Source organism: Salvia miltiorrhiza, chromosome 1 (genome assembly GCF_028751815.1).
Source record: "Salvia miltiorrhiza cultivar Shanhuang (shh) chromosome 1, IMPLAD_Smil_shh, whole genome shotgun sequence".
NCBI classification, from domain to species: domain Eukaryota; kingdom Viridiplantae; phylum Streptophyta; class Magnoliopsida; order Lamiales; family Lamiaceae; genus Salvia; species Salvia miltiorrhiza.
This window is the reverse complement of record NC_080387.1, coordinates 436,117-508,205: the sequence shown is the minus strand read 5'-3', so window position 1 is coordinate 508,205 and position 72,089 is coordinate 436,117. Positions and strand designations below refer to the sequence as shown.

Here is a 72,089-nt window from a genome sequence, read left to right as displayed (position 1 = left end):
TGTGGTCCGTGAAAATCTCACATCTAACTCCGTAGAGATGATGTCTCCAATTTTTTTTTTTTTTTTTTTTTTTTTTGGGCATGCACAACGGCTGCAAGCTCTAAATCATGCATTGGATAATTTATCTCGTGGGATCTAAGTTGTCGTGATGCATAGACTATAACTCTTCCTTCTTGCATCAAAACACATCCTAGCCCATTCTTTGACGCATCTGTGTAGATGGTATACTCTTTATCCATTTCCGGGACTAGCAGCACTGGTGTTGTAGTCAATTTCCTTTAAGCTCTTAAAAACTCTCTTTACACTCCTCTTTCCAATTGTACTTAGCTTCTTTTCTCGGTCTTGCTATCGTGGAAAATCCTTCAATAAACCTCTTCTAATATCCTGCTAAGCCTAAAAAGCTGCAAATCTCGTTAGGCGTAGTTGGTGATCTCCACTCATGTACAGCTTGTACCTTGACGGGTCAACTTTAATTCCTTCGGATGATACAATATGTCCTAGAAAAGTTACTTCGTTCAACCAAAACTCGCACTTGGTGAATTTGACAAAAAGCTTCTCAACTCTTAGCGTTTCCAACATCGTTCTCAAATGTTTTGGCGCTGCTGCTCATTCTTCGAATAGATGAGAATATCATCTATGAAAACTAGGATAAATTTATCCAGTTATTGATGGAACACTCGATTCATGTGATCCATGAAAACTACTGGTGCCTTCGTCAAACCGAATGGCATAACTATGAACTCATAGTGCTCATACCTCATTTGAAAAGCTGTCTTAGGTATATCATTTTGTCAAAATTTCAACTGGTGGTAATCTGATCTCAAGTCAACTTTCAAGAAAAAGCTCGCTCCTCGTAATTGATCAAACAAGTCATCTATCCTCGGCAAAGGATATTTGTTCTTGAGTGTCAATTTATTCAGCTCTCGATAATCTATGCACATTCTCAACGTGTCATCCTTCTTTTGACAAAAAGACTGGTGCTCCCCACGGGGATACACTACGTCTAATAAAACCTAACTCGAGCAATTCTTGTAGCTGAATCTTCAGCTCTTGTAGCTCCTTAGGCTCCATTCTATAGGGTGCCTTCGACACTAGTGCTGATCCAGGTTCTAGGTCGATAGTGAACTCCAACTATCTTGTTGGTGGCAATCCTGGTAAGACCTCGGGAAATACATCTCTATATTCCCTTACCACTGCTACATCCTCAAAGTTTTTTACTTGATTCTCCTTCATCATTCAAGTAAACTAGATAAGCTTGTGCTCCTTTCTTCTTTACCAATTTCGACGCCTGAAGTGCCGAAATGATTGGAATTCTCTTCTTTCTATCAATGTCGTGAAAACATGTCTGTTCCTTCCCAGATGGTTGGAAAGTTATCTGTCTCTTCTTACAATCAATCGGGCCAAAGTTCTCTACTAACCATTCCATCCTTAGAATAATGTCTACGTTCCACATAGGCATTAAGTGCAAGGTTCTTGCTTTCATCTTTAGTGATCCTAACTCAAGCTCTAAGCCAGAAATCATGTAAGAAACTGTAGTAGCTCTTTCTACAGGAGTGATTACTCTCAACTCGGGACTAGCTCATTTTGGTTCGAGTTTGAAGGTAACATGCTTCAAACAATTAACGAATGCGAGGCTCCTGTAATAAACAGGATTCTAACTAGTGCATCCAATAACTTGCCCATACTACCTTAAAGTCCTGCCTTAAACCGGCACATAAAACTCAGACATCTCTTCATCAGTATCCATCTTCTGATGAGCAAATCGTGATAGCTCACAGAATTCTCGGTTATACTCTACAACCAATTTCTTTCCTTGCATCAAACTTCGATAATCAGCCTCTCGCTGCTTACTGTACTCCTCGGTACATACTTCTCAAGAGTAGTCTTCAATTGTTCTCAAGTATAGTCTACCAGTTGCTCAGGTGTTAAAGTCCTCTGACGTGCCTCTCACTAGTCTTATACATTAAAAGAATCTACTAGGATAACTCAGAAGTTGTAAGGGTTCAACCCTAGAACGACATCAAAACAAATTGTTCAAGAGACTCAAATGAATGACCAGAGGGTAGAATGAAGTAACTACCAGGTCGAACAAAAATGACCTAGAGTAAGAACCCATCTGGCTTTTCAACCAAAAGTTGAAACACGTGGGTTTATAAACCCAAAACACGTCTACTGAGATTTGGATCATGCGGACTGGCCAGGTCCAACATAATCACTCCCCAGTCACACGGGATATACTATCCCGAACTTGGAAATTCTGTGTCTTCTAAACCCTCAACATACTATACATAACAAAATTTGAGTTCACACCAGCAAGCTAAAAGCTTAAACTCAGGGTCCTATGTTCTAGACTCTTGTTTCGAAAGTTCAATATTTTTCGACTCTCCTCTCATGTTGCGGTGGTGGTGGCGGAGTATTATCCCGCCTATCCTTCACATCACACTCTTGATGACATCTTTGAGGCATTTTTGAAATCACAAAAGGAAAACTCAACTCGACCAACGCTCTAAGCATCCTCGAAACTCAAGTTCAATTTACTAACTCAACTTTAAGGAAACCCTCACGGTCACCTTAACATTCATCTGTAAGGCAATAAGCACTCACGAAATGCTAACAAAAAGACCACTCTGGTCAACCTAATATATCCATCAGTAGAATGCCTCTTTTTAGAGGACTTACATAAAGGGGTTATTTAAACCCTACAAAAACCATAGTATCTATCGTAATGTCCCTTCTAAATCGACACCATTAATAGTACTATGTCTCGGTCTGGACCTCCTACGGTAATTGCTACCAGTTAACTCATCTAGTTGCTACTTTAGCACACTAGGAACATCCATCTATTTAACATCAGTAGGGTACTAAATTCGCATGCTTATCTATCATCATGTCAAAATCTCAAGTACCAGTATCTCCTAAGTAAGTTATATACATCGCAATGTAATTGCAACTAATCAAAAACGAGGGTGTACCGCGCATACTCTCAAGATCATCCTTAGCTCTAGCCTACATCGACTTCTCTTCTCATCCTCATCAACTCTAGCCCTCCTCGGCTACTTCTCATCCTCATTATCGTTTATCATTTTATCATCTTTGGTAACTGATACTTAAGGATCGACTCGATATCTACTACACTCTTCTAGAGTCCCTGGTAGAAAACAAGCATCCGGTCAGTAGATCCGCATAGAAAATCTGGGTATCTGTAACAAATCCCATCTCCTGTGGGTCCAATGCTCAAGACGACATGTCCTATCATATTGAGTGGCTTTCTTCCTTGCTCAATCCTACCACTCGATTGGTAGCACGGGGACTAGGTGCACGATGCCATCCAGTCTAGTAACAACCATAAGGCTTTCATCCTTTCATAGTCTATGAACATGTGTTTGAAAATCTGCTAGGGTATCTCTGTACCACATACTGTACGCCTCGTCCTCGTATCCGATCTTTCCTGAGTTCGATCTCACAACAGTCCACTTTCGTGCAGTGCCAACAGTCCTGGCCAACCTATAAGGAGAACTTAAAGGTGACTCTAGGAACTAACTCTACTTGGCTCCAGCAACAGAAATAAACAAAACATAACTTAGCAAAACTCCTACTAAGTAGTACTGTTATCTTAAAACTCAAGCTCAAAACATCTAAATTCTCATCTCGTCCCATCTTTACTTAGTAGGGAATCTCTCTAAACAATGATATTAGATCCCTTAATCTAAATCATCGTGACTCAGTAAGACAACTCAACAATTCTCTCTCAAAGCCATCTCCAAAGACTATGGCTCATGATACCTCTTCAAGTACCATTAAGGTTGCGTGAGCAAAACTCACGTCACAAAACAACTCAACATATCGTACAATATCTCATTGCAGCATGCTAATAACTCATCATTAATCATGCTATTATACTCAAGCTCATACTCAAACTCATAACTCAAACCAACAAGTACTTAAAGCAATTGCTAATTCTCTCAAACTTTAGCTCTAAGTTCTCATTTCATCCTTCTACTTAGTAGAAAATCTCTCTTAACAATGACATTAGATTCCTTCATCTAAATCATCGTGACTTATCACAACTGCTCAAACAATTCTCATCACAAAACATCTCAAATACATCACATCATAACTCATAATTATGCATCCTCAATCATATAACATCATATGATATAAACGCTCTCATGATTCATCATGTAACGTCAACATATGCTCTTACAACATAATAACTCATTATTAATCATGTTGTCGTCCTCAAACTCAAACTATGCACCTTCAAAGTGTAACATCATAACTCATCATATAACCTCAACATCATGCTCTTCAAAATTTAACGTCAAATAAACTTTGAAATTTTATATACCTCGTTGAGCCTGGTGTGATGGTGCGCTGAGCTCACGGTTGTTAATAACTATTAGTCTAGTGACTCATTCTAGACTAAACTCAAGACTTCTAATTCAGAGCTTTCCTTCGCTCTGATACCACTCTGTCACAGCCCGCCCTAACTATGGATAGTTAGGCCGAGTGATCCACGACTAGGGATGGGGTTAAAGAAGAAGGGGAAGAAAAGGGGCGTCATTTATAGCCGTAAAACTTACTCATCTTAATAAAACTCGTCATTTTTATTCATTAATACTCAATTGAAAACAGTCTATGAAAGACAGCATAAAACTTAATTAATATCATTAATCAAGTTATACATCGTATGAAACCATTCTCTTAAGACTCAAAGTATGACATAACATACTATAACATCAACAACATCTTGCAGCGGAAAGTAGCTAGACATATGTATGAAGACATATTCTAGACAGGTTAACTATTTATTAACAACCCTGGAGACTCCGCTCATTGCAGCACCATCATCACATCAGCTCAACCTGCACATTTAGAAAACATATGCAGGGCTGAGTACAAAAGCACTCAGTGGGCACGTATGCCTAGGTATAAAAAATACATGCTTCAAAACTATAAATTGTCATGCCATCATAATCAGTACAGCAAGGGAGTTTTTCGCTAAAAAGGCCCAAGCTTACTAAGTTCATTTGTGATTCTTAAAGTTCGTCTGATCAGACTAAGTTCTTTTGTAATCTATCATATCTGGAACTTTGTGCCGGAGAGGTGGCCACCTCTCACGGTCACTTGACCGGCCAACCCGCTAGATGACTCACGGTCACTGGTGTACACTAGTCCTGGCAGGATAGCTATCAACTGCTCAGGACCCGAATTCGATTGCATCATTGGCAAAGCCAAAGCAGATAGATATCATACTAAAATTTAAACATTTTATGGCAAGACAATACTTGAAATAACTTTAACTCAAATATTTTGTAACGAAATAACTTGCTCAAATGTAACATTAAACTCATTTGATAGATATATAAAACTGAAATTAACAGTTAAATCATCTCATGCATTCATTCGTATAAGAGGCCTACGACACGCAGGGGATCTCTATATACGTATAGTAAAAGTAATGCCCACCTCGTTGTGTCTCTGTATCAATGAGTAACGTCACTCTCTCCCTCAAGTCGTTACTTCCCAAAAGGACCTTCATTGTTATGAAGAATTGATGAGAAGTTATAAAAGAAACCTCGATCAATAATCTAATCTCTTTTATGAAACATTAGTATCTCTAATGTTCATCTCTCTTGATTGTTAATCAATATAACAATTATTATCTCTCGTCATTACTCATTAATTATAACATCCTTATGTTATAATTAGCAGCTCTTCAATTAAAAGAAATATTTAACACATCGAAAAGTCCACTTTCTTAGCAGATCTATTCGCTCTCATCTCGTCTAATTAACCAATTAGAAGTTAAACTATCCATTAGGCATGTATTTGAGTCACGGGTCAACAAGAATTGACTATGCTCAAATCCTAATTTCACTAAAAATTTCGGCATGACCTATTCATATATAATGTCAACCACGAGATTTCAACGCGTGAATCTCACTACGTGAACTCGTCTCTCGACTCAAAACTTAACATCTTGACATCTTTTCAACGCAAACCAAACAATTAAAAATCATCAAAACTCTTTATCAGTAAACTATCATTTATACTCGACACCAATTGTTCGAGTGTCAGATACCAACATTTATGTGCGTTAATCATAACTCTCACAACTCACACCATTTAGTCATATCGTATCATCCATCAAAACAAATATAATCAAGTTGTTTTCTAGAAAGTTTTGCTGTTTTTGTGTCATCTTTAAAAATTCATAACAACCAACTCAATCATCATAAACTCTCATACCAATTGATCTCAAAAACTTCATGAAGTGTAGTTCACTCTAAAAATGGTAGTTAACCAAAAAGGTTAAAGATTTTTGGAGATATTGCTCTTTTAGTGTAGGCTGTCAAAGATTGACAGTTTCTGCCAATTTTGTTTAGGCCATTAGAAACCAAGGCAAACCTTAATAAAATTCCATCAAATTTAATCATCCAAAACTAAAGGTATCCTTGAAGATTTGGTTAAATTTTCACAAGAGAAAACGTTCATATGATCTGCCAAATAAACAATGAAACTCATACACTTTTACTGTTGGACAAATATGACAGCAGAACAGGGCATTTTTGAAATAATAAACTGCTCTGTTTCAGAGGTCATAAAAATCGAAATCTTATGTTTTTAGAAAAGTATTGAAGTCTAGTTTCGTTTAAAAAAAACGGTGATGCAAAATCCTTCATGGATTAATAGATATAAACGTTTTTGTGAAGTCTACCAAATAGTTGACAGATTCTGTCAAGGATTTTTCAAAATATTTTTAAAATAGCAAACATCATCCAAAAGACATGAAATTTTGCAGAAACGAAATACACATATCATAGATAAACATACTAAAATTTCAGAGCCATCAAGCAATGAAAACTCATCGAAACATAAGCTTGAAACTGCTGTAAAATTTTGACAGAATTCCAGTTTTAATTTCGTTCAACAATTATCATCCATAAATTGTAAATCAATTAGCATGCTCATGTGATATCGTAGAACACATATACGCAATAATATTCATTATGCAACGTCTCAAACTTCACGAATTTAAATAATCATACTCTAAAAATTTATACAATTTTCGTGCTTTGGAAAAATACGAATTTAATATATATCGATTCTAGCATACCCCTAAGCACAAATATCAAGTCAAAACGATCAAACAAAAATCGAAAGACAAGCTAATATGTGAAAAACGGGGCTGCCCTCATGGGTTTCATAGCTACGGTTCGTTCCGTTCTTACTCCCTTCATTAAACATGCTCAACATCTACCCAAGAACAACATACTAAAATTTCACGACGATCCGACGTTGTTTCAAAATAAAGTCGAGAATCGACGTTTTTCGACGTCGACGAAAATCGAAAAGAAAACCATCAAAACGTAGGTAGAGATCTTACCTACTTAGATACGTGATCGAAAAGATGATCGGCGCTCGTCTCGGTGCTCAAATCGGAAGTCAAAAGCTCTAAGCTAATGTTTTCGTATATTTTCATATATCGATTCGTAAGACCAAGCTCCCTTATTTATAAGCGAAGAAGACAATTCTAAATTGTCTTGTCTTCCTTAGTCAACAATTACGACTAAGGAATTCACACTTGAGTCAACAATTACGACTAAGGAATTCACACTTGAACTGTCTTACTTAGTATTAGAATATATCAAATATATCCTAATCTAGTCCATAATATCTTTCAGTTTTGGTGGGGTAGCCTTAGATATTTAAGATATTAACCCGTTAGTCGTTAAATATCCCGTTTCGTCTCGTTTTAACGACTAATTACCCACATTCTTCGTTACTCACCCTCTTAACTCCTACTCACTTTCATTACACTCGTAATTCTATATAAATATAGAAAACGCAAGCTCGTTCTCGAAATTCTGATAAACGAGCTCGGTTCGTTTATCGAGAAATCCCGATTTACTATTCACTCGTCGTCCACAAATAAAAACTTTCATTATTGGACTTGTATCGAAAAACTAAGAATATTTCTCGACGACGTGCACGTAAGATTTTGAAAGTCGACAAAAAGACGAAATAGCAGTATTTTACTATTCATCGTCAAAAAGTCAAAATTTTCAAAAACGTCTTAACGGACTCAGATCTCACTTCCGAGTTCATCGTTCTCATTCAAATAATTATCTCGAATTATTCAAATACTCAAACTCAAATACGGATATAAAATCCCACATCATTCTCACATCATCGAAAGAACATCTCAACATCTTAAAAAAAATAACAAGAAAACTTCATATAACTCCTCATCTATTTACAAAGTAAATCAAACAAGGGATCTAAACCCTAATTACTCAAACTCAAGCAATTAAACACGTCATCAAAAGCCCGGGTATTACATTAACAATCAGAGCGTTTCAACATGCTACAGACATATCAAATATAAATTTATCATACCTAGAAAGAGAACCAGAGCTGACACTAAACCTAAGCTTGACATTAGAGAAGAAAATCAGAGCTGCTTTTGAACTTAAGACCGGAGAAGAAAATCAGAGCTGCCTTTGAGCTTAAGATTAGAGATGAAAGTCAGAGCTGGCAGTAATTTGTAAAGTCTGATATCACAATTTCAATATGTCCACATGGACAGTTTTAGAAGATAATATAGAAATATTTTGATCACAATTTGTGGCCTTAAATCTTTGAATTTAAATAAAACATAACAGAGTTTGTGAACGAACCTCACCAGTCAGATATGATTAGTATTTAACAAAAGCAAAACTATGCTACATGGGAAGCAAACATAAATATAAACTTTGGGCTACAAGCCATCAAGATACTAAATATGACCAAAATCAGTTTGAAAACATTAGTCAAGATACTAGAAAAACTTCCCCGATGATGTATTCTACAATTTAGGCCCAAAATTAACGGTCTTCTAACACATCAGGAAAATTGTTAAAGTTCAAAATCCAGTTAATAGTCCTATTTGAATATCTCATTAGGAGATAAAATGCAGTCCAATGTTCATTACTAGGATTGTGTGTATAACGACTCAAACATTTTACAACATAAGCAATATCAGGCGAGTGTAATTCATCAAATACGTAACACTTCTTATGATTTTTGCATATTCTTCTTGTAAAACACTTCCACCTTTATTCTTTGTCAAACGCATGCTAGAATCAAAAGGAGTTCTTGCGAGAGCTAAATCATAACACTCAAAGCATCTTAAGATCTTTTCCATAATTCTTCTCTGAGTAGGTCCCAAAATTGTTTCATAAATTTCACATTGATGAACAGGTCGAAGAGCGTGTTCGTCATATGGTTCAACAAATGTCCTTTGACCATTCTGTTATCTTTCTCGAACTTCTTCACCGATTCAAAGCTTATCGCTTTAGTTTATGCAGCAAGAGTTGCTTCTGTTTCTTATTTTTCTGGAATTTGAGTGGAACCCAATGCATCTTCCGGTTCAGCACGAACAAACTCATCAAATAAAACATAGTCCAGTTCGAGAGTTTAGAAGAAGATGAGAAATTTCTGGGACCACCCGTTTGAAATTTGTTCCATAAAGAGACTCCAATTTTGATAGGTCCAACAGCGCTAGCTCTCGGGTTAGCCAAAGCCTTTATCTCTTTTTCAAATTGTTGGAAGAACTTCTGTGATGCTCTCTAACTATTGGCAAACGAGCTAAACAAATGAAGAGCTTACAATAAAAATAAACCATGTACACTAGGTGTTCGAAAAAACTCCTAGTTGAAAATCTGTGCACAAAACAAACAAAGAAGGATAAGCAATGCGTCGTGGTGAAGATCATTGCCTTGAAAATGAGATTCATCCATGCCCTACACGCCGATTCGTTCTCCAAGGTTAACACATGTTCCACCCAGAGCCGACACATCGTGCTTTTAATTGATTGGAGAAATAGAGAATCAATGCCAATCAGAGACAGACCTATGCTTCCTGGTGTGGGGGAACGTGCCCCCACAATTTCTTAATTTTTTTTAATAAATATTATATATATAGAGAGAGAGGTTCAAGAAAGAACCACTAAATAAAATAAGATCGGAGAATCATTTTCAGCTATTCGATCATCAAGATCTACGGTGGATGCATCATCTTGTTGGATGAATGCAGATCCTAGGCTCGAATCCTGAAGGTAGCAATTTTTTTTAATTTTTTTGAGTGCATTAATTTTAACAGTGAATGCATTAATTTTTACAGTGGATGCATTAGATTTGATGGTTCTCACGTTCTCACAAATAATGTAGTTCTCTCTAGAACCACACCATATATATATATATATATATATATATATATAGTGTTAATAGGGGAATCTACCCACATTGATAAAATATCTTACAAAACTACCCACATTGAAAGTCAAAGACCGAAAAATGTACTTGATGGTGATGGCTTGCTTGGTTTTTTGTGTAAAAGTTGATGATGATGGAAATTGTGTAAGAGTTGTGTAAGAAACAATTAAAATTGGTACAAAATGTGAGAAAATGTGAACTCACGTCACTTTCATGCAGTATAAGATTAAATAGATTTGAAAATTTTGAATACGTTTGTGTGTTACAAACATTAATACGAAGGCCAAAAAAATCACGATTATGTCAATTCTTAAGCAAATTTTTTTTGAAACCAATGAACCACGTACCCGCCAGTAATTCGTAGCCAGCCGCAGTAGCCGCTCACTTTTGTGACTGGCGGCTACTATTCAGCGGCTACGAATTACTGGCGGGTACTTGTGTTATTCGCTTCAAAAAAAAAACAAATTGTTCATAATTAACATGATTGTGAATTTTTATCCTTCGTGAATTTTTATTGTTACATATGTACCGTTATTTTTAGATTTTTATTTAATTTTACAAGGGGAAATATGAGAGATAGTGAAATATTTACAGTACAAGAAGTACACATGGATGGGAAATATGAGAGATAGTGAATCTGCCAAAATTTGGATTATAGTGAGGGTAATAACACTCACTTTATGCATGATTTGATTGCACATAAAATAATAGACTTGCACATAAAATAATAAGAAATTATATACCAATTATTTGGAAATTCATATATTCGGAAATGAAATAGTATTCTATAGCCAAAAAGTAAAGTACCCGCCATAAAATTATTTTTCGCCATCAGTAGCCGCTAACAAAAAGATAGGGCGGCTACTGGCTCCGTTGTACGATTTTCTGGCGGGTACTTGGTCTTTTAGGCAGAAAATATTATTTTGTGTCAAAATATGTATAATTTTTAATTTTTCGGCTTGTTATGAATGTTTCAATATAACATACGCATTCCTCTTTTGTATTTGTTGTTTTTTTTTGTTAATTTTTTAGTAAAAAATTAAAAGTACATACTGAGAAGGTGACTCTGCAAAAATTTTGGTTGTAGTGGGGCATTAATGCTAATTTTATGCATGCGTGATGTGACATGCAATAATAGATTGAAGCCGTATTGAATGAACACTACACTTCACGTGAACTTTTTCTAAGGAATCAAGTTTAGTCCTTATAAGGCTGCATTTGTGAATGACCAAAACACAAATTGAAATACTCACCCTGAATTTCTAGAAAAGAAATTTAAGAATATATACCCTAAAGATTTGAGTGGTTTTGTGCGAGAGCAGGCAATTTGTGTTGAATTTCAGCCCGAAAAGGTGATTCTCCTGTATTGTTTGTATAAATTATAGTTTGCATGTTTAATCGTATGTTGGTTTTAACGTTGAGAGCATGTTTTACGTTATTTTAATGAATTTCTTTATTATCTGAAATTTAAAAGCATGTTAGGGAAATATTAAACCTGTTTCTAATATAATTGAATGTTTTGAACAAAAAAAATGAAGTATTCGCCAGAATTTCATTAGACGACGACAATAGCCGCCGACCCCACAAGGTCAGCGGCTACTGGTGACGGCTAACAATATTCTGGCGGCTACTTCATTTTTCGTGCTTATTGTGATGTTTTGAACTTTTTAAGCGTATTTTAATACTATATTTTATGTGGTTTTATAGATGGAATTCGTGAGATACATATATGTGAGATACAACGGAGTCGTCGATGGTATATACTATGTTGGCGGGGCTACGGAGGTCCTTCCCCTCTTAAATGAAACAGTTGCGAGCCTGATATACAACATCAACAATGTAATGACAACGCATTCGCTGAGCCCGAACTATCAATTGTATTATTTGGCGACCAATCGATTTGGAAGGGAGACGAAATGTGGCTTGACTGACGACGATGATGTGCAACGCTTGTTGGAAACTGTCGAATATCCCATGGTATACGTTGAGCACAACAACGACCCGGCCGAAGAAGCGTACATCCCTACTTTTGATTTTGCCCAGGCTTCGGGATACGGAGATGATGAAGCACAATCTAGTCAGTATGAGACGTCGTATCATGGTCGCGAGAGCGCGCCTCCAACACAATACTTTTCATGGGATGGGCAACCGTTGGACGAATCCGCATGGAATCTGAATGAAATATGCGGGAGATTCAACCAGGTGCGGACGAATGAAGCCGTACAACCTGAAGACGAAGCCGAAGAACCTGATGACGATTCTGATGAAGAAGACGAAGAATACGATCCAACGAACGAGTCGGGCACAGATTCTGCCGTCTCTGAGGATTTATTAGACGATGATCTGATAGAGTTCACGGTGACCGAGCGAGCAGGTTGGATCCGACAAAGTAGAACCCGTCATGGAAATCCGACGGACTCGACCGGTGATCTATCTAATTGGATAGTTCCGTTGATTCCAGTGGACGCCACGACTTCGCTCGTTGCTCGCGAGAGTGACCTGTCCAGAGTTGCTGATTTGGGGAAGAACTCTTTTTACAACAGTAAAGAAGAATTGGTCCTTGCTGTTGGCTTCTGGAATATGAAGCAAGGGGCTGAGGCAAAAGTTGTACGCTCAGATCAGGGACGCCTCTATTACAAGTGCAAGCACTCTGATAAGTGCAAGTTCGATGTGCGTGCATCTTGTCACGGCGGAGGGATGTGGGGAGTGCATAAGTTTAAAGAGCACTCTTGCCAAGGGGAATTGGGCATTTTGAAACGAATAAAGGCACATTCGAATGTGGTTGCAGCTTATGTGGAAAAAAGAATACGCGATGAGGGAGAGGTCATTAAGCCGAAATCTATTATGGCGGAGTTGTTACGTGAATTTGGCGTCAGAATCAAATATGATGCCGCGTTGCGTGCAAGAAATCTCAGCTTAGAGAAGATATACGGTCGAATTGATGATTCGTTCCTTCTTCTGCCCAAATATTTGTATGCCCTAAGTCAAGCGAATCCAGGCACCGTGATGGATTTGGAAGTAGACGAAAACAACCGGTTCAAACATCTGTTTCTTGCTCTTGCGGCTTCCATCTCACCTTTCTTCTTTTCGCTTCGACCAGTGATTGTGGTCGACGGCACACACTTGAAGGGGAAGAACAATGGTATTTTCTTCGTCGCTGTGACAAAAGATGCAAACGAGCAAGTTTTTCCGTTGGCATTTGGTGTCGGGCCGATCGAGAATGATGAGTCATGGAAGTGGTTCCTGTCAAATGTGAGACAAACTTTTGGTCAGCCCGACAACTTACTAGTTGTCTCTGATGCGCATGTCTCCATTGCTAATGCTGTGAAGAGCGAGTTACCAAATGCTACTCACGGTCTTTGCTACTACCACTTGCAGAATAAAATTAAGGGCTACGGGCAAGCTGTTGTTGAGCTTTTCCGCCAGGCTGCATACGCCTACGAGGACTCAAAATTTTCACGTGCAATGTCGGCTATGGCTCAATTGAAGCCGGCGGCGTACGGGAAGTTGATGCGCGTAGGCCCTGAGAAGTGGGCACGATCACAAAGTCCGGTGACCCGTTATAGTTTTCTTACTGTAACACCCCGTACTTTTATGAGTAGTAGTAGTGTCGAGACACTACAGAGAGTACTACGGTACTGAGATATGAGATTATAATTAAGATGAGATGGAGTTATGATGATAATAGAAATATTGAGCATTAGAGTTACATTATTTTGATGAGACGAGTTATTCTTCTAGATGAAGATATGAGTCTGATAGAATCAATGATGAAGATAGAGAGTGAGCAGTTTGAGAAAATGAGTTGAAATAGAGATGCTGATTGAATTGAGGAAAGAGCATAATTTATTTTTCCCGATGACGGATACAGAGGTATCTGTGAGATTAATTGTCCTATTGCTAATAGGAACATCTGAAGAAGAATAGAGTTGAGATAAGTGAGTGAGAAACCCTATAGAAGGGAGAGTCGATCTGAGAGATGATTGCTGATTGCTTTAATAAGAATTGTATCCGTGTTTTATCTGAGATGGTTTGAGTGATTTTCTACGTGACTATTTTTGTTTACGATGATGTGAGTGTGATTCGTTTTATGTTATCTTAACACGGTTTATTTTCGAGATTTTGGAGAACGAGATTATTTTTAAATCGGGAAATGGCATACGGCTATTTTTATTTTGCATATCAGTTTTTTTTTATGAGAAATATTTTACTGAGATATATATAAATAAGTTTATGATGAGATGAGATATTCCAATAGTTTGAGCTATTGTTTTTTTTTTATGAGGTTAAAAATTCCTTTCCTTTCGATAAAATTGTAGCAGCTCTGGCGTAGCTGAGCTCTGCTCTGGAGGCAGAGCTGAAAACCGAGCTCTGCTCTGGAAGCAGAGCTGAAGTTGAACCGAGCTCTGCTCTGGAAGAAGAACTGATGTTGAGCCGAGCTCTGCTCTGCTCTGACGACAGAGCTGAAAACCCGAGCTCTGCTCTGGTGACAGAGCTGAAATCGAGCTCTGCTCTGGCCGAGTTAGTTAGCTCTGCTCTGGCCGAGTCAGTTAGCTCTGCTCTGCCGAGTCAGTTAGCTCTGCTCTGGCCGAGTCAGTTAGCTCTGCTCTGGCCGAGTCAGGGAGCTCTGCTCTGCCGAGTCATTTAGCTCTGCTCTGCCGAGTCAGTGAGCTCTGCTCTGCCGAGTCAGTTAGCTCTGCTCTGGCGAGTTTTAGCTCTGCTCTGCCGAGTCAGTTAGCTCTGCTCTGGCGAGCTTTTTAGCTCTGCTCTGGCCGAGTCTTTTAGCTTTGCTCTGCTCTGGTGGCAGAGCTGAGATCGAGTATCTGAGATCGAGATCGAGTGTATTAATTCCACTAATACTACACTTGAGATATTTTGTTTTTACCACATGCTCATTATCTTAAATGGCAAGTGGATTAGGAGGTAGGAGTTAAGGGGGACATGCTTTAATTATAAAGTAAAAATGTTGGGATAATACTTTGATACAAGTGGGTTGAGATATTTGATCAAGTATTCATCCTAATTCTACAAATAACTCACGCACACCCCCTCCCTTCTCTTCCCCATTCTCGGCCTCCCCTCTCTCTCTCTATACTCTCTTTTCCTCCATTGATGTCCATTGAAGAAAGCTTAGAGAAGCTTCATCAAACACTACTATAAGATAATCCACCATCCAATCCAATCAAACACTATCATATCTCATCAAATTCAAGAAGCTAGAGTTAAGATCAAAGTTGGAGCAAAGTCTTGATCACCTTTTAAATCCTTGAGTAAGTGATCTTAGATTATTTATTTGATCATATTAATGATATGTGAATGAGTATATGATCATGATTGAGCTAGAAAATCACCAAACTTATTCCTAGGAAATTTTCGAAAATTAGGGGCTTGAAACCCTGCGATTTTTGTTGTTTATTTTCTTGAATTGGCTTGAGTTATATGATGATGGATTTGAGTTTATGAGATGATCTAGATGATTAATAATGGATGAGATTGAAGCTTGAGGTTGAGAAGTGAAAAATGAAAGTGTTAGTTGAGGAAGAAGATGACATATATGTGTATCTATATGGGATCTTGTTTTATGATGTTGATTTGTGCTAATTGGTAACCTAGGATGTTAGATCTATGATTTGATCAATAGGTTATACATGATTAGTGGTATTTCAAAAGTTTTAGTTTAATAAAAACTAGGGTGATTAATAAATCTATGTGATTAATTTTGTGAAATCATTTAAGTATATAATCTTGAGCATGAAATAAGTATATGTTGAGGATATTGGCTATGGTTTGCCATGGGAATTTAATTGAGTTAAAGTGAGATTTGCTTTTGCTTTGAGTTGATGTTCGAGAATGATATGAGATGAGAAGAGTCGAGGTTGAGTATATATTTTTTTTTTTTTTGAATCGCTCGATCGTTTTGATGTGGTTGAGCATATAAAGAGTTTGAGATGAGATTTTGGAGAAATTTCGTAGGCCTTACTGACCTACTGTGATCGACGGTTGGTCGATATCAAATATCTTTGAAAGTTTTATAAAAAGTCCCTACATGAGTCTTGAGTACCCTGGTAAAATTTCAAGTCTTTTCAACTTCGTTTGATATTTCTTTAAAATGCAAAACTTAAACTGCACTTTATTACCGAGAATTTCAGAAAACAGGGGAAAGAGTCTTTCATTTCAGTAGCTTCCTATGTGATCTAGCTTTCCAAATTTTTATGGTATCAACCTTATTGTGTTAGCTAGATATCCACCGAAGATGAGCCCATTTTGACAACGTTTACTATTTTTGAAAAATTGTAACCTTCGGTTGCACAAAACTGCCAGAAATGGTAGATCATGGTAAAAACGTCATATCTCTCAAATCACTTGGAGTTTTCGACTCTACTTTTTTTTTAAATGAAACTAGACTCGAAGATCTTTCTTTCGGTATGAGTCTCGAGTCCAGGAGATGTCGGAGTCAGAACAGTTTAAATTTTGAAGTTGAGTCAGTGTAAAAATAGAGCATGTTTTGATGATGTTTGTTTGTGATTTCTTATGTGCCTTATGTGATTGTGTTGCCTATGTGTTTGAATGAGATTAGACGAACCTTATATGAGAGATAAATCGAGACTTAGAGCCATGATTTTCTTGAAACCTATCCTTGAACTTAAGGATGTGAGATGAGTGGAGAGTTATATAGAGTTGAGTAAGGAGATAGAATATGAGATAGAGCATGAGTTAAGGTTTGAGAGTTAGCCAATGAGTTTCTAATCGAGATTCATTCTATGACATGAACTTTCGATGATGATGATGATCCCTGAAGACACGAGAAGAGCAAGGAAGTAAGTAACTCCACTTTGACGGGAGATTTTGAGTAAGGTCTTCAGGTGGGCATTATTTTGAGTATACAGTTTAAGAGCTTTTCTAAACTGTTTTTAAATAATGATGAAATTATGAGATGTTTTGATGTTTTGAGATTATGATGATGTTTGAGAATTATTGACTTGCCAATATTTTTATGATAATGTTGAGCTTGTATGTTTACCCTCTACTGATGAGTTGAGATGAGACGATCGGGTCCTAGGCAGTTAGTTGATAGCTATCTTGCCAGGGCTAGTGTACACTGAGGTGACTGTGAGCCGTCTTCGGGTCGGCCGGTCACCTTTTGTTATCACACTCTGAATATTATGACTCTACATAAAATTGAGTTTCACTTGTTTTGCTTTTCATGATGAGATTCTTGATATTTATCGAGTTATGACGATGTTGACGAATATACCCTTTTGATGAATTATGATGATTTTTCCTTAGTATGTTTCTTTGTGAGCTTCCGCTGTTGATCTATGTATTCTTTCTATCTTCCCCCTTTCTTTTATTAGTCGTATCGATACTCGGTCCCCGCTATTACTAGTGTCGGAATCGGGCTGCGACAGAGTGATATCAGAGCAGGTCGTCTGCTCTGAGTCTAATGGTTGATTGAGTTGAGCTTTTATTTGCTCTTAGTTATGAGTTGAGTACTAATCTAATTTGAGTTCTTAGACTAGTTTGAGAGTCAGTCGAAACAGAACCCCAGCACCCCATCTCCTCCGACTTATCGAGGTAAGAGCTTTTGATGTTTTCTTTTCCGCTTTCATGCTGAGTTTTGAGTTGACCCACTAATGAGTTATGTGATGTTTGATGGCGGAACTATCTGAGCATGATGAGAACCATGAGTTGAGGAATATTTGGGAGTCATGTTGAGGCTAGTATAGCCGTTGCTCCACCGGACCAAATGAGAGAGAGTATGTTGATGATTGTGGTGGAATACCAAGTAAGTTTCGTATCCACTTTTGAGAAACACGATGTTTTTGTTCTCAGGATGCAGCGTATTGTTGAAGAAGCAACGAAACGCTGGTTTAAAGAGTATGAGCCAGATGAGGACAATACGCTAGGAGAGTTTCTAGCGCATTACCATCGACGCAGGTAGAGGGTTATTCCCTACGGAATCGACGGAGCGGAAGCTATCGATCTTCTGATTCCGCGGTTACCACCCACGTGGGGAGTTTGGGCGACAACATTCGTCCCCCTATTCGTGGGCACTACGTGGTTGGGAGGAGTGAGGTATGGTGATATTAGCGGTTTAATCGCGACGCTCAGCCATCGTTATTTTGCGATCGGCGATCCCCCTGCACCGCCGTACGAACTGCCCGATGGGCCAGTCCAGGGTGGAGAGTTAGTGGTTGCACCCCCACTGCCAGATGAGCCTTACCCGGCTGCACCACCACCCCCTAGTGAGCCGATGCCGATTATACCTGAGCAGGCTGTTTCAGATCCAATAGTTTTCGAGACGTATTCACCGGTTGTGGAGCACGATCCGTTTTCGTATTTGGCGATGATCACATATCCTAGCGCCGACTTACCATTATGGGAGTTGACCCCGGTGACGGCACCTTTACCAGTGCTACCTATCAGGTCAGCACCGCCGATTGGTTTTACAGAGCCTCAGATTCAGCGAGTATCGGGGCCATCCGATTTGAGAGTTGCCCCAGTGCTAGATTCCGACGTTTTGGCTTTACAGCCTTACACGCACCAGCTCCACTATGCACCTTATCGAGGCGCCCAAGAGGGAGGATCTCGACCTGCGAGGTCAGACAGCGATGAGGAGGATCCGGACGAGGAGACTCCGGATATGACAGTTGGACACGGGCGAACCCAGCCTTTATGGCATCAGGTTGCGGACGACGGCACCGAGACATGGGTTTCTATTCCTGAGGTGCTGGTTTACTATCCGATGTATGATACGGATGTCGAGGATGAGCCGAGCGACGATAGCGCGTATCGGATCATAGACGAGTGTAAGGAGGAAGAGTCGGAGCCGAGTGAGGATGCTCCGACTGATGATGTTAGGAGTAGCATATCAGGTGATGACGAGATGGGAGATTGATAGATGACGACCGAGACTATCTAGAGATGTATATGTATATATATATAGTGAGGCATAACCGATGTACTTAGCTAGAAGCATAGTATAGGACATATATGACGCTTAGCCCTATGATGCTTGCATAGCAAGAGCATCATCATAGTATAGGGCGTTTTGTACACAGAGAACCTTCGCTTTTGTGTAAGACCTCAAAAGAGAGGCAATTTTTCCTATGATATAGAGATGACATTGATGACTAGAAAGCTTTATGTCACATCATAGTTTTGAGATTGATAATTTGATGCATGATGTTAGATGAACGATAGAGATAACGAGAACTATGAGAATTCTATATGAGAAATATAGAATTGAGTTGAGATATAGAGAACTGAGATGAGAATTTAGAGATTTCATCGCGATTTATAGACACAACCCTAATACGGCGAACGTATTATGGAGACCTCATGGGATGCATAGATACTATTGACCAATTATACTTCGTAATAGAGGTACTTTCACCGGGACCGCGTTTAACATCGCTAAGAGTAATTATGAGAGTAGACTTATTGAGTTCCTATCCCGCTTGGTCATTTTTAAATTTTTCTGCATCCATTTGAACTCCTACATGAGATGAACTATTTGCTATTGAGAAATTTTTCCAGATCCACTGTGCTCGAGCCTGAGTCGTTTGTGTTGGAAATCCTTACCCCTTGATTTAACAGTGGACAATTTATTCATTTTCCACCTAGTGGATTGCTTCTACTTCCAGTATTGATTTACTCCCATCACATCATATCTCAGTTTTTATCTTAGTTTCTATTCTAACTGTTGATCTTCCTTTGATTGTAACTTCTTCATTATCCTTGAGATAGCACTGGCTATTATGGAATCATTCCATTACTTGAGCTCGTCTTGTCCAAGATCAGACATTTTTATTCATCACATCCTAGTCCCTACCACATCCGACAAGAGTTAGGAATGTCTAGGTAACTAGGATGGCATAACAAGAAGAGTATTTGGAAGAAAACACGAGTTATGGGAGTAGTCGTAGAATATTATTACGAGACGAGCACAACTGTTCGACTATGGATTTTCATATATTAGCCAAGTATGTAGAAAGCTAACCATTTCGAGGATGAGAAGAAGTAATGCTAAGCCAGAACAGGCAATAGCAGATTTAAGGAGATCAAGATGACAGATTAGAACAGATGACATTTTCTACGATAGTAGACTGAGATGACGACTAGTATAGAAGTAGCATCGTCATCGTAGTACGGGATGTTTTATTTCCGTTATGCCCCGCAATTAGTAAGAGTTCTCGAAAGAGAAGATTTTCTTATATGTCTATACGACGATGATCAGAGAGTCTCTATGTTTGAGTAGAGTTTTGAGCTGATGTTACGATGATAGACATGAAATATGTCTTTGACGTTGAGTTATGAGAACTAAGGAAATAATATGATGTTGAGTAAGAGTCTTATGATTCGTGAGCAATGGGAATTAATTCTAAGGCTGAAATATGTCCCCTTAGACTTTTGACGAGAAAGAAAACCCGATCGAAGAAGGAAATAAAGTTGATGATATGAGATAAGAAATAAAACTGTAACTGAATGCGAATGTCAGTTTCGCGACTTGGTTCGGTATGCCACATATCGAGTCGAGATGAACAAGAAGATGTCAAAATTGTTTCGATCAGGTTTGAGATAAGAGGTACGAGACGATGTAACGAGTCGGAGTGCGGTTATGTGTACTGAAAAATTAAATAAAGCATTGGACATAGAACTGGCAATGTAGCCAGAGAAAGTGTTTTAAGCTTCAGCACCCCAAAACAGTTAAGAGCACTCGAACGTGCAATCTATTTTCTGGACGGGGGCAAGAAGGAAAAAAGAAAATGGGACAAAATACCCGCTACACTTGTCAAGGGGATGGGTACTACTCAACCAGCGTCCAAATCGCCAGCAAAGTGGAGGCGGAGGAAGGCCAAACCAGTACCAACCGCAGCTTAAAGCGATGGAAGGAGTCCTACCGCTACCGCCGCCATCGCGACAGCAGCTTGCCTATCGACCACGTCAGTCAGGAAGGCAGTCGCAAGCCCTGCAGGCGAATCAATCCCATCATCAGAGAGTGTTGCGCTTGAGCAGAAGGCTCAGGACAAGAATCGAGGAAATCTAGCAGAACCACTACGGTTTCACTCATATGTCCTGACTTAGAATTCGAGCTAGAATCGATTAAGCTCAAGGCTAAAAACCTAAGGATGATGTCTATGTGGCACATAGATATTATTTGGGAATAGATTGGTTAGAGGAGAACCATGTGACAATATAATACAAGGAGAGACGAATATTGTTTCAATTTCCAGGCCAAGAGCCTACTTCGTTTATGGGCGTTGAGAGAAAATGGAGAAAGCCGCCAATAATTTCGGCGCTTCAAGCTTAAAGGCTTTTGCAGAGGAAGGATACAACCGTGTATGTTGTATACCTGATCAGAGTGAGGAGTCCAAAACAAACATAGATGACGTGTCAGTCGTGCGAGAATACAAGGACGTTTTTCCTGAAGCTTTACCAGGATTACCTCAGATCGATAGCTCGAGTTTACGATTGATCTTGAGCCCGGAGCCGCACCGACGTCAAAGGCACAATATAAAATGGCCCCAACAGAGTTGCAAGAGTTGATGCTGCAACTTCAAGAAATTGCTAGATTTGGGCTTCTTTTGACCTAGTGTTTCCCCGTGGGGAGCACCGGTTCTCTTTGTCAAAAAGAAGGATGGTAGTTTGAGGTTATGCATTGACTACCGCGAGCTGAATAAGTTGACACTGAAGAATAATTATCCGTTACCTCGGATCGATGATTTAGTCGATCAAATCCAAGGAGCGAGTTTTTTTTTAAAAAAGATTGACTTGAGAACGGGGTATCATCAGTTGAAGATAAGATCGGAAGATATTCCGAAGAAGGCATTTCGTATGAGATACGGGCACTATGAATTCATAGTCATACCTTTTGGATTGACGAATGCCCCTGCTGTGTTCATGGATCTCATGAACCGAGTCTTTCACGAATACTTAGACAAGTTCGTGTTAGTGTTCATAGATGACATTCTGATTTACTCAAAGACTAAACGAGAACACGAAGAGCAGTTGAGAATCGTGTTAGAGAGATTGAGAGCTGAAAAGCTATATGCTAAGTTCAGCAAATGTGAGTTTTGGCTTAAAGAAATCAATTTCCTTGGCCATATCGTTTCTACGAGAGGAATCGAAGTAGTCCCAGCAAAAGTTCAAGCGGTAGAGTGGAGAGCACCGACTACACCGCATAAAATCCGTAGTTTTCTGGGATTAGCAGGGTATTACCGAAGATTTATTGAGGGCTTTTCGAAAATCACTAAGCCATTGACGCACCTGCTAAATAAAGAAGTTAAATTTGAGTGGACGAACGAGTGTGAGTTGAGTTTTTCAGAGCTGGAGAAGAGAATTACCACTGCCCCAGTTTTAGTTGTTCCAAAGGCGAACAAAGAGTATGCAGTCTATACAGACGCATTGAAGAATGGACTAAGATGTGTACTGATGCAAGATGGAAGAGTTATTGCAAGTGCCTCACGGCAACTCAAGCCGCATGAGATGAATTATCCGACGCATGATTTAGAGTTAGCAGCCGTAGTGCATGCTTTGAAGATCTGGAGACACCATCTTTATGGAGTACGGTGCGAGATAAACACCGATCACAAAAAGTCTCAAATACTTCTTTGAGCAAAAAGATCTAGACATGTGACAGAGAAGATGGCTAGAGTTGGTGAAAGATTACGATTGCGGGATAAATTATCACCCCGAAAGAGCTAACGATGTCGTTGATGTGTTGAGTAGAAAGAATCAAGGAGAGTTAGATTTTTCTTATTCAAAAAGAAAACTTGATCAAAGAATTTGATAGATTGAGATTGGAGGTAGTGATATCACCTCAAATGACGGAAATGGTGATTGCTACACTGAATTTTATATCTGACCTACCGATGACGATTACATCGGATCGAGATTCCAGATTTACTTCATGTTTCTGGACGAGCATGCAAAAAGAGTTAGGTACTAAATTGAATTTTAGTACAGCCTTTCATCCGCAGATGGATGGACAGTCTGAAAGGACTATACGAGTTTTAGAAGACGTGATTAGCACTGTTGTGCTAGATAGAGGAAGTCAATGGGAGCAAGTTTTACCCCTGATCGAGTTTGCTTATAATAATAGTTTTCAATCAACTATTAACATGGCTCCATACGAAGCCTTGTATGGACGAAAATATAGATCCCCGCTTTATTTGGGATGACGTTGGGGAGAGAAAAAGTGTTTGGACCAGAAGCTATTGAAGAGATGACCGCCATTGTGCGACAAATTCAATAGAGGATTAAAGAAGCACAAGATCGCCAAAAGTCTTATACAGACCCCAGACGAACAGAGATTCATTTTGATGTAGGAGACAAAGTCTTTCTGAAAGATTCCCCATCCAGAGGAGTGCATCGTTTGGGAGTTAGAGGAAAACTCAAACCGAGATATATATTAGACCCTAAAATATACTCAAGAAAGTAGGCCCTGTTGCCTATAGACTTGCGTTGCCTTCGAGCTTCGCGAACGTTCATAACGTTTTCCATGTTTCACAATTAAGAAAATACGTGTTTGATCCAAAACACGTCATTCAGAAGTGTCCCTAGAGCCGGACTTGAGCTACGAAAAGAGGCCCGATGCTATTCTGGATCGGAAGATCCAGCAGCTGAGAGACAAGTCAATTCCTTTGGTGAAAATCCAACATGGGCAAGAGGAAGCAACATGGGAACTTGAAGAAAAGATGAAAGAGAAATATCCCGAGCTTTTTCCCGAAGATGAATAACTAAAATTTCGGGACGAAATTTTTTTTAAGGGGGGTAGGATGTAACACCCCGTACTTTTATGAGTAGTAGTAGTGTCGAGACACTACAGAGAGTACTACGGTACTGAGATATGAGATTATAATTAAGATGAGATGGAGTTATGATGATAATAGAAATATTGAGCATTAGAGTTACATTATTTTGATTAGACGAGTTATTCTTCTAGATGAAGATATGAGTCTGATAGAATCAATGATGAAGATAGAGAGTGAGCAGTTTGAGAAAATGAGTTGAAATAGAGATGCTGATTGAATTGAGGAAAGAGCATAATTTATTTTTCCCGATGACGGATACAGAGGTATCTGTGAGATTAATTGTCCTATTGCTAATAGGAACATCTGAAGAAGAATAGAGTTGAGATAAGTGAGTGAGAAACCCTATAGAAGGGAGAGTCGATCTGAGAGATGATTGCTGATTGCTTTAATAAGAATTGTATCCGTGTTTTATCTGAGATGGTTTGAGTGATTTTCTACGTGACTATTTTTGTTTACGATGATGTGAGTGTGATTTGTTTTGTGTTATCTTAACACGGTTTATTTTCGAGATTTTGGAGAACGAGATTATTTTTAAATCGGGAAATGGCATACAGCTATTTTTATTTTGCATATCAGTTTTTTTTTATGAGAAATATTTTACTGAGATATATATAAATAAGTTTATGATGAGATGAGATATTCCAATAGTTTGAGCTATTGTTTTTTTTGATGAGGTTAAAAATTCCTTTCCTTTCGATAAAATTGTAGCAGCTCCGGCGTAGCTGAGCTCTGCTCTGGAGGCAGAGCTGAAAACCGAGCTCTGCTCTGGAAGCAGAGCTGAAGTTGAACCGAGCTCTGCTCTGGAAGAAGAACTGATGTTGAGCCGAGCTCTGCTCTGCTCTGACAACAGAGCTGAAAACCCGAGCTCTGCTCTGGTGACAGAGCTGAAATCGAGCTCTGCTCTGGCCGAGTTAGTTAGCTCTGCTCTGGCCGAGTCAGTTAGCTCTGCTCTGCCGAGTCAGTTAGCTCTGCTCTGGCCGAGTCAGTTAGCTCTGCTCTGGCCGAATCAGGGAGCTCTGCTCTGCCGAGTCATTTAGCTCTGCTCTGCCGAGTCAGTGAGCTCTGCTCTGCCGAGTCAGTTAGCTCTGCTCTGGCGAGTTTTAGCTCTGCTCTGCCGAGTCAGTTAGCTCTGCTCTGGCGAGCTTTTTAGCTCTGCTCTGGCCGAGTCTTTTAGCTCTGCTCTGCTCTGGTGGCAGAGCTGAGATCGAGTATCTGAGATCGAGATCGAGTGTATTAATTCCACTAATACTACACTTGAGATATTTTGTTTTTACCACATGCTCATTATCTTAAATGGCAAGTGGATTAGGAGGTAGGAGTTAAGGGGGACATGCTTTAATTATAAAGTAAAAATGTTGGGATAATACTTTGATACAAGTGGGTTGAGATATTTGATCAAGTATTCATCCTAATTCTACAAATAACTCACGCACACCCCCTCCCTTCTCTTCCCCATTCTCGGCCTCCCCTCTCTCTCTCTATACTCTCTTTTCCTCCATTGATGTCCATTGAAGAAAGCTTAGAGAAGCTTCATCAAACACTACTATGAGATAATCCACCATCCAATCCAATCAAACACTATCATATCTCATCAAATTCAAGAAGCTAGAGTTAAGATCAAAGTTGGAGCAAAGTCTTGATCACCTTTTAAATCCTTGAGTAAGTGATCTTAGATTATTTATTTGATCATATTAATGATATGTGAATGAGTATATGATCATGATTGAGCTAGAAAATCACCAAACTTATTCCTAGGAAATTTTCGAAAATTAGGGGCTTGAAACCCTACGATTTTTGTTGTTTATTTTCTTGAATTGGCTTGAGTTATATGATGATGGATTTGAGTTTATGAGATGATCTAGATGATTAATAATGGATGAGATTGAAGCTTGAGGTTGAGAAGTGAAAAATGAAAGTGTTAGTTGAGGAAGAAGATGACATATATGTGTATCTATATGGGATCTTGTTTTATGATGTTGATTTGTGCTAATTGGTAACCTAGGATGTTAGATCTATGATTTGATCAATAGGTTATACATGATTAGTGGTATTTCAAAAGTTTTAGTTTAATAAAAACTAGGGTGATTAATAAATCTATGTGATTAATTTTGTGAAATCATTTAAGTATATAATCTTGAGCATGAAATAAGTATATGTTGAGGATATTGGCTATGGTTTGCCATGGGAATTTAATTGAGTTAAAGTGAGATTTGCTTTTGCTTTGAGTTGATGTTCGAGAATGATATGAGATGAGAAGAGTCGAGGTTGAGTATATATTTTTTTTTTTTTGAATCGCTCGATCGTTTTGATGTGGTTGAGCATATAAAGAGTTTGAGATGAGATTTTGGAGAAATTTCGTAGGCCTTACTGACCTACTGTGATCGACGGTTGGTCGATATCAAATATCTTTGAAAGTTTTATAACAAGTCCCTACATGAGTCTTGAGTACCCTGGTAAAATTTCAAGTCTTTTCAACTTCGTTTGATATTTCTTTAAAATGCAAAACTTAAACTGCACTTTATTACCGAGAATTTCAGAAAACAGGGGAACGAGTCTTTCATTTCAGTATCTTCCTATGTGATATAGCTTTCCAAATTTTTATGGTATCAACCTTATTGTGTTAGCTAGATATCCACCGAAGATGAGCCCATTTTGACAACGTTTACTATTTTTGAAAAATTGTAACCTTCGGTTGCACAAAACTGCCAGAAATGGTAGATCATGGTAAAAACGTCATATCTCTCAAATCACTTGGAGTTTTCGACTCTACTTTTTTTTTAAATGAAACTAGACTCGAAGATCTTTCTTTCGGTATGAGTCTCGAGTCCAGGAGATGTCGGAGTCAGAACAGTTTAAATTTTGAAGTTGAGTCAGTGTAAAAATAGAGCATGTTTTGATGATGTTTGTTTGTGATTTCTTATGTGCCTTATGTGATTGTGTTGCCTATGTGTTTGAATGAGATTAGACGAACCTTATATGAGAGATAAATCGAGACTTAGAGCCATGATTTTCTTGAAACCTATCCTTGAACTTAAGGATGTGAGATGAGTGGAGAGTTATATAGAGTTGAGTAAGGAGATAGAATATGAGATAGAGCATGAGTTAAGGCTTGAGAGTTAGCCAATGAGTTTCTAATCGAGATTCATTCTATGACATGAACTTTCGATGATGATGATGATCCCTGAAGACACGAGAAGAGCAAGGAAGTAAGTAACTCCACTTTGACGGGAGATTTTGAGTAAGGTCTTCAGGTGGGCATTATTTTGAGTATACAGTTTAAGAGCTTTTCTAAACTGTTTTTAAATGATGATGAAATTATGAGATGTTTTGATGTTTTGAGATTATGATGATGTTTGAGAATTATTGACTTGCCAATATTTTTATGATAATGTTGAGCTTGTATGTTTACCCTCTACTGATGAGTTGAGATGAGACGATCGGGTCCTAGGCAGTTAGTTGATAGCTATCTTGCCAGGGCTAGTGTACACTGAGGTGACTGTGAGCCGTCTTCGGGTCGGCCGGTCACGGTGCTTGAGAAGGAGGCCTACTTCTCAGTACCTTGATGATGATGAAGAGTTGTAGATGTGGTACATACATGTCGAGTACTTGTCTGCAGACACTTAATTATGATGCTTATGGTTAAAACTGCTTGCACAGGTTCTTTTAAGATATAATTCCTGTGTATTGCTGAATTGTGGCAAGTTCAATTTATAGCTCTAAGAGCGAGATTGTTTATTTTCGGTGATATGTCCACTGAGTATTTATGTACTCACGCCCTGCATGTATTTCTAAACGTGCAGGATAAGCGGAGGGGAGTATGATGTGGTGCAAGTGGGAAATGTTTCGGGTTGATGTTTTTCTTTCTCTATCGTATGCCCATTTGGTCGATAGAGTTTTGATGTAAAGTTAGGATATATATTAAATCAAGCATTTTACTCACGATTATGTGTCTTCATACATATAGTCGGTTCACCTTTTGTTATCACACTCTGAATATTATGACTCTACATAAAATTGAGTTTCACTTGTTTTGCTTTTCATGATGAGATTCTTGATATTTATCGAGTTATGACGATGTTGACGAATATACCCTTTTGATGAATTATGATGATTTTTCCTTAGTATGTTTCTTTGTGAGCTTCCGCTGTTGATCTATGTATTCGTTCTATCTTCCCCCTTTCTTTTATTAGTCGTATCGATACTCGGTCCCCGCTATTACTAGTGTCGGAATCGGGCTGCGACAGAGTGGTATCAGAGCAGGTCGTCTGCTCTGAGTCTAATGCTTGATTGAGTTGAGCTTTTATTTGCTCTTAGTTATGAGTTGAGTACTAATCTAATTTGAGTTCTTAGACTGGTTTGAGAGTCAGTCGAAACAGAACCCCAGCACCCCATCTCCTCCGACTTATCGAGGTAAGAGCTTTTGATATTTTCTTTTCCGCTTTCATGCTGAGTTTTGAGTTGACCCACTAATGAGTTATGTGATGTTTGATGGCGGAACTATCTGAGCATGATGAGAACCATGAGTTGAGGAATATTTGGGAGTCATGTTGAGGCTAGTATAGCCGTTGCTCCACCGGACCAAATGAGAGAGAGTATGTTGATGATTGTGGTGGAATACCAAGTAAGTTTCGTATCCACTTTTGAGAAACACGATGTTTTTGTTCTCAGGATGCAGCGTATTGTTGAAGAAGCAACGAAACGCTGGTTTAATGAGTATGAGCCAGATGAGGACAATACGCTAGGAGAGTTTCTAGCGCATTACCATCGACGCAGGTAGAGGGTTATTCCCTACGGAATCGACGGAGCGGAAGCTATCGATCTTCTGATTCCGCGGTTACCACCCACGTGGGGAGTTTGGGCGACAACATTCGTCCCCCTATTCGTGGGCACTACGTGGTTGGGAGGAGTGAGGTATGGTGACATTAGCGGTTTAATCGCGACGCTCAGCCATCGTTATTTTGCGATCGGCGATCCCCCTGCACCGCCGTACGAACTGCCCGATGGGCCAGTCCAGGGTGGAGAGTTAGTGGTTGCACCCCCACTGCAAGATGAGCCTTACCCGGCTGCACCACCACCCCCTAGTGAGCCGATGCCGATTATACCTGAGCAGGCTGTTTCAGATCCGATAGTTTTCGAGACGTATTCACCGGTTGTGGAGCACGATCCGTTTTCGTATTTGGCGATGATCACATATCCTAGCGCCGACTTACCATTATGGGAGTTGACCCCGGTGACGGCACCTTTACCAGTGCTACCTATCAGGTCAGCACCGTCGATTGGTTTTACAGAGCCTCAGATTCAGCGAGTATCGGGGCCATCCGATTTGAGAGTTGCCCCAGTGCTAGATTCCGACGTTTTGGCTTTATAGCCTTACACGCACCAGCTCCACTATGCACCTTATCGAGGCGCCCAAGAGGGAGGATCTCGACCTGCGAGGTCAGACAGCGATGAGGAGGATCCGGACGGCTATTTTTTACTGGCGGGTATTGTATGCATTAGGTTCAGAATTTTTTTTTGTTTCCAAATATACTTAAAGTACAATTTTTTACATCCTCGTATTACTGTTTTATTATACACAAACTTACCTTCATTATTTTCAAACTTAGGGCATTTTACCTCACGTGGCTTTACAATAATTGCACATTTATTTGGTTTTGTGCATTTTTAACTACCTATCTTACACATTTTCTTACACAATTGTATTTGTGTAAGAAAAGTGTAAGAACTTTTACAAAAAACCAAGCAAGCCATCACCATCAAGTGTACTTTTCGGTCTTTGACTTTCAATGTGGGTAGTTTTGTAAGATGTTTTATCAATGTGAGTATATTTAATTCCAACCCATATATATATATATATATATATATATATATATATATATATATATATATATATATAGGAATTGGTTCAATTGAGATTTATATATATTTTGAGATTTCGAGATAAATGAACATATAAGTACATTTTGATGAACTTGTCAATTAATTTTTATGAACGCGCGTTGGTCTGGGGTTCAATCCCTACAAGTGGCGTGTTTTTTAAATAAATTAAATAGATTCATATGTTCATCAGTTATATTGGTTATGTTCAAAGAATTTATTGATATGTTCATTTATCTCAAAATCTCAAAAAATTTAAAATCTCAATATAAGCTAACCCTATATATATATATATATATATATATATATATATATATATATAATCTTTTAAACTCATAATCCTCAACATATCATGTGTTCCCACTTCAAACACTTTAATACTTTATTCCCAATATCTGAAATGTCACTTGGATTATTGTGTAGTATTCGTACCCTCCACGTAAGAGTCTCACTTATTTTTATCTGTTCACGGAAAAAAATCTTACTTCACTTTTTGAAGTATTAGATCCTACATTATCTCTTAAATTTACCTATAAATTATATTTTTATTTTAATTTTTAATTAATAATGTGCATTTATTCCACTTTTTTGTATTAACAATATCCCTACGAATTATACATCAATTCTACTTACAACAATTTTAATAATTTTATTAAAACTCATGTCCAGCAAATAATGTGATTTTTTTTCGTGAATGAATGAAGTAATTTTTTTATTTCGTAGATGGATGAAGTAAATTCTTTTAACGTATTTTATATTTATAGTTATTTTGTGCCCCCACAATAAAAAAATTATGGATCCGTCCCTGATGCCAATGAAGAAAAATGAAAGGAGCAACTGTTATCTTTTGCTTAGAAGAGAAAGATGAACACAACACACTCTACCCACTAACCAAAAAAGCTCAAATGATTAGAGGAGAAAGAAATTGTGTTCAAGGAACGGTGACGTTCAGGGTAGAAGTAAGGAGTGATCGTCGGTGCACAAGGCACAAACAAAAAACGGCTCTTATTAACGCTTTTGAAGTGGTGGGGGTACATGAACGAATAGTACACACCATAAAGAAAAAGATTCCAAAAATATGCATGAATAAGACAACATATTCAAGGAGAGCTTAAAATTATTTGATAGGTGTCACTCATACCAACAAGATGCATTTTCTGGTGATCACGTGGAAGAAACTTCAATGTTAAGCGTGTTTGGCTTGAATCAATTTCATGATGGGTGACCCTCTAGGAAGTTTGTCAAGGAGCGTGCGAGTAAGAACAAAGCATGCTAGAAAATACTCGGGTTAGTCTATTCGCGAATATTCGAATTGAATCAAGTATTCATTATATTTTTTTAAGTGTGTTCTATAATACAATTCAAATATTCAACTTGAAATTGTCTATTATTCAATTTGATTTGTGAATATTCCATGCACTATTTTGAAGGATAAAATTTTTAAAATAATATGGAGCTATATCCAATATATTTTGTAAGCTTTGATTACTATTTTTCTCTTTCCCATATTCCTTTTATATTCAAGTAAATATATTTTTATTTATTTATTTTACTTTATAACTATTTTTTTCTTATACCTTTTAAATATCAAATCGAATATCATGACTTTAAAATTATATTATTTGATAACTAAATGAATTTTAAAAAAGTAATTTGGATTTGTATTCAAATCTCAAAAATTTGAATCGTAGATCGAACCAAATAAAATTATTTAATTTGTATACATCCCAATATATATATGTTGTCTGACATATATTGGTTCATGATAATGATATGGTACAAAATTGTTGTAAGTAAAGGAAGTTATGCAATGATCTAGAGCGAAATAACTAATAGATGATGTATCATTCCTATTTATGGAAACTACAATTGGACAAGTTGTCAATAAAATATCATGAGCAATAATAATGTTAGCTAGTCTCCATGTGAACTCAACCTAAATGGATTCAAATTTTATAATAAAAAAAAATTAAAAAGGATCTTGCAATTAATGTAAGATCATAAACAAAAACGTATGTTTATTTTTGAACTTCTTATGAATCATTCATACTTTAGTTTAAAAATAACAATGCTACAAATAAATTATAAATTGACTAGTGCTTAAATTATTTTGTTGCATGTGACAAACATGTGTGATGTTATGAGGAATTCGTCGAGTCCAATATGGAAATGAATTTAGTAGCATTTTTGTCTCGAGACTATGGTTAGTAAAATAAATGGGCAATAACCGAATGTCAGGTTGGAAGGTATCTCATACCCAATTTTGCATGTTAAGACTCCATTGGGCAGATCTCCATCTCCATGCACATAAACATTTTAATTATACATAGATCAAATTATTTATTCCTTTGTTGGATCTACTGTGTTCCCTTGTCTCTCTCCTTGCATTCCAACATTTTGAATGGTAAAATAATCCAGTATAAGATGAAATGCAGTATAGTTTTATATGTAGAAAAAGGGGGAGAAAAAATCGTGAACATCTGGATTGCACCCAAAAGAAATTCTCCCACATTAAAAGTGATAAAATGTAGGGATTGTATTTTTGCATTTTCTCGGAATAAATAATTGGATTGGAGGAGATCTTGAAATCCAGAATACTAAGAAATGAAATGTCAAATTGTCTTTATTCGAATCCTAGAATAGTAAATAAATGCGAAGATAGATGGCATTTAGAAAAATATATAAGTGATGGGATGGGATTGGAAAGCAATTGCAATTGGGTTCGTGGACTCATGTGCCCACTTTCTAGGCACCGGTATCAAATATTTATCTCTAAATAAATAAATTTAAATTTAATAATAGATAGCTCCACTCCCCTAATTTCTCGTACATTTCACATGACTGGTCCAAGACACCTTTTTTCTAATGCTTATTCATAATAATTACTATATACTATCAGAGAAATAAATCATGAAAAATACTCCTTAATCATTAAGCAGAGCGATCAAATTTCCAATCATTTGCACATTAAAAGAGAGACAATACGGAACAAACACAAATCACATTAATTCATTCGTAGCATACAATTATTTGTATTTTTTGAGATGATAATAGTAAATGAAAAAAAAAAAAAGAGGAAGATGAAAGTAAAAGAATGGAATGAGACAAGGAAAGAGGAGAGGGGGCCAACAGCATGTGGCGTTTGCAGATTGCTTCTACCTTACTACAATGCTCTGTCGGCTTATCGATTTTTCTAGCTATTTCTATTTGCAGTCGTTATTCATAAAAATATTTTATTATTCTTAAAAAGAAAAAGAAAAGAAAAGAAAAATAGAATAAGTTATGAGAGTGGACGAGAAGGCGGTCAAAGTAAAGGCATCCCATATTAATTTTGTTGCTCCACCTTTTTGTTTGTGAAATGGGGCCGCCACTGCCACCCATTTAACTTGGCCCACGCCTCTCTACTACTAGTACCATACCATCCATTATTTTCCACTTAGGTACATAATTAACGGCTTAGTCACACAAAAAAAATTACCCAACCCGATACTTTCCTCATTACATTTTCCAAATAAACACATCATGAATCTTGTAGCTTAAAGAAATGAGTGATTCTATCTAACACTCGATTCTCCTATCCTTAGTGCCAAATGTCCAAAGAAGACGGTGGAAATTACTCCCTCCGTCCCACTGTAGATTAATGTTTTAAGTGTGTAGGTAATAAAGTATAAAAGTGATAAAATAGAAGAGATAATGTAATAAAGTGATAAAGTAGGACAGAGAAAGGTAATTAAGAACCCTTATTGTCTAGCTAATTGTTACTATATTTAAAAACGTGTCAAGATTCGTGGGACGGCCCAAAAAGGAATACGTGTCAAGATTCGTGGGACGGAGGGAGTAATAATTATCCATCAATTTAATTTTAATAATTTTTAATCAATTTAATTTCCGAACTTTACATCACAACTTTCTCTTTCCCATCATCGATCGCTCTTTCTCTTTATTTCTCTTATCTCTGGACTTCCTCTTTTATTTTGTTCTTTCCTCTCATTTATTTTCTCTGGTTGCAGCGTGAGTGATTTTTTCTGCTGAAGGTGATATTCGTTTTTTTTCGTATTTTTGTACATCTGTTATCTTATTTGTATTTATTTTTTCAATCATTTTTTTCATTTAAATTCGATGACATGATTCCGGCAACATGCGTTCCTCTGTTATTTTGTTCAAGTATATTTTTTCGATCATCTTCTCCATTCAAATACTTGTTCAGCAGTCGTTTTTGTGTTTCTCAGCTAAAATATTTAATTTTTTAGGTATAGTCTGATATTCCGTTTAGCTATATTTTGAATACTTATTTTTCAGCTATATTTTAAATCTCGTATGAATGGAGTTATTCGTATAGTCGTGGCACACATCCTTCTGGCACGCCATCCGTTCATGCGCATGGCATGAGCATACGAACCAACTCATTTCGTACCATTCGTGTCAAGTGTTAAATGACACGAATTGGGTTTATTTAAATCATTCGTGCTAAATGTTGCGCGAGAGAACTTGGTACTAATGGTTCAAATAAATTCAATTCGTGCCATTCATCCAAAACAATTGAGCAAATATGTTCCACAAAAAAAAAAAAAAAAAATAGCCCTGCATTTTGTTCCAACAAATTCAAATACAATTCATGAACAAAATTCGAATCAAATGGACAAAATAACACGAAGCATCACAGATCTCAGTCATATCTAACTAAATGCTTTAACTAAATCTTCATTTTTTTCATAGGTATCATCCGCAAGTGGCAGTGAATCTGAATTTTGGAGAGGCATACAGTATTTTTGCTGGGTTAGGTGGAGGCGTCAGCCTTTGGTGGTGGTGAATAAGATAAAAGGATAATTGGAGATTTATTTCTTCCTTACCCCAAGGAACATTAGATTTCTTGGTATTATTATTTTCTTATTCACCACGAGAAATGCTTGATGGTTGATCTTGATAAGGTTGCCATCAGTCTCTGCTTGTGTAGGCTGAGAACCAATTGTATCATGTGTTGCGCGTAGAGCTGGCAATTTTTGACACGACACGAAAGCACGAGATGAAATCGCACGAAATTAATGGGTTAGTGACACGCACGATAAGGTTCGGATCCTTATCGGGTCGACTTGATAAGGACCTGATAATTTCGTGTCGGGTTCGGGTCGGGTTCATGCCGGGTTCGGGTAACCCGATAGAATTAAATTTTTATTAAATATTTATTTTTAATTTTTTATTCATGATTTCTTTATATACTTTAGTTTAGCCTTTATTAAATATTTACTTGTATTTTTTATTATTATTATTGATGTGAATGAATTTGGGCAAATCAGATCAGGTTGTTATCAGATCAGCTCCAAATTCGTGTTGTTATCAGTTTGTAATCAGATCGTGTCGCTATCGTGTAGTGTCAACACGCTTTGAATCGTGTTGTTATCGGGTTCGTGTCGGGTTCGGGCATTCCCTTAACAGGTCGTGTTCAGGTTAGGCCTTATCAGGTCGGGTCGATATCAGGTCGACCCGATAACGATTCGACCCGCACGATTTGCCAACCCTAGTTGCGCGCTAGCACTTAGCACATTACACTTGGCACAACATTCGTGCCAATTGTTGGTGCAACATATTTTGGAATGAATGATACGAATGAGCTCATTCGCACCATTCATGCTAAAATATGTCGCATCAACACTTGGTATGAATGAGTTCTTTCGTACCTTTCTCATGCAAAAAATGACAATTTGTTTTAATTACAATTCATGAATTAAATTCGAATCAAGTGAGAAAAATAACACGAAATCTCATAAATCTAACCAAATGTATGAACTAAATCTTCATATTCCTCGTAGATTTGGAACTAGATCTTGCATTTATAATGAATAGTTCTAGAGACAACGACACTATGGTAGAGTTCACTGGATTCTAGAGAGGACGATGAATCCAAAAAGAGGATGACTTGGCATAGTTAGTGGCCACGATGAAAGAATCAGAGAAGTGGATGCCGACAACGATGACAAAAATAATAGGAGAAGATGATGGCAACGACAATGTTTGTATGAGAAGAAAGAGAGGACTGAGAGGGAGAGAGAGTTGTCGAGTAAACGAGAGAAAGATATAGATAGAGAAGTAGTGAGAAAGAGGAAGAAAAAGAAAACTTGAGTTGTAAAAGAGTTCGTGTAATTTGTACGTGGTGAATCACGATTGAGTGGATGGTATTTTAATCGGTGAACTATGGTTAGATTGTGAAATTTACCTAGTGTGGAACGTGGGAGTTGAGAGAAAGAGTTGAATTGCTGAGAGAAGAGTGAAAATTGCTTATTGTATTAGAGAGCACGTAGTTTTTACATAGCATTTATAGATTACATTTGGGGGGTAGAATAGTAATTTTGTCCTAGAAGTCACGCTCCCCGCGTGGTTAGGGGCACGATGGTGATTTTGCCCGTAGACAGATGATTCATCTGCTCTGGCGCTTCCCGAGTAAAGTGGTCAGCTCTACCGCTGACTGTCTGTACATGCAGCGCTCCTCTAGCCTAACTGATTCCTCTGATCCGAGGGATTCCTCTGATCTGGGCCTGATCCCTCTGCCCAAACCCATTCCTCTGTCTGAGTGGTGTTGGATTTGTATACTGAAAGCAAGAACATTTTATGCTTGTATACAATGATTCATGTGTTCACTGTTTTAATCTCCTATCTGTTTGTGTTCATGATTGCATATGTATGTTCTCTATCTCTAATATAAGTAGATTATATGGTGTGTTGTAGATCACAGAAGACCATATAATTGGTATCAGAGCCCAGGATTAATTTATTGGCTCTATTATTAATTTATGTACGATTAATAATGTGCGTTGTTTTTACTACTGTTGTTCTTCGTGGTCTGTTGATTCGTGGGATACGTCGTTTTGACGTTGTAATCATTTTTCACCACGAGAAAATCCGTGGTTAGATTAGGATTTCAAATTGTATTTGTTTTTCCTTTGTAATCTGTAAAACTGAGGAACGAGACGAGAACGACGACGAATCAACAACGGATGAACGGTGTGAGGAGGACGTGTCGGGTGCGGAGCAGGCAAGGCTACTGGCGCCGAGGGCAGCGCGCGCACGAGCGCTTGCGCGCTGTACATCGCGCGCCTGGTCAGGCTACCGAGCACGCCGCTGTTGCTCTCGCCGAGGGTGCTGTGCGGGGCTGCTGCACACGACGCCGTGGCGTGCGGGTCGGGCGAGAAAAGGGAAGGCAGCCGGTAGGGGCTGTGCGTGCCCGGGGCCGCGCCTGCGCGCCCAGCGGGCGACGCACTGCCGCTGCTGCTGCTCGCGTCGGGGCCTGCCGCTGCCGCTGTTGTGCTGTTGTCGCTGGTGCGCTGCTGCTGCTGTGCACCGGATGCCGCGCCAAGGCGGCTGCTGCTGCTGCTGCACGCCGAGGAGGCCGAGCCAGCGTCGGGCTGCTGCGCGCGCCGGGCTGCTGCACCGCCGGGCGGCTGCTGCGCGACGGAGGGGGGGCTGCCAAGGGAGGCGGCGGCGCCTAGGGTTTCCAAACCCTAGGTGGCCGAGTTTTTTCAAACCCTAGGGGGCCCAAACCCTAGCTTTTCCAATGACGGGCCGGGTGAAGTGTTCGGGCCAAGTTTTTAAGTTTTTGGGCTTTCTTTTCTGTTTTAATTTAAATAGAATAGATGTTGGGATTCCACGAATGGGTCACGAAGAATTTTAATTCTTTATTTATGTTCTTTGCATGCCGTGGTGTTTATCCCTTATGCTCTTTACCTGCTTTTCTATGTCTTTGCTTGTTAATATGTGTTTATTAACTGCGCTTAGGCAAGCATGATAGTAGGTTCATCGTTTTCTTAAGCATGTTTTAGAATTCTGCGAGCATGTTTTACATGTTGCGTTCTAGATAAGCATGTTTAGGATTATGTGCTTGAGCATGAACAAACCTTTTGATAGAAAAATGACTAAGCAGTTTTAATAATTTTTAAACAATTGAAAATTATTTTATAGACCTCCACATGCGGTCTCTAGACAAAGTGATTAGCAATGTGAGTAAACGTCCACACAGCGTGGCTTACTTCATATTTGTTCTTCATAAGTTTGTCAGAAGAGGTTTCTATTAAAAATATTTAAATCCATTAAAGTAAGTGGGAGTTATGCAGTAAACGTCCACACAGCGTGGCCTACTTGTATGATTTTCACAAGTACTTTGGAGAATGGAATTTAAATAAGATAACCAAGAAAATTAAATTGAAAGCGACATGGTCCTAGTGAGTATGTCAATTTCGAGAATTTAATTTTTAAGGTTAAATTGTGGTCAATGCTTAGATATCATATCAAGTACAATGTACAACTCCCCGAGGAGTCCCTTCTTGATGATGATATGGTCTAGTTAAGGTGCCAACTATTAATTTCCTTTGTCAAAAGGTTAAGTTGACATGGATGGAAATTAAATTACTAGGTGAATAGTATGGTTGAGGAGTTCGTGTGTAAACGTTCACACAGCGTGGCTTGCATATGGGATTCTTTGAGCGGTTGGAGGTTTCATTAATATTGTTTTATTAAAAGGTTACAATATTATTGTTACGAATTATGTGCTTCATGTTCTTACATGTTTAATTGTTTACTTTCAGATATGTCTATGTCTCCAATCATCTCTATTCTTGCAAACAATCCTCTCATCGGTCCTAACTATACTGAATTGAAACGCCACATAATGTATATTCTTGACGCTGAGGAGCACAATTTTGTGCTTACCACTCCACGTCCTGCTGCCCTAACTGACGCGTCAACCGATGCGGAACGTGAGGCGCATAAAAAGTGGCACAAGTCTAATAATATGGCCAAGTGCTATATTATGATGACTATGTCACAAACTTTGCAACTCCAGCATCAGGTTATGGTTGATGCGGCTGGCATCATGCTGAACCTCTCTGAGGTTTATGGGGAGTCCGAGAGATCTGCTCGCTTTAACATGATGAGAGAAATCTTAGCATGTAAGATGAGCGAGGGCAGTTCTGTGCACGAGCATGTCATGAACATGATAAATCTGTTTGACAGGCTCGACTTGCTCGGAGGAGGTATCGAAGGCGAAGCCAAGATCGATATCATCCTGAACACTCTCCCCAAATCCTTTGAGAACTTCCGTCTCAATGTCGTTATGAGAAAGGTCAACTATACTCTTAATGAGTTGTTGAATGCTCTAGTTACGGCAGAGGGAGTCTTGGGCAATAGGAAAGAAGTGCTTGTCGCTGCCAAGGAACCTGCTTCTTCGTCGAAAGATGGGAAAAAGAAGCGCAAAGGTCCAAAGGGCAAAGGTGGCAAGAAAACTAGTGGGAGTGGTAAGGCAGTTGGCCCTACTAGCGGTGTAAAGAAGTCAAGTGGAAAGGGAAAGTGCTTCAAGTGCGGCAAAACTAGGCACTGGAAGAAAGATTATCCGGTGCTCAAGGCAAAAGTACAAGGTACGTCAAAAGTTCTAGTAACTGAAACATGTTTAGCTTCGTTTTCTACTCATTCATGGGTAGTGGATACGGGGGCAACTGACCATGTTTGTTACACCTTGCAGGGCTTCAAGCCGACAAGGAGTCTGGAAAGTGACGAGATCACCATCTCCATGAGCAATGCGTCGAAGGTCGCAGCTGTTGCTATTGGAGATTTATCTTTATGTTTTGGTGATGACATTTTAGTTTTGAGAGATATTTTATATGTGCCGGATTTTCGGCGGATCATAATTTCTGTTTCAAAGTTGTTTTTGGATGGATATTCTGTTACTTTTGATAGAGGTGTCTCTATCATGAAAAATAACATGACTATTTGTTCTGGAATTTTGAATAACTCTCTCTATACTATTAAGAATTCTGTCCATGTTGCATCTACATCACAAATCTGTCCTAATCCAAATAAGAGGAAATATTATTCTCATGAACAATATACATATGCGTAGCACCTAAGGTTAGGCCACATCAATCTAAATAGGATCCAAAGGCTCGTGTCAAATGGAATCTTGAAAGACTTTCAAGCTGTTCCATTTAGAACCTGCGAATCCTGTATAGAAGGAAAGATGACGGCAAGGCCTTTTAAGGCCAAGGGGAATAGGGTCTCACATGTGTTAGAATTGATTCACTCTGACTTGTGTGGACCGATGTCCACAAAAGCTCGTGGAGGGTATGAGTATTTTGTCACTTACATTGACGATTACTCAAGATTTGGGTATATTTACCTACTTCAACGCAAGTCTGAATGCTTTGAGAAATTCAAAGAATTCAAGGCAGAAGTGGAGAAGAGAACGGGTAAACCTATCAAGTCATTGCGGTCTGATCGCGGTGGCGAATACCTCGGAAATGAATTTTTGCAATACTTGTCAGATTTTGGGATTACATCCCAATTGACTGCACCGGGTACCCCCCAACAGAACGGTGTAGCAGAGAGAAGAAACAGAACTCTTTTGAAAATGGTACAATCAATGATGAGTTATGCATCATTGCCTATTTCGTTCTGGGGATATGCCTTGGAAACAGCGGTTTACTTGCTAAATCTAGTACCTTTCAAATCGGTTCCTAAAACTCCTATCGAGTTATGGTCAGGGCGCCAGCCCAGCTTAAGCCATATAAAGATATGGGGTTGTCCTGCATACGTGCTAGACAAGGAAGCGAAGAAATTGGAACCTAGATGTGAAGTAATGTTGTTTGTAGGGTATCCTAAGGGAACGAAATGTGGTTATTTCTATAATCCTAAGGATCATAAAGTGGTTGTTAGCACCAACGCACGATTCTTGGAACAGGATTATATAGATAAACACAAGTCTAAGTCCGAGATTGTCCTTCAAGAAATCGAAGGCAATGGACAGGTGATTCCATCACCCCAGCCAAGTGTGCAAGTGAATGCACCACAGGATACTGCACAAACCATTGTCACAGCTGTACCACCACCGCTTCGTCGTAGTGGGAGGGTTGTAATTCAACCCGATCGATTTATGTTCTTGGAAGAGTTTTCGGATCTTCTTCCTGTTGATGAACAAAAGGATGTCGACCCTGATAACTTTAGACAAGCGATGAAAGATCTAGATGCAGATTCTTGGTACGACGCCATGGTTTCTGAAATAGAATCCATGACTGCTATGGATGTATACGAGAAAACTGAACTACCTGATGGCTTTTTAGCTATAGGTAGTAGGTGGGTATACAAGAGAAAATGAGATTCGGATGGCGAAGTTGCAGCTTTTAAAGTTAAACTGGTGGCGAAAGGTTATACCCAGGAACAGGGTATAGATTATGATGAAACCTTTTCGCCGGTTGCCATGCTCAAGTCTATCCGAATACTCCTTGCCATAACAGCCCACATGAACCTTGAGGTTTGGCAAATGGATGTCAAAATCGCTTTCTTAAATGGTTTCCTTGAAGAAGGAAGGGACATCTATATGCAGCAACCCGAAGGGTTTGTGAAAAAGGGAGAAGAGCATCTTGTTTGGAAGCTGAAGAAGTCCATTTATGGACTTAAGCAAGCTTCGAGGTCATGGAACAAGCGTTTTGACGAGGTCATTAAATCCTATGGATTTACTCGTTGTGAAAACGAAAGTTGCGTGTACCGTTTAGATGCCAATGGCGATGTGGTTTTCCTTGCACTTTATGTAGATGATATCCTCCTCATTGGCAACAATGTTGAGCTATTATCAGACATAAAGAAGTGGTTATCCGAACAGTTTCAAATGAAGGACTTAGGAGATGCAGCGTACATCCTGGGGATCAAGGTTGTTCGTGATCGCCAGAAAAGGATGTTGAGCTTATCTCAAGCGTCCTACATTGATACTGTGATTGCTCGTTTTAGCATGCAAACTGCCAAGAAAGGCTTGCTACCTTTCAGACATGGCATTCCTCTGTCTAAGTACATGTGTCCTAAGACGCCTAGTGAGGTTGAGGAAATGAGGAAGGTACCATATGCTTCCGCTGTAGGTAGCCTCATGTATGCAATGCTTTGCACGAGACCTGATATTTGCTATGTCGTTGGCATGGTTGCAAGATATCAGTCAAACCCTGGACCAGGACACTGGACCGCGGTAAAGCATATTCTCAAGTACCTTAAAAGGACTCGAGATTATAGGCTAGTTTACCAATCAGACAGTCTAACTCCTTTGGGTTATACCGATTCGGATTTCCAGGCTGACCGGGATGAGAAGAGATCTACCTCTGGATATGTGTTTACCTTGGAATGTGGAGCCGTATCATGGCGGAGTGCAAAGCAAAAATGCATTGCAGACTCCACTATGGAAGCCGAGTATGTAGCTGCTTCTGAAGCTGCTAAAGAGGCTGTATGGTTCCGGAACTACCTCTTGGATCTAGGAATGGTGCCTAATTTGCCTAAGAGTATCATAATTTATTGTGATAACTCGGGTGCAGTGGCAAATTCTAAGGAACCAAGGAGCCACAAGGCGACCAAACACATAGAGAGAAAGTACCACATCATACGAGAAATCGTAAGCAGAGAAGATGTGCTAGTGGAGAAGATTGATACATTGGAGAACTTAGTTGACCCTTTCACGAAAAGCTTGCCGTAAAAAGCCTATGAGAAGCATGCTCGAGGAATGGGATTGCGGTTGATGCCACCCACTTAGAGAAAACTTTCAGTATAAGTGGGAGAAGAAGTGAAGTGATTGTGTAATAGCTAGTATTTAGACGCATTGTATACTAAAAGTTTTGCTTTAGTATAAGTGGGAGATTGTTGGATTTGTATACTGAAAGCAAGAACATTTTATGCTTGTATACAATGATTCATGTGTTCACTGTTTTAATCTTCTATCTGTTTGTGTTCATGATTGCATATGTATGTTCTCTATCTCTAATATAAGTAGATTATATGGTGTGTTGTAGATCACAGAAGACCATATAATTGGATTAACCTTAAGAGATATAATATAATCACAGCCGAGATGACTTTAGGACGAGTCATCGTTTTAGGCTGTGGTATAGATGGAAGTAGTTTGTCTTGACTACTTATCTATACTGGTACGTCATAACGTATTGATAGGACCACAGTGAGATGTATTCTTCTATCTGACTTAAGTGAAGAATCAAGATCTCGGTGACTTAATAGAATCTTAATACTAATAAGATTTCGAATATATATGTTAATTCGTGTATCACTTTGATTTACTATGAGTGAGAGTTATATAGTAACTTGAGTACTCTGTATCTTGGGTGATAGCGGTTAATATATGATATTTGATTATCTGTATTAGTACTCGTATCCGATAGAGGATAATGACATCCCCTTAAGGAGCTCAATGATGTTTATTGCGTTAAACCCTGCAGGTTGATTAAGTTCAGGCGCAATAATAAGTTTTGAGTGGTACTGCTTAAGGATTACAAAGAGATTAATTAATTAAATCTGTCAGAGCTCTAATTAATTAATGGATGTCGGATATTTTAAATACGAGAATTTAATAAGTCTAAATACAAGCCCCGACTCATCACCGGCAATAAAGGGGTAAGTCAATATTGGTTCTCTAGTGGAATGAACTAATATTTATAAATTAATTATGGTCTGGGCTGACCATAGATAATTAATTTACTTGAGGCCCATCTTTATTCCTTGTATTTGGTCCCTGGACTGGCCCAAAGTCTCCTAGCCCAAGAAGGGCTAGAAATCGCCCCACACCCATAACCTGCGCCCCTCTCTGTATTTTCTTATTTAAATACAGCTGTCAGCTCTCAGGAAAGACACACTGATAAAATTAGGTTTCTTGAGAGAGCTGTGAGGCGCAGGAACGTGTGGGAGTTTTCTAGCTTAGGACTTTCATAGTTCGTTGTCCATCCAACGGTAAAAGCTGAGCGGGATACAGTTCAGAAGATCAGAACTGGAGTCATTCGATTCGATCATCGACAGCCTCTGCATACACTTTTCAAGTAAGTATTCCTAAACACCTATGTGCTGCTGTTAAATTCATAGGAGCATGTTAGGGATTAATCGTTGTATGATGAATTAATAATAATCCAAGAAACGATCATCGGGCATTAGAGTATTAATTCAGTTTAATATTCCTTCAAGTGGCTCCTCTGATGCTCCCCGGGTGAAACGCTCATTCCTCTGCTTTGCATACATTACTCCTCATCAGTACGCATTACTTTAGAGACAATTTTATCCAAAATACTAAAATTTGGCTAAAAGTTTTACAAATCAAGTTTGAGACTATTTTTTTATTTTCACTATCTATAATGGTTGTTACAAATTTAACCTCTTACTAAAAGGGTTACTCTCTTCGTCCCATAAAAATATGAATAGTTTTTTTCTTTTTCGTTCGTCCCATAAAAACATGTATATTCCATTTATAGTAATAATTCTCTAACTAAACATCACAATTAATATGAGACTATTTCTCCACTTACACTATACTTTACAGGATTTCTTAAAACTTGTGACATATGCTATGCATATTTGATGCAGGTAGAAGCGTGAAATATATTTGATACTGATAATATACGAACTCCGTTGATAACCATCGTATACCGGAATACGTACAATAAGGGTTAATCCGTTGATTCACTCATGAATACAGGAAGAACACCACGAGAAGGGAACAATCCCACCCTCTACATTTTAACTCTCAATTCGACTCCCTTAAAACATAAATAAAACTCCTATTTATAATAAAACCCTAAACATCTAAAAGGAAACAAACTAACTTGACCAACAAGACAAATCAATAATTAAAGATATAATATATGATATGATTCTATCTTCATCATTCTCTCCATCCTTGAAACGATTCGTCCTCGAATCGGAAACGTCCTTGATGATGTTCGGCATAGGGTCGATCATATTGACCGTGTAGGAAGTCAAAGATCTCTCGATTCTGTGCACGTAATTCCTTGAATTGTTGAGACAGAAGGTCGTCGTCACGATGGAGATAATCTTGAACATTCTGAACGGTTGATTGACGGGGAGACATCGCGTAGGAGCGTAGCAAGGCTCTGGATACCAACTGATGCAGGTAGAAGCGTGAAATATATTTGATACTGATAATATACGAACTCCGTTGATAACCATCGTATACCGGAATACGTACAATAAGGGTTAATCCGTTGATTCACTCATGAATACCGGAAGAACACCACGAGAAGGGAACAATCCCACCCTCTACATTTTAACTCTCAATTCGACTCCCTTAAAACATAAATAAAACTCCTATTTATAATAAAACCCTAAACATCTAAAAGGAAACAAACTGATGCAGGTAGAAGCGTGAAATATATTTGATACTGATAAATATACGAATTCCGTTGATAACCATTGTATATCGGAATACGTACAATAAGGGTTAATCCGTTGATTCACTCATGAATACCGGAAGAACACCGCGAGAAGGGAACAATCCCACCCTCTACATTTTAACTCTCAATTCGACTCCCCTAAAACATAAATAAAACTCCTATTTATAATAAAACCTTAAACATCTAAAAGGAAACAAACTAACTTGACCAACAAGACAAATCAATAATTAAAGATATAATATATGATATGATTCTATCTTCATCAAAAACCCTAAACATCTAAAAGGAAACAAACTAACTTGACCAACAAGACAAATCAATAATTAAAGATATAATATATGATATGATTCTATCTTCATCAATATTTTTATATGACGAAGAGAGTATTATATTTAAATACATGAATTTTTACTTAATTTTAATTTTGCACATAAGTTAAAAAAATATGTCTTGAAATACACGTTTTTAATTATTTTATTTTTTCACACAATTGTCAATAACTTTCAATTAATTGTTCTTATTAAAGTTTCAAATATATTGTGTTCGAGATTCAAATAAACACGAGATAAGTCTTGTAACTTACAAAAATAAGTATTAATGGATCCAATATTCGATTCCCTCACCCTAAGTGCAAAGAGGCCCGATTAAGCTTTACCTATAATTATAAATGCGTAAATATAAAAATATGGAAAGTTAAGTAGGTGTCTAAACAAACCAAGTCGCTCACGAACTATTCGGAGCTCGGCTCGAAAAAAAATCGTTCAAATTTATTTAAAGAAGTTCTATAAATAAACAAACCAAGCTTAAGCTTGGTAGTATTCGGCTCGTTAGCTCGTGAACACGTTCGTTAAGTTATTCAACTTGAAAAATATAAATTATTAGTAGCTACAACTTATATTTATCTACTAAAAATAATAATAATTGTATTAAATCTTTAATAGACTCTGTTTGTTATAAGAAATTAATTAATATATTTATTATTTTGAATAAAATAATCTATTTTCAAAATAAAATAATCAATATTTTAAACATAAATATAAATTTAGAAAGTTCGTTTAGGCTCGATTATGTTCGTGAGCCTCAAAATATTTAACAAATAAAATTCGAGATTCAATTCGATATTTAACAAACTAAATTTGAACACATCACTATTTGGTTCGGCTCGATTCGATTACACCCCAGAGCTACAAACATTTTGTTAAACTTTAACAATGTAATAGCTTCCCATGGCGCAATAATATTGAAATATAGAAATAGTAGGCGATGGGAATTTGGTTACACGTGAAATTGTGTTTCTTGGCCATGACGAGTTTTGGAGCGTTGCCTGTCGGTGATGATATATTATACTATATTTTTGGAGAATTGGTGGTGATATAAATTAGAGAGGGAGAGAGAGGGAAAATGTGGATAATGGGATGAGAGTGGGGAAGGAAGAAGTTAGTATTGGAGCATAGAATAGCGAATACAAAAAATGTAATGCCATGCAAATGCATAGTCCATAATAATTATAATGGCCCATCTTTGTCCCTTTTTACCCATGCTGTATTCTGTAAAATTAGAGTGAGATGCCTCATGCACGTCGTGGACCAATCACCTTTGACTCCTTGTTTACTAAGATATGCTTCACTTACTCATATCCCAATCCCCAACTTTACTCATTCATTTCGAATCTCCTATTTTTAATTTTTTCACAATTTCGGAATTCACTTTCACTCGTTTCTTTTTAAGACTCCGTTTACTTTGATCGTAATAAAAGGGGTTATTGCCAGAAAATACATATACTTTGTCAATTTTCTGGTTTATATCATGACCTTATAATTTGGTCAAAAATAAATCAATTTTCAATTTAATTGCAATTATAACATGACTTTATAGTTTGGCCAAAAAATACACAAAGTTTCAATTTATTCTCAATTATAGCATGACCTTGTAATTAATTTAGTATAATAATATCAAGTTTAATACATTAAATATTTTTAATTTTCTTTTCATCTCACAATATACTATATATAAATACATATATATTTGATAAATATACATCTATATGTAAATAATATATAATATTATTTACTTTTTAACATAGTTTCTATTATATACGTACATAATTTTTTTAATTGGTCCTAATATTTTATAATTTCACAATTTAAATAAATAAATACTTATTATATATATAATATATTAATAGAATATTAAAATCAAATTTATATATATATATATATATATATATATAAAACAAGATATTATATTTATGGCTTTAAAATACATACATATATATATATATACATATATATATTATGAAATAATTAATCATCTAAATTAATTTTTATAAAAATTAATCAATCAATTAAAAATATTTTATACATAAAAATTTAATATAAATACAATAAATATTAATACATCTATGATGAAAAATAATCTAAATAAGGTCATGTTATAATTGAGAATAAATTGAAATTTGGTGTATTTTCTGGTCAAACTATAAAGTCATGTTATAATTGCAATTAAATTGAAAATTGATGTATTTTCTGGCCAAATTATAAAGTCATGATATAAACCAGAAAATTGACAAAGTATATGTATTTTCTGGCAATAACCCCATAATAAAATGTCTCAAACAATAAAACAAAAAACAATACTAGAAAATATTTTCTTTTTTCTTTTTTTTATCACAGATTCATTAAAAATGTTAAAAAATATTTTCACACCTCTGTATTATTTAATATTAAAAAGAAAATAAGTAAAAATAGGCTTTTCGAGAAAATTGTTAGAGTCAATGTTGGATTGAATGTTGATAATATTCATATTGTCAACATTTCTCGGAACCAGTCAACATTCCAGAGTGTGTCTTGAAGTTGTACTTTGACTCTCCATTTATAATTGTATATATTTAATCTTTATCTTTTTTTAACGGTTTATTATTCTTTGGTATTAGTGGTTATAGGAACGTTCTGGAAGTGGGATGTGGAGGAAACTAATCACGACATGAAGGTCTATAAAAGTCTATAAAAGCAGCAAGAAGGCCTCATTCAACCTTAAATTTTGGAAGTGCAAAATTAGAGACCTAACATTCACTCACAACCATCTCGTCATTTTCCTGCTGCAAACGTGATATCGGTTCTTCAAGGATTGCTTTGACGAATGAGGTTTAGACAGCTAATCTGTAAAGTCTCTCTTTGCATTGACGGGAGGTCAAGGGCAAGACACTACAAAAAAACTTACCGGACACCGATAGAATTATCGACGAAAAATAATCACCGACGGAACAACGGCGAAATTCCGACGAAGATGTTTTTAAAAGTTTACCGACGAAATTATTAGCGACAGAAAATATTCTGTCGCTAAATATTATTTTTTATTTTTAGTTTGTTTTTTAATTATTTTTTAAATTTTACCGACCGGATAGCGACGGACAATAATTAATCCGTTATTAAATATTTTTTTTAGTCTTACCGATCGAATAGCGACGGAACATAATCCGTTGTTAAATATTATTTTTTATTATTTTTTATTTTTTTAATTTTTTAATTAATCCGTCGGTAAATATTAGTATTAATTTTTTGTTATTTTTATTTTATTTTTTTAAAATATATTTTTTATTTTTAATTAATATTCTATTTTATTCTTATTTTTAAATTATTGAGAATATTTTAAAATTTATTGTTATTTTCAACAATAATATTTTCTTTTTTTAATTAACGATAATATTTTTTTTTATTTTAAATTCGATCGTATATTTGCCGTCATTTTTTGTCGGCACCACAAGTCTTAGATATCATCTTGACATATTCTAAAGTTATGAATAAATGATATTGTATATTGAAATAGAGTTTAAATGAATTAATAAATAATAATTATATCAATAATACGCTTGTTCTGTATTGGTGACCACTCGAAAGAAACTTCAAGGTTAAGCGTGCTTGACTTAGAGCACAACTAAGATGGGTGACCCACTGAAAGTTCGTCTTAACGTATGCAATTGAGTTCAAAATACATTATAAATACCAAAATACTTGTGGGGAATAAAGCTAGATTGATAATATATGTATGTATATATTTAGCGACGGAATTTTTTTCCGTCGCTAATATCGACAGCTATTTTTGTCGCTGATTTCAGACGACACCGGCGTCGTCGCTTGCTCGCCTACGGATGATCCATCGTCCTTTCCGTCGGTATTTTGCGACGGAAAAAAATTTCGTCGGTAAATTTTTTACCGACCACTTTTATGGCGACACACGACGGCCGTCGGTGATCCGTCGGTATCTGACTTTACCGAAGAAATTTATGGATTTAGCGATGGAAAATTTCGTCGGTAATCAGCCAGATTCTTGTAGTGAGAATTGGAGTACAAGGCCATTGGAGCATAGCAGGTTGTTTGTTTGGGCTGTGTAACTTTAGTTATTTAGCTGTGTTTTCTTTCTATGTTGATTCGATATTTTAGTGCAGTGAGTAAATAAGTTGATTTATCTTAGGTAGCCAATCTGTAAAGATAGATCACCAAGAGATCCAAATCTGTACTTTGTATTATTGATGATCATAGTAATTTTAGTCTTGAAACACTCGCGGATTATATATAAAAAATTATTTTATGTGTTATTAATTTTCACTGTTTGTTGGTTTCAATGTCATTAATATTCTGTTGATAACATTTCTATCAACATTACCTTTCGATTTACACAATTTTTACTTTTTGATAATTTGGAATACTAAACTCTTTCAAAAATATTTCACTTTATCCAAAAGAAAAATCCCATCACAATAAATATGTAAAAATGATAAAAAAAAATAAGTGAAAATATAATCTCTTTTTTCTCCTAATTTTTCATAAAAGTTAATGCAGCCGTAGTAGTTTTTTTTTTTTGAGGAAGCAGCTTTAGCAGTTATTATACGCACAATTATGTAATTATTGAGTACGTATACGAGTAGTGATTGGCGCAAATAGATAAGTTAGCGGAGAGGGAGAGAGAGAGAAGATAAATCCCATAAACACAAAAACAAAAGAAAATACTCCACTTATAATTGTAAAGAAACAACAAACCAGCACTAAGCTTCTCTTTCTCTCTCTCTCTCTCTCTCTCTCTCTCTCTCTCCACATTCATTCCATTTCCATCCGCACCTTTCGCCACCGTCCCGCCACCCAACTTGTCTTTACTTTATTCTTCTCTTCCCTTCCCTTCCTCCCTCCGCCCTCACCTTACTCCCCCCCTCAAATTACTTTATCTGCTCCAATTATGAGCCTCATTTGGTAAAGCTACGGAGATTCCAACTTGTGATCTTCAATTTGGTCCACTAATTAGCTACCATGGCGGCCGGAATCGGAGGCCAAGCTCAGCTCTACTACGGAATGTCATCCGCAGCGGTAAGCAAGCGTAGCTTGGAGTGGGATCCCAGCGACTGGAGATGGGACGGCGATCTCTTCATTGCTACACCGCTCAATGGCGCCGCCTCTAATTATCAAGGCAAACAGCTTTTCCCCCTCGACACTCGAGCTTCCTCCAACACTTCTTCCTCCTATTCCGACGAATTGCAGCCAGATACTAGGGATTTGGAGAAGAAGAGGCGGGCTAATGCAGTCGATAACAATAACTTGGCCGATAATCTCACTCTCGACCTCGGTTTCGCCACCACCGGGAATGGGGAAGCAATTGCTGGGAAGAAGACTAAGCTGGCTGGGGCTTCATCTAATCGAGCTGTCTGTCAGGTTGAGGACTGCGGCGCCGATCTGAGTAAGGCTAAAGATTATCATAGACGGCATAAAGTTTGCCAGATGCATTCCAAGGCTAGCAAGGCTCTCGTGGGAAATCAAATGCAGCGTTTCTGCCAGCAGTGCAGCAGGTCTGTTCTCTTCTTGCTGCTAAATTTTTTGTAGATTTTGGACTCCTGACGAGCTTAGATGGGAATGATCTTAAAAGGGAACATTTCATTCTTGGCGTGCCAAATTTTGAGTTTGTTAAACTCTCAAGTTTGTATGATTGAGAAAATGAACTATGTTATAACCTTTCTGGCTAACTATAGAAAGCTAAAAACGTAATTGTGTTGCTTGAAGTTCCATGTGTGAGGTGGTAGTCTGTAAATGTCTATGTGATGTATATTATCTATAATGTACTATTGCCACTTTTCACTTGTATCAATTGTCCCATTACTCTGCTAACTCTGTTGTTTGTGCTGTATGATTAGTATTTCTGAGCACCTTATTGCTGAGATGTGTTTTTCCAGGGTTTTTCTCTTTTGGTTGTTGTTGTTGCCGTATCACTCTCAGAGTGCTGCACTGCAGTTTTGAAATTAAGTTAGTGGTCAGGGAAAGTAATAGAATCAATCGTGGTATTAACTTTTTCTTCAGTTACCGGTTTCATATATATCAGTTGATGAGATGCCTATTATGTAATGTGTGCTTTCAGGTTTCATGCACTTCTAGAGTTTGACGAGGGAAAGAGAAGTTGTCGTCGGCGCTTGGCTGGCCACAATAAGAGGAGGAGGAAAACACAAACTGACAATATGAGTAATAACAGTCCTGTTGATAACAACCAGACAAGCAATTACTTGTTGATGAGCATACTGAAGATTCTCTCCAGCATGCACTGTAAGCAACTTTTCTGTTTCAGAGAGGCTGCATTCGTTATACGATATGCAGAACTATTGTTGTTCAATATTTTGACCTTTTGGGCCCTGTGCCAAGTCTAAGATGATCAACTTCCTTCCCACTTCCACGATTTTCAGCTAATAGGTCGAACCACAGAGATGATCAGGATCTCCTGTCTCATCTTCTTCAAGGTCTTGCCAGTCAGGGATCCCTCCACTGGGAAAGAAATATATCTGCACATCTTCAAGAGTCTCCAGATTTGTTGAATAATTTGGCTTCAGTTGGAAACTCTGAATTAGTATCTATGTTGATCTCAAATGGTTCTCCAGGACAAATTTCTAGACAAGAGCATTGCATAGCACTTGGTGATGAAATGCCACAAAAAATTGGCAATTTACATTCCACGTCTCAGAGACCAGGCATTGTGCTACACACACAAGCTGGTTCTCAATATGCCCAAGGGCTGGAGACTTCTGGTGGAAGGAGTAAACTGAATAATTTTGATTTGAATGACATTTATGTTGATTCTGATGATGGAACGGATGACATGGAAAGATCAACCGCTCCACAGGGTCTAGGTGCTGTTTCTATTGGGTGCCCTTCATGGGTGCAGCAAGAATCTCATCAATCAAGTCCTCCTCAGACTAGTGGAAATTCGGATTCTGCATCTGCACAGTCACCATCCAGTTCCAGTGGGGAGGCTCAGGTATACTAAGCTCATCATTGAACTTATTGTAGTAGAAGTTGAACCCATTAAATGGACGCTAACATGCTACTAAAAATGGTTTCGTGGCTACATATTCGCCTGTCAAATGCTTAAGCAAAACACTGTAGTTATCTCTCCAAGAAGTGTAAAAAAAAAATGTTTAAAAAAAAATTCCATTTCTTGGAGAAGTTTTCCGTGTTTCCTTTGGAGATATATTAATTAATTCATCAAAATCTTTATAGGTGGACAAGTCAGGTTCTTTGTTGTCAGAGTTCAGACTCATGTATTCTGCTGTACCAACTCTAGCTGTTTTTTTTTTTTTTTTTTTCGTTTTGTGTTGTAGATTGCTGAAGCATCTAATGATTGTCTTTGTCTTTGAGTTTTGCTCTAATTGTATAGCCCATTCACTCCCAGAGTCCTATATAAGACTGCCTTTGATTGTTGAAATTGAAAAGCTGCAGAAAATCATTTTATATAACTTGTATCGAATTGTACATTTATATACTTTCTTCTTTTGACTTTTGTTATAACAGAGCCACACAGATCGCATTGTGTTCAAACTATTTGGAAAAGAACCCAGTGACTTTCCCATTGTTCTACGATCACAGGTAATTTAACTTCCACTTGTTTGTCACTCATACATCTTTATTACGGTCACAATTTGCATTTTATAAATGCTTTGCTAATTGCTTCCCATTCAGCCTCTTATCTTTCTCTGACAATTAGCTTTGTCAACATTGAATTTCCAGATTTTTGATTGGTTATCCCACAGTCCTTCTGATATAGAGAGCTACATCAGACCAGGTTGTGTCATTTTAACTATATATCTTCGCCTATCTGAGTCAGCATGGGAAGAGGTATGGTTTCTACTTGTATTAAAGAAACATGATTATGAAATCATTGAGATCATGTTTCGACAAAAATCTAATGCTTTCATTTTACTGTTCGTTTTCTTTCACGGTAGCTCTATTGTGACCTGAGCTCCAGTATAAGTAGGCTGCTGAATTTCTCTGATGATGTCAATTTTTGGAGTACTGGATGGATCTATGCGAGGGTGCAGAATCAGATGGCATTTGTCCACAATGGTTTTCTTCTGATTTTTTTTCCAATACCAGTATTTGCTATGTATCTTTGGATTGCAAACTCACCAGTTACATATTTATTGGAGGATATTTTATTTGGATCTATTTGGCAGTGCAGGTCAGGTAGTTGTTAATACATCTTTGCCGCTTGGGACTGATAGCTTTAGCTCAATTCTGAGCATCAAACCCATTGCTGTGGCATCATCTGGGAAAGCCCAATTCATCGTCAAAGGCGTCAACTTATCTCGACCTTCCTCTAGGTAATTGTTGGCAATTACAATGTGATAAGCCATTCTGGCTTTATCATACATGAGCTCCTTTGTCTACTATGGAAACACACTGTTCTCACCTGTGTAATGTTTTGCCAAACTATTAATTACAACAATGAATTGCTGTCCTCTCTTTGCTAGGTTACTCTGTGCACTGGAAGGAAACTATCTGGAAGCTAATAGTGAGTCAATGGAACATGTTGATTCCCTTGAGCATGTTCAGTGTCTCAAGTTTTCCTGTTCGATTCCCGCAGTTACTGGAAGAGGTTTTATAGAGGTTGGCTATTCTACTCATTGTAAAGTTATCCATCCCACTAGGACAAATATGCTGTTTCACATGTGGTGCATCACATATACCAGTAATATGACATGATTTGTCTTCTATGATGGCTGCTCGGTTAATGTATGTTTTTCCCATTGAGTTGACATTGATTGAAGCAATGTATTCCCAATTTCCCATATATTACAGATAAGTCAAGGTCTCAAGGAATACATACCTGAGTTTATTTACAATGTATACCTTTCATGCTATTACTAAAAAGAAATGCTAAATCCCCTTTTTCGTAACATAAATCATTCCTGACATTCAGGTTGAAGATCACGGACTTAGTAGCAGCTACTATCCCTTCATAATTGCTGAAGAAAATGTCTGTGCTGAGATTCGTATGCTAGAGAAAGAGATAGAATTGATAGAAGAAGATCGTTTACAGAGAGGAACGGGGAGAATTGCTGCAAGAAGCCAAGCCATGGAGTTTATACATGAAATGGGGTGGCTTCTCCATAAATATCAGTTGATGTCCCGGTCTGAAAATGAAGAGTCTAACTTGGACTTTTTCCCTTTTGAACGGTTCAAGTGTCTTGTGGAGTTCTCAATGGATCATGATTGGTGTTCTGTCGTAAATAAGCTCCTAGAGATCTTATTTTCTGGAACAGTGAGCAGCGGAGAGAAACCTTTCTTGAAGTTTGCTATGTCTGAAATGAGTCTGCTCCACCGAGCTGTGCGGAAAAATTCAAGACCTCTTGTGGGGATGCTGTTGAGATATGTCCCTGAAAAAATAGCAGATGCACTGAGTTCAGAATACGGATCCCTGGTTAGTGGTTATCTGTTTAGACCTGATGTTGCAGGACCTGGAGGTCTTACACCTCTTCATGTAGCAGCTGGTAGGGATGGATCTGAGGATATATTGGATGCTTTGACTGATGATCCCGGAAAGGTAATCTTCTTCTTTCATTTGCGTGTTATTAGACATAGAGTGCATATGAGGTTATTTGAATAAGATGTGTAATTCTTTTTCAGGTGGGAATCGATGCATGGAAAAGTGCCCTCGACAGCACAGGATTCACACCTGAGAATTATGCCCGACTGCGAGGACACTATTCTTATATTCACCTTGTTCAGAGAAAAATGAACAAGAAGGCACCCTCTGGGCATGTGGTTGTGGACATATCCGACACGCTTTCAGAGAGCAGCATCAACCAGAAAACCAACGCCGCCACCTTTGAGATTGCAGCAAGGTCGCAGACGAAACCATGTGGTGTCTGCGCCCAGAACCTCGCCTACAGAAGTGGCAGCCGGACTCTTCTGTACAGGCCTACGATGCTCTCCATGCTGGCCATAGCTGCTGTCTGTGTGTGCGTCGCCCTTCTTTTCAAGAGCTCTCCGCGGGTTCTGTTTGTGTTCCGGCCCTTCAGTTGGGAGATGTTGGAGTACGGTTCCAGCTAATATCATTACTAATTTCTTCTACTATGTATGTGTATGTGTATGTGTGTATTTATTTATAAACTGTAAAGCTGAGGCACCTGAGTAAAAGTAGCTCATTAGTTCAGATTTCACATTTTAATAGAAATGACAATAACTTAATCTTGTAATATCGAATTGTTTCACCAACTTTACTATATACAAAACCAGCCCTGCAATGTGCGCCGCTTGTTTCTTCAAATTGATTCGTCTATTTCTTGGCACTGTGGTAGCAGGCAAAAAGGGAGCAATCTTGTTGCTCGTCTAACTTCCCAACTTTCTTCATAATAAATATGTTTGTGAGCATGGAGAGAGAGAGAGAGAGTTGAGTAGGGGATCTCAAAATAAAGTTTTATGTTATTACAGATGATATAGGAATCAAACACGAAACAACAAAGCCACGCAGGGCAGCAAAAGTGATAATGATAAAGGAAAAAACAAAAACAAGCATAGATATCTCAAGCTTCCCATTTGAGGGGCTTGACAACCTCCCAAGTGAAGTCAGGATCATCCCTCCCAAAGTGGCCGTATGCAGCCGTCTTAAGGAATCTGCCATTGCCACCTCTCTTGAGATCCAGATTAATGGAGATCATTCCTGGCCTGAAGTCGAAATTCTCCTTCACAATCTGCAGGATCTCCTTGTCCGGGATCTTCCCTGTTCCGAAAGTGTCCACAAACACAGATAAAGGCTCCGGGACACCAATGGCGTAAGACACCTGCACGATGCACCTCCGTGCCAATCCACACGCCACAATGCTCTTAGCAGCCTGCCTCACAATGTACGCGCCACTCCGGTCCACCTTGGTCGGGTCCTTCCCGGAGAATGCACCACCACCGTGTGCGCCCCATCCCCCATATGTGTCGATGATGATCTTACGACCTGTCAGACCAGCATCACCATGAGGGCCACCGATAACAAACCGCCCAGACGGGTTCAGGTGGAAAATGGTCTTCTCATCAAGGTACTTCTCTGGGATAACAGGTTTGATCACATGCTCCTTGAGATCTGCAGCAATCTCATCATTGGTAACAGTTTCATCGTGCTGTGTGGATATCAGCACAGTGTGCACGCGCACAGGAACCATGGCACCGTTGTCGTTGTAATACTCAACCGTCACCTGAGTCTTTCCATCCGGCCTCAACCATGGGCAGGTGCCATTCTTACGAACCTCAGTAAGACGAGCACCAAGCTTGGTAGCCAGAACATGGCTCAGAGGCATCAATTCGGGCGTCTCATCCGTGGCGTAGCCAAACATATGACCTTGGTCACCAGCACCAATCTCCTCTGGTTGCTTGGTCAGATGACCGTGAACACCCTGCGCAATATCAGGGCTCTGCTGCTCAATGTTGACGAGGACCTTGCAGTTGTCAGCATCGAGACCTACATCGTCCGAAATAAATCCAATAGCACGGCATGTGTCACGGACAATCTTCTCGTAGTCAACATTAGCCTTGGTGGTGATCTCTCCAAAGACCATCACCATATTCGTCTTGGTGCATGTCTCACAGGCAACCTTGCTCTCGGGGTCATCAGCCAGGCAAGCGTCCAGCACTGCATCGGAGATCTGATCACACAGCTTGTCGGGGTGCCCCTCGTTCACAGACTCAGATGTAAACAGGAAGGTCTCCATATCGTTAAGCTACCAAAAAAACACACACATCAATTACTTCACAAAATTCTTTAGCCAAGAAAACAGAAACCCTAGTTAAACGCAACATCAGTGATCTAAACAAAACATCTTATGCTTAAATCATTTCACAGCTATAGAGTAATGAGATTCCAGAAACTTCGGATCTACACCTAAAGTCACATAACCATAGTGGGAACTAACTAAAGCAGCAACTAACAATCGAATACAAGGATTCCGATTCGGGCATATCTGCAACACTCAGTGGAAGAAGCATCAGCACTAGAGGCTAGACAACTTGAGCATAACAACATCAATCAAATCACAAAACTTATGCCCCAACCCAATTAATAAAATTAGCCAAGCCCATTGAACTTGAAGAAGAGAGTAATTAAAATTTTTAACTGAGCAACATTTTTCGTGCTTCAAAACAGCAAGTATCAACATCTTGGGGCGACAAGAAAATATGAATCATTTGAAACGTGTAAAGTAGAAGGAAAACAAGAGAAGCAGAAGGTTTGTGGAGGGTACCTCTTAGAAGGCGGAAGTGAGGAGTTTCAGATCTGAGCCTGCAGAGAGAGAGAGACAAAACGGCTCAAAGGATTGAATGGGTATTTATATGGAGTATCTTGTGACCGGACACCGCCTTAGCAGGTCTCCTCTCTTTCTTCAAATGGGATAACAAATCTTCAACTTATGTTTCTACCTCTTTCTAAATTTGGAGTGTTTCGTTTGTTGCTAGTGGGAATACTCACTTCTATTTTCTCCAAAGATTCCTATTATTTACCATAGTTTTACATAATCAAACTTATTTTAGTCTTTATTCTTTTTTTTATTTTCCATTATCAAATTTATTTCATTCTTATTCTCTCGATTAAAGATTTATTAAGCGAGTAAAATCTCGATTCTTTCTACTACAACTTAAATGAACTAAGCTTGTGTTTGTATAAGGATAAACATAATTTATGTTTCTAGTTTTTAGTATTTTAACAAAATATTTTTACTTAATTTCTTATTAGAAAATTTTAATTTATGTCTTGCCATTTAGAATTTGGTGACTCGCAAGGTTTTTAGGCGGATTATTGCAATTTAAGGTTTTTTTTTTTGTAATTTTATATTGAATAATACAAATTCTAGCAATATGACATATCATTTCATTGTCGAATTTTGTAAGATAAGACATAAATAAAAAATTTCAAAAATGAAATGTAAATTAAGAATATTTTTTTTAAAAATGCTCAAAATGGAGAATACAAACTGATTAATCGTTTATATAATTTCATTACAACTGTTCATATCAGTTCATTACGCACAACTCAAAATCTAATCATTTGAATATTTTAAGAACACAAAAATTTGGGTACAACCGAGTGTATCGTACAATTGAGATGATCTGCACCTTGACCCGCATTTTGATTCGAACCCGCATCCTGATCCAAATCATGTAAATGACACTATTCGATTATACAAATGACACTGCCTATCATTGACAATATTCAGTTATATAAATGATACCATAACATTTTAAAAATATTATAGTATTATTTTCAATCTTATAGTGTCATTTAAAATATTATAATGTCATTTACAATCTTATAATGTCAATTACAAGAAGTGCCACTTATTTTTCTGAACTGTGTCAATTATACACAATGTCATTTAAAATATTATAATTTCATTTATACGCAACGTCATTTTTATAATCGAATAGTGTCATTTATATAATTTGAGCCACGATACAGATTCGAATAAGAATATGAGTCAGGGTCTAAATGCAGATTAACTTAATTATACGATACACCCGATTATAACCAATATCATTTTTTAAGAATTGGAAAGCCCTCCATCCCAAATTGCAAACACAATCTTTTTGGACTCCTTAAAAGCATATTATAGAACTTTTGATGTTTTAATCTTAATCAACACCATGTAGAAACTTCTACAGTAAAGGAAGTAAACAGCTAGGACTGATTTATTCAGTTATTAAGAAAAGAATATTTTATTAGCAAAGATATTTTGAAGGAAATAATCGTTTTAAACAAGGTGTGTATAATAGAGGATCTACCAAAAATAATATTTCATTTTAAGTGAATAAGAATAAAAAATTAGAAAAATAAAAACAAATAGAACCTTCAAATGTACAGTCATCATTACAAAATGGGAAGTTTGAAATTTCTGTTGGATATACCAAGTCCACCATACTCACCAACCCCCAACAACAACGATCACAATAAATAAAATATTACTCCCTTATTCCAATTTTAATAGACTCATTTTTTTTAGATACAAAAATTAAAAATTTATTTTTTAGGAGGAAAGTGGTATGATTCCCACCAATTAAATATATATTTTTTATTTAAAATAAAAAATAAATCTACTCTAATAGAACGTCCCAAAAATAAAACGAGCCTGTTATGATAAAGAGGAAGAATATATCAAACCAACGAGTCAATTTTTTTTACGATAAATGAATACGATCGTATTATATAGCTAGATGCAGTTCCGCGTTTTACCAACTCTGATAAGACTTGAGAAATCCAGCAACCTAAGACTAAGACCACCACCAACAAGAGAAAATAAATAAATAAATAGGTTTTTATAAGAAAATTCAAAGGGGGTTTGATCTGCTCACCTACCCAATAGAGGGAAAAAAATACTCCCTCCGTCCCACTTGAAATGTCCTACTCCCTCCGTCCCATTTAGTTTCGGCACCGTTATTAAGGATAGTATTAATAGTGTTAAGTGTGTAGATAAAGTAGGAGAGAGAAAGAAAGAGAAGGTAATAAAGTAGAAGAGAGAAAATGATAAAGTGATAAAGTAGGAGTGTTATTTATAGAAATAGGACAAACAAAAAAGGAATACGGGACAAAATCAATGGGACAGAGGGAATATTTTTTTTCGGCAGGTTTTTTAGAAACATGTTAATTAAATTATTAAATAGTGTGGTGTAGAGTTAAAAAAGTGATGTGGGCCCCAAAATTCCTACTTTTTTAGAATAACTTTTTCTATAAAAGGAAACAAGACATTTGAAGTGGGACAGCCTAAAAAGGAAAACAAAACATTTGAAGTGGGACGGAGGTTGTACTTAAAAGAGATGCAATGCCATTGTCAGCAGAGGGTAATTTGTCAGCCTCAAAACATTAAATCCAAATATGGGTGACAAAGTTGGCAAAACAACCTTTCCTTTAACATCCAAAATTTTGAATCATTCGTATCCGATCAGAACACAGCCTTAACACAAGTGTTTTGATTGTATTGTTGAGAGAGAGAGAGACAGAGAAGAAAGCATTCCTGTATAGAACATATATAATACTTGGTACACTCTCAACCTCCACATGATTCTGAAGCTGCAATACTTTCAAATGAATCGAAGGCCATGTTTGAACATCATGATTCTCAAATATGCTCCTCCTACTGATTCATATAACCAAGACATCGCGTACTACAATCTGCATATAGGCAACGCTGCTACTTCACATCAAACCTTGCCATTTTCAAATCTGAACCTAAATTTGACTCCAAGATTCGACCAGGGGTAGGGGTGGTGTTACTTTACACCTATTACTCTTTTACCACAGTAAACCTTCCACATATTGTCAATAGAGATTACAAGTAGCAATCTCTAATTCATAATTTAGAGAAGAGCAGATTCTCTTACAGTGAGGTTAATGGTCCGCGTACTAGATGTCCCCCAGCGTAGAAGCAACCTACGTTTCGTTATCCACCGCATTTGGTGGACGGAATTCTATCATCTGCATCCCCCTTCCAGCAACTGCAATCTGATAATGATTTCTGGATTGGCGTACAAACAATCACCTACTCAGTAAAGCAAGGGGAGAGGGAACATAACTATCAAAAGTGGGCATTCTCTCTCACCTGCCACAGATTTTAACATCTAATGCTTCTGGCTCGGGCACACTAATGATCAAATGGGCACACTCTGTGAGTCTATCATGATTAAGATTCCAACACCTGACTCGCTGATCAAGACCAACAGAAAAAACCCAAATCCCGTCCGTCCACACACCTGGATAACAAACAAATTAGACCATTTTTACCACAGCAAGCTAAGAAACAAATAATCTTCAATACAAACACCAGAGGTATAATATGGTTACAATGCATTACATAGGAAACTTTAGAAAGCAAAACTAAATGTTTCCATGAAGTTTCAGAAGATGAAGTATATTCTAATGACCAAAGAAGGACGCTTAGATGAGATAGTCAAGTTCATCTGACGGACTTTATTAAATCTCACTTAATAAACAATCATTTTACAAAAATAATCCTACTATGATTTGTTATTTGAATAATAGTATATCATTTCCATTTCATCTCTCTTCAATGTTCTCTTTCTAACTCACAATTCTCTCACTAGCTTATACATTCAATCATCCAAACACTTTGACAACTTATAAGCTCTTTATACATTACATCTTACAAGCTCTTTGAAATAAGCTTAGCCAAACACTCTCTAAATAACTTAACAACAACACCAAATATCCATAGCTCTTCAGAGCTTATTTCTTTAATAATGAAGGTTTTCTCCTGTTTAAGCAAAGGAGATGAGAAATTGAAGAAAGTACTGAATACCTTTGACAGCAGAACTATGAGCTGAGATGGTTTTATCCAGATATGTAACCTGCATCTGATGGTTTTGGATCCGAAAATGGTGATTGCAATTGTTCATAGCCACTGCCATAGTGTTGAAATGGATTTTCACATTCATATTTTGGGACTTCATCGTAGGATCTAGTTCCAAATCACATCTAAGACAATTGATCGCCTGATCATCGCCGCCGCTTACAACATAGAATGTGAACATAGAATCATGAAATCTTTGGTTTTTTATCTCAGAGACAAAAAGGCAATTGACCCCAGACTGATGGATAGCATCTAAGACCTGCATAGCCTCCAACACGCTTGTTTGTGGTGATAAATAATCTGCTTTCCTTCCTGACACAAGCGAAGTCTGATTGTCAACCTTCAAAGGGACATGATCATCACTTTGTTCAAACATAGATGTTTCAGATGTTCCATGCACATGATCTTCCGTTTCATTGCTAGATTCCATCCTTCCATCAGAGACTGAACGGTTGTTAGCTTTTTCTCTCAATTTGCAATTCCCTGGTCTCTTCTTTGGTTTATTACTGTCTATGGATCGCCACCATCTACCCCCTTGACTCCCTCTACCTGTACGAGGTCGCTTCTGGAAATCTATGCAGTTTTCCATCTGAAAACCTGCTGTTTGCCTCATAAAGTTTTCAATACACTCGGTCAGATCCCAGATAGCTATACTTCCATCAGTAGATCCAGTAATTGCCAAGTAAAGACTTCCAGTTTGTGGGTTTTCTGAAAAAGGATATAATTCAGGGGACAACATAAAACATCAACTAAGAGTTGTAGCTCCGTTCAAATAGATAAATAATATGGATAACTATCAATTTGATTGAAAAAAATTGTTTAACGCATTAATCCAATTAAAAAACAATTGAAATTGTCAATGAAAATAAGCTAATCCAAATTGATACCAGCAACTCAATCATCTCATTCCCTCAGCAGATATTTTTTTGAGGCAACTCAGCTTATTGATAACTATTAACTAACCTTTTGATGGCAGAAACTTAGGAATGACAACATGCTGCAAAGCTAGCACAGGTGATAACAAGGGAGCCAAAGACGCAACATCAAACCTGCCATGAAGTCGAGACAGACATTATGCAAATGCAAAAAAGAATTGCACAAATATCCACTAACAGTATCTGAAAAAGCGAAATAGAAATACGAAGTACAGCTTTTTATGCTTTGAGGTTATTTCATGGGTAAACCCAATGCATACCAAAGTCGAAAAGGCAACAAAAGAGCCCTCAGTGTAACTGTAGCATCTGAACAAGCCACAATAACAAAACAGACAGAAAACCTGCAGAAGAAACACATGCACAAATGATAAATTAATTATCTGAATCTAAAATATTAACACCGTATGACAAGAAACAAAAAGCATTATTTGACGTGAACATACCTGGATCCAGCCTCTTTTACAAGAAAAGCAGTAACATCTAGGTATCTCCAGTCATTTTCAAGATTATCTTCTGGGTAGAGGTTTGGTCCTGTGTTCCTGCATTTTGGAGAAAAAGATTCACAAGGAATAGCATCTGCTGCTGTAACGGTATCATCTTCAGGTGTTTCAGAAACATCCTTGGTGTTTTGTCCTTTTATGCTAGTGTTGTTGTATCTCAATGGCATATCCGTTGAAAGCCACTGGAAAGACAATGAAGACACCGTTGCAGCTGATGAACCAGTGGAGTTATTCTCATCCTTCTTGTCCATATCGCCGCACATAGCATCCACCCTATTTTTGCCCGTTGTGATTGTTTGTTTCCAAGCTGTGACAACCCTTTTTGCACCAACTGATATTAATATAAAAGGATCTCTACTGTCTAGAGTTCCATTTTCTCTGTAAACTTCATTAGGGATATTAAAGGGATTGGGCATGAATACATGCATCTTTGACACAGAGCATATTGATCGTACAGCTGATCCACCAACATGTTCCCCGAGATGTTGGGAGGATGACCAATTCTCCATGCCTAGCTCATACCTGGAAACTATACCACATCAATAGTTTTCTCTTGACTGAGAGATTGGTGATGTGTAGAATTTAAATATTCCAAGCAACAGCATCCGGGGTTATAGCAGATACTTTCTGCCTAACAAGTGAAAGAAATAAATACCTAGTCAATCGAACTGATCCATCTTCACAACCGGTAGCTAGCCAACTAGGTTCGGCAGCCAATCTGTGGTTTTCATCTTGACTACATAATGATTGCCCATGGATAAAGCACAATGAATGTATCTCCCTCCCATGACATTGCAAATGAAGATTCTGAGGGTAAATTTTCCTATTATTTTCTGGCACCCAATGTCTATGAATATATATGACATCATCCTGCCAAGACAGCACAGGGTTGCATTTAAGCAGTAAATAGTGAATACACAAGACTGAATGCGATAATCAAATAGCACAAAATCATAAACTGAAAAGATACCTTAACAAAAGAAAAGCAGTTCATCATCTCAGGCACGTGACCAAGATAATATGAATGAGGACGCCGCCAACCACCACAAGTAATTTGTTGGACCTTTCAGAAAACATCCAATCAACGATCACATCACGTGAACCCTCAAACATGGAGTTACATATGTTATGCTCACTTGTGTGAAGGAAGATAACCTCCCAGCTCTATGGGGTAAATACAAACCTCATATACCCTAACTTTATACTCAATGTGAATATCCAAATCGATGTTTTGGAGAAATATAGACATAGGAAATTCATTTCCATGTTTGCATATCAGACAGTTAGCTTACACGTCCTAAAATTATGGGGACACAATGGTTTCCAGTCAATGGAAATTTGACATAGGCAACATTTCACACAGATAATTAAGTGGAAATGACGTGATATAGCAGTTAGGATACTATTACTTATTCTCCAAAAATTGGATTCCAAATTTGGCAAACAATTTACGAAAGCGGATGGTTGTCAGAAATTTGTTTTTTGTAGTTATTGAATGAGAAGAAAGTGTTGAAGCTTGGAAGGCCAAAAAAAAAACAACCAACACAGGACTTTTTCAATATAGGGGAGAGAGAAGAGAACACCTTTGTTCCTGCAGTTAAGTTCCATATTATAAAATTATCTGATGCAAAACCAACAGCATATTTGGCAGCATCAGAATCATCAGAACAGTCAGTGTTGAAGACAGATCGGATTGCACTTAATTCTTTCACTTGCTTCATCCCTATAAATTCCATGCTTTGCAGATCCCTTTCATACTGCAAATAGCATATGCATCCATCTGCTCCCGTCTGTTTCAGGGAAGGGGAGGGGGGTGAGGAAGGAAAATAAGACGACCAAACTGAAATATCAACCTGCCACATGCTAGCAATAAAAACTTGCATAGTTTCTCAATACTCTACAAGAGGAACATACTTGTCTCATTATCAGTCAATATGGAAGTTTCACTATAGTAGTTTACTAGTTTATGAATTTATGCTCAGGACTTTAAGAATTGGATCATACCGAGTGTATCTCAACTTCATCAGAAGACAGAGAAATAGAAACACTGTTAACACTTGATACTCCATGAGCACCTTTGAAATAATTCACTGGCGATGATTTCACTTCTGTAGAAGCAGAAGTACTGTTGAGTAGGGCTCTTGGCAAAGAAAACAGTAGCAGATTACCACGAATATCTCCACACACTATCAACTGTAGGAAATAGCAAACTATAGTAAATTTGAGATCATTTAATGATTCATCTTGACAAGACTACTCTTAATACTCTTAGGGGGCGTTTACTTGAGTGATAGGATGCATAGATAAAAATAATCCAAGCTAATCTACCTTTACTTTGATGGATTGATTAATTTTGAACTTGATTGACCATCTTATCCTTCAAATACTCAATCCTATGTCTTATCAATATGTCTTATCACTCAAAGTAAATGCCCTAAGGATTTGACTGTGGCATCATGAACTTCTATGACAAATGGTAAATAAACAGATTGAAGTGTCAAGATTTTGATTAAGAACTTTAAAGTGCATTGAATGAAGATTTATTAATCCATCATATCTAAACTATTCAAAAGATGTTAGCTTATTTTTATTGCACAACACGTGCTCAACAACAGTGTAGGAGTCCAAACAATGTAACTGAGAGAGAACATTAGATATTCACCTCTTCATCAAATGAAGCATCCAGACACATTATTCTTTTCCCAAAGCATGAAGCATACTCTGCAATTAAGCATGCATCATAACTTCCTTTATCAATAAGAGTAGCAGAGTGCAAATTATGGCCTAGCTTCCATAGCTTCAGTCTACCACCAGGATCAGCAGTGAATATAAACCTTCATACAAGAATTAACAATATAAAGGAAATATATATATAGGAATGGTCTAAAATAAAAACACATTTTAAAATATAAAATAGGAACCATTTTTAGCCCTTAGATCATCAAGATCTACGGTTGATTCATCACTTTGTTGGATGAATTCATGGTCCTGAGTTCGAATCCCATAGGTGGCGGAAATTTTATTTTTCGCAATTCAGACATTTACACAGCGAATTCATACGTATTCTACATGGAATTCATACATTTATATACGATTTTCCTAAGATTAAATCTCAAGCGTTAGATTGTGGATAGATCAATGGTGTCAAACTGTCAATCTATTTTTATTTTATACTCAGTTGTTTTTAGTCTAGCCATCCCATATATGACTTATACAAGTTACAAGTTTTTACCAGTGAAGTCATGGGCAAGTCATAATTTATGAATAGCATCAAAGAACCCATCTTGGAAGGAATTTATAGAGTAAATTTCATATTGCAAGCAGGGAAAGTTTAAAATTATACACCCTCCATCGACGAAACATCTTCTTTTTTTTCATTTTCGTCCGTCCACGAAACATCTTCTTAGTCCATTTTGAGAAATAATTTCCCTAACTATCGCTCATACAATTCTCATATATTTACACACATTGCCACTAATGGATCCACCACTTTTGAAAATAACCCCACTAACTATCACCACTTTTTCTAATTTGTGGGTCCCTTTCTCCACTCACTATGTACAACTAGCTTTTTCTTAAAACCTGTGTGCCACCTCCCCTTAGGAAGATGTTTCATGGTTGGAGAGAGTATTTAATTAAAGAAAACATTGCTAGGGTCTTATCACATGGCAATCCCACTAGTTAGCTACCAGCAAAAGAAACAAAAAGAAGTAGATGCACAAGCTATTTTCCAATAATTATTTCCGCTGCTAGTTGTACTCATAGCTGAGATAAATCCTTAAATTTGAATAAGGATATCAGATCCTCACCTTAAGTACTATGATGTGACAGGCAATGTTGCTCTCGGTAGAACTATATATTACCTATTATTATTTCACTGCTCTAGTTGTGGTCATAGGTGAGATAGATCCTTAATTTTTTAATAATGATACTCCCTCCATCCCTGGAAATTGTGATCTTATTACTATATCGGTACGTCCCTGACCTTTCCTTAATGACCCCACAAATTTTCCTTTTCACTATTTACAAAAATGTGTGGGACCCAATCTCTACTAAAATACAACTACCACACTTTTTCTAAAAACCCGTGCCATCTTCATTGAGTCACAATTTTTAGGGACGGAGGGAGTGTTAGACAATCACCACGAATACTATGATGTGATAAGAAATGTTGCTCTCTGTAGTACTATACATTACCTAGCCTCTGGCAACTTGCACCAATAAGTGCCTAAGAGATGTCTCTCTTCTTCAGCTGGCCAAGTCAAAGTAAATTCAACTTCTCGTTTCCAACCAGTCCCAACTACATAAACAATCGTCATTCTGCCTTTACCGTCTCCGACAGCAATCCAATCTTCATTTTTGTCTTCTGGGTCAGAACATTTTGATAATAAGTTCATACAGATGATCGGTGCTTCCTCACTGATACGAGCAAGTTCAGTCCACTCAGCCGCTTCAGTATTGCATAGATTAACATGGTACAGATAACCATTGTTGGTAGCCACATAAAGTGAATCTTCACGTGAAAAGTTCAAACAGCGGACATACTCACTTTTGCTGCAAGAGTGTCATAGAGGTCAGTAGTTCTATGCATGATAGGAGAAGAGAAAAACTAATACAAAAGAAGTAAAATGAGAAAAGTTTTACGAAGTCAAAAACATATGATTAACCAGAAAGGAAAAAAGAGCCACAACATAACAAATTAATGATAGCACATTTCTTTAGTATTTTGATAGCATGCATGAAGAGTCGTATATTTTCTGCAAATGTACCTGTCCATGAGCCCACCATACCCTGACGATTTAGGTATAGAAAGAGCAAAAGCTTCTTTTCTACCACTGAAATCCTCTGATGCAACCGTTTTCTCTAGTCCTTCAGAAGAAATACGAAGCTGGTGAAGCTTTATTGCTGAATCAAAACCAGCAGTAACTAGAAGTGAAGTGCTGGGATCATATAAACATCGCCAAACTCCCCTACCACTGTAGAAGACAATAACATACAAAGTTTAACAGAAGTATGCAAGGGGCCATGAACCAAGAGACTTTCACCAGATCATAAGAGAACCAAGGAGACACTTGGTATAAGAGATATCCAAGTACATGCATATATTGCATTATTTAAGAGGATGATTTCATGATATTTTATCAAATAAAATCAAGTACTCCCTCCGTCCCACTAAAGATGGCTCGTTTTCCATTTTGGGTTGTCCCACTAAAGATGGCTCATTTCCATAAAAGGCAATATTTAACTCTTGAAAAGTTGTAGGTCCTACTACTTTTATCCAATTTACACTTTTTCCTTAATCTCGGTACCGAAAAGAAGTGGGCCATGTTTAGTGGGACGGAAGGAGTATTAAATTCTCGGTGTTAAATGTTTTACAGTCTTCATCATATGAAAAATCAGTCTCAGGACGGGGCAAGAGTAGATAAAACCATAAGTACGAATCTGCAATAGCAATAATGTGGTCAAACTTTTGCAGCTTACATGTGCTCCTTGATCTCATTGAGTTCTCTGCCATGATGGTCCCAAACACGGCATGTACAGTCCTCACCAGCAGTGATGATTAACTGGGCAATTTATAAGCCAATATACCAGGTCGATTAAAACATAATAGCATGTTTGCAGTGAGGAAATAAACATTTAATCGGCAATGTTACAAGCTTGGCAATTGGCCCAATTCTTACTAGGACCCATGGTGAACCACCCCTGATCCTTACATGCACATATTATCTAATTCTGACGATATGATAGTCTATATCTAAAACTGATCCTTACAGAATGACAAGGAAAATCATGAAGAAAAGCTTACAGATTCAAATATACAGCAGTCCCAAATTCTTGCATTATGCCCAAATAGAACAGGGCCCTCAGATTGATTGAGCCATTCAAGAGCAGTATTGCATGAAATTCCTTTCTCTGCCTGAACCTCCCAAATACGAGCACTGAACTAATCAAGAAATGGCCCATACCATAAAGAGTCATGAATCAAGTAATCTTTGGCTAGGTTAACTAACAAGACAGAATGAATAATAAATATTACCCACCTGCGGTCATCAGAAACAGAAACAAGTTTAGTCCCATTAGAGAACCACGCAATACGAAAAATTGAACCTTCATGCCCTACAAGCCTACTTATAAGATCATCCCTATAATCGGGGCCAGGATAAAAGAAGCCCTCATCACCAGTCAGCTGCAAATGGTCTTCCACATTACTTCCAGGATGTTTGACACCATTCTGACAAATGACTTTCCAAACAACTATCTGCCAAAAATCAAACAGTTTCTCCAGCTTGATCACTATTTTGCTTTTCATGCAGAAAACTTCAAATTATGAACTTTTTATACCATGATATTCTGGAGATCACAGTAATGAAAGACTGCGCTGGGAAATACATGTGAAAAGTTCTAAGTGAACAAGAATAAACCAAGATGCCAATTCATCGGAAGACTTAATTAGTAGTTTAGCAGCAGAGACACGGGTCAGAGATTCTAATGTCATATGTTACAGACACACAGACAGGTATAAGTGGAAAAAGAACGTTACCACACACTGACAAACATGAACATGTATGCACCACTGTATCATCTCATTCCACACAGCTTAATCTTAGGATCAGCCAGTGTCTGTCTGCATAGATGAAATGTGTACAGCAATGTCTCTTTTATACACAGAGAAGTAAAGTCTTCTTTTATTCCTAAACTTCATTTGAAGTTAACCTCATAGAAAAGGAGGGTATCAAGGTTTAGCAAGCCTGTCAGCATGTCATCAAACTCCAGGTTTTATTATTTCTGATATTTCCAAATGTTATACAATGTTCTCACTTCTCAGAGGCTCAATGGGAGGATCAACACAAACACTACTTAACAAATGGAGGAATTCAAACGTTTAACTCTATGTTACTAGCAGCCAGAAGAATAGGGGAAATCAAACAGTATGTAAACTCACAAAAATGTGGAGGAGCGAACAGAGAAAGAGAAAAGAAACAAAGGCTTCCTTTTCAAGATAGAATCAGTGAGCAACTAAATAGGTACAAGCAGAGCAGGATGATGGAGTAGAAAACATAAAAAAAAATTAAGACTGTTTTAAGAGTACCTCATTGAAGATAGTACCAGATGCAATACGGAGAGAGTCAATATCATTCCCAAACATCCTCATTGAGTACAATAAACACCTCTCTAGAGAACATCATAAAGAAAATAGAATCAGATCACATCGGCAAGGTAACAGAACAAGGAAGGGAATATCTTAGCATGCTATGGGGAAAAGGCTAGTAAACTCAAATATCCAAAATTCTTTGGAACATATTCAAATATGAAATTTAGATCAAATAACTTGCATGAGCATAATAAAACACCAAAATGACTCTCATAAAAGACAATTTGATGAAATGAAATACAAATCTTGCAGGTACTCTCATAATTATTGGCCGTTATCACTCAATGGTGCATATAGTATATTTCAAAAGGTAAAAGCAATGCGCATGAGCGACAGCACCATCCCTACCGGCACATTTAACTTCAGAATACATATTGTATCTTAAGATATCCCAGAAGTATACACAATTGTCACTGCATCCGATAGCAAGGTAACATGCATCCTCACTTGCAGTTGCACCATCCTACTACAGAAAAAAGAAAGGATAAATCACTCCCCACTGCAAACTAAATCATGGATAGCAAAACCCGAACTAGACGAAATTAACTACTAAAGCGTTGAAGATCATTAGAGATTCTACACCTTGAGGAAGCAAACATCCAAAACCCAATGGCCAAATTTAGGCAGCGAGTGAATAAGGGTCAGTTCCAGACGCAGAAATGACTCCTCCTTGCTGCCCGGTTCAACCCGCAAGGTGAAAATCTTGACTCTCCTCTCCCCATATATACAGATCCGGAAAGAAATAGCAGAACCCGCCAACTGTTTGTGAAAATTCTCCAAAGAGATCCCATGAACACGAATCCCTTGGAAGACTTCAAACGACTTCAGCGGCGTTCCACGCGCCAAATCATACACAAGAATCTGAGAGCCAGTCCCTGTTGAAGCGGAGGTGTAAGGTTATTGCAAATTCACAACACTTGTAAAAGTCATAAATGTGTACGCGTATATAGGAAAATAACCAGCTAGGAGGAGAGGGAGAGAAGAGAGATTGGCGGGGAGATGGAGGAAACAGAGTGCTGATATTTCTCCTAGATACTGCCCGCGGCGGAGCTGCCACTGGCTAGGCTCTGTTGCCGCCATGATCGCAGCCGCTGCTATCAGCTTCTTCGGAAGAGTAAATGTATTGAAGAATTTCTGAATTTCTTTATCACGCGCGCTCAAACTATAACCTTTTCGTTTATTTAAAGTTTAAACCCATGTACGTACATCTTTTTTGGGAAGGGGATTTTCACGAAAACTATGCCCAACGACTTTGTTGCCATTTTAAATTTATAATAGTAATATAAGTGATGAGGACTGAAATATGCACCAGCGCTGTGCACTATATAATGAGAACATTTCTATTTATGCTTATGATTAGTATTATTATTATTAAGCTAATCATTGCAGGTTTAATTGAAGACTTGGGATAATAAAGGGAATAATAGAGCTTCTGGCGTAGTCAAGCAAGCATAGGCGATTCAGACCAAGGTCAATGTATTAAAGGGGCTTAAGCCCAATTATCTTAGTAAATGGGCTTGAGGCCCTAAGGCTTATTTACAGGCTTATAAATAGAGACTTAAGAGTAGGTTAGAGGGGGATCATCTCATTTTTACTCATTCGTCTATTGTAAAATGTAATTCTCTCGATTATAGTGAAAAAACCCCAAAACACCCCGTGGACGTAGGTCTTCTCGACCGAACCACGTAAATCCGGTGTCG

General features: G+C 37.7%; 3 protein-coding genes and 1 long non-coding RNA gene across 6 annotated transcripts; 2 read left to right on the top strand and 2 right to left on the bottom strand.

Annotated features, from left to right (window-relative positions):
* The first annotated feature begins 25,405 nt into the window (after window positions 1-25,405).
* Window positions 25,406-27,981, top strand: LOC131007195 (uncharacterized). Its single transcript, XR_009095955.1, has 3 exons — window positions 25,406-25,735; window positions 27,264-27,327; window positions 27,877-27,981. It is a non-coding gene; the product is annotated as an uncharacterized LOC131007195 (long non-coding RNA).
* A 22,104-nt stretch (window positions 27,982-50,085) lies between these two features.
* Window positions 50,086-55,731, top strand: LOC131007162 (squamosa promoter-binding-like protein 1). The gene is made up of 10 exons (XM_057934322.1): window positions 50,086-50,989; window positions 51,553-51,734; window positions 51,872-52,440; window positions 52,974-53,048; window positions 53,190-53,297; window positions 53,405-53,525; window positions 53,641-53,782; window positions 53,933-54,068; window positions 54,382-55,005; window positions 55,089-55,731. The coding sequence occupies exons 1-10, from the start codon at window positions 50,457-50,459 to the stop codon at window positions 55,512-55,514; spliced, it is 2,916 nt and encodes a 971-aa protein (XP_057790305.1). The 5' UTR covers window positions 50,086-50,456; the 3' UTR covers window positions 55,515-55,731.
* Window positions 55,732-55,868: 137 nt separating this feature from the next.
* Window positions 55,869-57,160, bottom strand: LOC131007166 (S-adenosylmethionine synthase 2). The gene has a single exon (XM_057934331.1). It carries the CDS (start codon window positions 57,158-57,160, stop codon window positions 55,988-55,990), a length of 1,173 nt encoding a protein of 390 aa, XP_057790314.1. The 3' UTR covers window positions 55,869-55,987.
* Window positions 57,161-60,322: 3,162 nt separating this feature from the next.
* Window positions 60,323-71,534, bottom strand: LOC131007161 (uncharacterized). Of its 3 annotated transcripts, XM_057934320.1 has the most exons (21): window positions 71,349-71,534; window positions 70,972-71,264; window positions 70,738-70,852; window positions 70,327-70,409; window positions 69,278-69,495; window positions 69,043-69,175; window positions 68,718-68,800; window positions 68,006-68,212; window positions 67,434-67,790; window positions 65,899-66,070; window positions 65,241-65,429; window positions 64,820-65,026; window positions 64,207-64,299; window positions 63,892-64,106; window positions 63,180-63,758; window positions 62,997-63,077; window positions 62,765-62,850; window positions 61,751-62,509; window positions 61,034-61,184; window positions 60,816-60,949; window positions 60,323-60,606 (listed from the first exon to the last, which is right to left on the bottom strand). In XM_057934320.1, the coding sequence occupies exons 1-20, from the start codon at window positions 71,467-71,469 to the stop codon at window positions 60,865-60,867; spliced, it is 4,227 nt and encodes a 1,408-aa protein (XP_057790303.1). In that variant the 5' UTR covers window positions 71,470-71,534; the 3' UTR covers window positions 60,323-60,606; window positions 60,816-60,864. The 3 variants fall into 3 exon arrangements, with proteins under 3 accessions (XP_057790303.1, XP_057790302.1, XP_057790304.1); XM_057934319.1 differs by having other exon boundaries at window positions 60,323-60,949; XM_057934321.1 differs by lacking the exon at window positions 71,349-71,534 and having other exon boundaries at window positions 60,323-60,949; window positions 70,738-70,855; window positions 70,972-71,114.
* Between the last annotated feature and the right edge of the window lie 555 nt (window positions 71,535-72,089).

Coding starts and splice junctions, on each gene's coding strand:
- LOC131007166 (XM_057934331.1), bottom strand. CDS start 57,160: ATGGAGACCTTCCTGTTTACATCTGAGTCTGTGAACGAGGGGCACCCC.
- LOC131007161 (XM_057934319.1), bottom strand. CDS start 71,469: ATGGCGGCAACAGAGCCTAGCCAGTGGCAGCTCCGCCGCGGGCAGTAT. Junction 63,759..63,891: donor GGATCAGTTCGATTGACTAG/GTATTTATTTCT, acceptor TATAGTTTCCAG/GTATGAGCTAGGCATGGAGA. Junction 62,851..62,996: donor TTGTTGCCTTTTCGACTTTG/GTATGCATTGGG, acceptor ACTTCATGGCAG/GTTTGATGTTGCGTCTTTGG.
- LOC131007162 (XM_057934322.1), top strand. CDS start 50,457: ATGGCGGCCGGAATCGGAGGCCAAGCTCAGCTCTACTACGGAATGTCA. Junction 53,049..53,189: donor CCATTGTTCTACGATCACAG/GTAATTTAACTT, acceptor TTGAATTTCCAG/ATTTTTGATTGGTTATCCCA. Junction 53,783..53,932: donor TTATCTCGACCTTCCTCTAG/GTAATTGTTGGC, acceptor TCTCTTTGCTAG/GTTACTCTGTGCACTGGAAG.